Source organism: Rattus norvegicus, chromosome 15 (assembly GCF_036323735.1).
Source record: "Rattus norvegicus strain BN/NHsdMcwi chromosome 15, GRCr8, whole genome shotgun sequence".
NCBI lineage: Eukaryota > Metazoa > Chordata > Mammalia > Rodentia > Muridae > Rattus > Rattus norvegicus.
The window spans coordinates 21,987,184-22,059,272 of record NC_086033.1 but is presented as its reverse complement, the minus strand read 5'-3'; the positions used below and the strand labels follow the sequence as shown (position 1 = coordinate 22,059,272).

The window sequence follows — 72,089 nt, the reverse complement described above, 5'->3', positions numbered from 1 at the left end:
CTGGGTGTCTACCGGTTCTTGGCCTCTACTCCAAAGAACTGAAAATAAGATACGTTTGTGAAAGAAGCAGGATAGAGGTGATTGGGGTGAAGTGATCGTGCATAGGAGAGAGGGGGACACTGTGGGGATGACAGAGGGCCACGGGAGTGTCAGTGTGTACAGACACTGACTATTGTTCAGGGCTTCTCCGATGGGGGTTCAAGAGGAGGACTTCGGTTACTAACCGGGGTAGTTTGGGCTAGCCCTTATTTTGATTGGTAGGTTAAGTTATGTGATTATCTTGTTTACTGTGTAAGTCCCTTTTCATAGTGATTTTAATCATACGCATGCTCAATTACACATAAGCATCGGGTGAGTTAGCTCTCCCTAGAGCATTACCGGACGACAACATTTTTTGCACTACTCTGCACGCACTCAATACCAGTTCAGGCCAGATCAGCCTTTTGATTCTTTATACCCAGATACATTGGGAATACAGCTGCACCAAAGCTGCCTAAATATGACTGTCACCAGGGGTGGGGAAACTTGTATCACTGTTCAAAGATGAGAGGGAGAGTTATCTATTGTAGGTGTGTGTGTGTGTGGGGGGGCTCTGAGGAGGTTCTGAGGTTGTTAGGTGCAGTGTCTGAAGACAGGTGTGTGTACCCAGTATGTGTAGGTAAAGGAACTAGACTGCCAACCACCATTATTAAAGGATGGGTGTGTATTTATAACCCCAAACCAAATGGAGTCCCAAGCTAAGCTTGCAAGCCTCATTAATGATGTGGGGTATTTTCTTGTTACTTTCTCTCTCTCTCTCTCTCTCTCTCTCTCTCTCTCTCTCTTTTTTTTTTTTTTTTTGGTCCAAATTGGCTTCAAACCTGAAATCTTTCTGCCTTGGCCTCCCACTGTATAGTGCCTGACCCTGCTGCGACTCTTTTATGGAATTTTGATAAATGTATATTAATGTATCTTATTGTTTCTTGTGTAGGTCACTGGGTTCCATGGTTCTTGAAATGGCTTTGATACAACACTTCTCAAAGCATTGCTTTTTTTTTTTTAATGCAGAAATACAATTGCTGATTTATTTTTTTTTTTCTGCTCACATTGGCTTTTATTTATGTAACTCTCTTCACACCATTCTTGTGTTCATGGCATCAACCAGGCGCATGTGCAGTGCAGCCTGGCTATTGTCAGTGCAGCATTTACTCATGCCTGGCTATTGCCGACTGAGGGTATCTGGGCCGGTGAGGAATGCCTAACGGGTCCATCAAGTCTTTGAGTGTTCAGTCATTAGCTTGAAATGGAGTTTATTTCTCGAGTTCAGACTTTACTTTTAGTTGTAGTCCTTTACTCCTCTTCATGATGTAACAGGCAATCCAGTCTATACTGTGGCCTTCTATGCAGCTCCTTCTGATTTACTTAACCTGAATATAGCAAAACATACATTCAGAATGACAGTGGGAGCCGCTATATACGCCCGGCCTTTAATCCCAGCACTTGGAACGCAGAGGCAGGCAGAACTCTAGGTTTGAGACCAGCCTGTCTACACATCAAATTCCAGGACGGCCAGGACTATACAGAGAACTCTTTGCCCCCTCCCCTGCCCCCAAAAGAAATTGCTACATGTGTGTAACAAGACTAAAGCACTGGGTATTGATTATTGTCATTTGAACCAACCCCACACATCTGAGCTCTCTGCTACTATGTGAGGTTTCAGCTCCATCTTCATGGAGAATGAAGCTAGCCAGCTAGGGCTACATTACAGCAATTGGACACAGAGTTTCCTACTAGGGATTTGAATCTAATAGGACAAAAGAGTAAGAAGTAATATAGAATTCATTTCACTGCTATCTGTAATGCCTTGAGTCCAGTATTGGCTCATGGAAGCATTGTCTTGTCTTGTTTTGTTTTTGTTTTGTTTTTGTTTTCTTTGTGTAATGGTCCTGGCTGTCCTGGAACTCACTCTTTCTCTCCCCCCCACTCTCTGTAGACCAGGCTGACCTTGAACTCACAGAGATCCACCTGCCTCTGCTTACTGAGTGCTGTGACTAAAGGCGCGTGCCACCACACCCTGATATGCTGCCTTTTTATAAGTCAGAGTCTTCATTTTTCCTCTGGGATCCAGGAAATCTTTCCAATGACATTTATCTTTTCCTTTGTGACTCTGAATTTGCACTGTTTGGCCCAGACCACTTTTATCACATAGTTTACCAAGCTTCTTGGACAATGAGAAAATCAAGTGACAAGTGTTTTGTGGGGAAGTGCTTTTAGGGGCTGCAGATGTTGTAGTCAGAATTCATGGTCCTGGGCGTTTTGATCGAGTCTTGCTGGAATTTGATGTATTTCTTTGAATTGTGTTGCGGTTTGTTCTGCTCCATAGCTGAGTTCAGTTAAATCCCAGTATTTAGAACTGCTCACATTGTGAAGAAATACAACATACAGGTCAAATCAGTTCTGACTATTCTTTAATTGTAAGATAAAGAGCTAGACTGTTTTCACCCTCTGAATCCTAAACCTGTTTTACCATGTAATTGCAATATGTACTTTGATAATATCTTTTTGAAGATCTTTTTTAAAATCAACTTTTTTTACCTATAAAAATATAACACACCTTCATGTATCCTTTATCACACAACTTTCAACATTTTTGCCAACCTTATTTTATCGATAATCACCTCCCTCCATCTAAAATGTTTTACAAAAGACCAAAAACCTTGCCAACGTACTCACGAACATTCTTTGTTGATTGAAAACAAGGTCTGGCCACGTCTCGATGTCAGAACTTCACCTAGTTCTCACTATCATGAAAACTGTCGTCGAAGTGACTCTAAAATTAAAACGGACCTCGGAAGCTGATTAAAATTTTGATTTGTTTATTCTATGTGTATGAGGGTTTTGCCTACACATATATATGTGCACCCTGTGTGCGCCCTTGTGTACCAGAAGAAGACATTTGGTCTCTTGGAACTGGAGTTAATGAATGGTTTTGAGCTACCGTTTTGGGTTTTGGGCTCTGCAAACCAAAGCTGGTCCTCTACAAAACAACAAGTGCTCCTAACCACTGAGCCACCTCTCAGCGGTGGAAAGACCATTTAAGAGAATATTTATGTGGTGATTTGAGTAGCCATTTCTAATTGATCAGGCATTTTATTATGCTCCTTATAATCATCCCATCTATCTTTGTTTGAACAAGCGCAAGCCAGATTTTTGCAAAAGTGCTTTTAGTAGACATTCTTGCAAGGTGAATGGTTTATAGAGTAATTGCTTAGTCTTTTTTTTCTTTAGAAGAAATGCCAAAGTTCAAGGCTATTGACTCTCAATAACAAACTAATTTTAAGTACCAATTAATAGCAATTTCCATTTTTTTAAAAACAAAACTTTGATAAGCCTCAAGACTTGCCTATGTGGAGTAAGCAATTATTATTATTATTTTTTTAACTGCATTGCTTCTTGTCAGAACCCCGACAACATACTATGAAGATAATGAAATTGATCCTCTTTCAAAGACTCAGAAAGGGACCTGAGTGCGTCACACAGTCATATGTTTTTTAAAAACTTTACGAAGTAAGGTATTTCGACTTCATTCAGATAAGCCAGGCACAGTTTTCATCCTGATTTATATTCTGTCACCATTCCTCTGTATGTTGGTATTGCTGGAGAGACAGAAGGCATTTCGGGTTAGAACTCTAGGAAACTGAGGTTGGAACACATTTAATTTTGATGATAGAAATATGAAGGCACTTCCGTATAGGTGGTAGGGCCTTTGTCATAGGTCAGTTGTTGGTACAGGTCAGTTGTCCTTGGTTCCAGAGATTTACTCACTGTCCTGACATGGATTTATTTGATGTGTAGATGCTGCTGGTAGACATCACTTACTGATTAAAACTGCCTGAGTTCCTGATCACAGGGTGTGCATGGAAGAGGAGAAATTGGGAGTGGAAAGAATGGAGCCAGAGAGTTTGGAAAGATAGGTTTTCCAAGAATCATAGTTTCTACATGAAAAGATATTTGGTACATTTTTCCTTTACCTGGCAACAGTCTTAATCATACACAGGACACTACCAACAATGAGCTGTGACCCAGAGAAGAACTGTTCAAATCAAAGTAAAGGTTAAGAATCACCCATGCTAAACAGCTCGTTTCTATAGAATAGATGACTTCAAAAGACCTGTGCCAGAGTAAAAACTGACTCAGCCATTCCCGACATTTCATTTTTATAGAAAACACCAGTACACATTATGTGTCAAGTTGATAGGGAAAGTATATTTTAAAATGCAGAAAAACACAGAGAGGTGCATGACTCAATGTCTTAATGCTATATGCAAATTTGATAAGGTTTATGGTAACTGTCACATTTAAGATATTTGGAATGTCATTCTCTTTGCTCATTTTTAGATCAATATATTTTATTGTACCTACTTTTGTATTGCTAATTTGTTCTCTTTAAAGTTTTAGTGTTTACGTGAATGCCTACCTGTCCCTTCTAGATGAACCATTCAGACATTTAGAATAAAGGTTTTCTCTTTGACCAGATCAACCAGAAAAATGCTTCTCCTATGTTATATACATTTGACACATCTATGTTATTAGGACAGCAACCACATTTTCTTTTACTAATGAAATATTTTAAGCAATTACAGTAGGAAATTAAACTCATGGAGGAGTCAGGGTTTCATTTGGTGCAACTAAAGTTTTGTTTTTCATTTTAGAAAGGTTTGAAAGGCAATGCACTTAGCTGGGCACAGTGGTGCACACCTTTAATCCTAGCACTTGGGAAACACAGTCAGGTGGATCTCTGTGAGCTGGAGGACAATTTCAGGACAACCAGGGCTACATACAGAGACCCTGTCTCAGAGAGAGAGTGAGTGAGAGAGAGAGAGAGAGAGAGAGAGATAGGAAGAGAGAGAGAGAGAGACAGAGAGACAGAGAGACACGGAGACACAGAGACACACAGAAAGAGACAGAGAGAGAACAAAAAACTCATTAACTAAAATTAATTGTTTGAGGAAGAGTGATTTGAGGTTGCCACAATCTTTATCTTAATACAAAGGATTCTAACTTTGGACTTGAGGTATATAAATTTCTAATTCCAGGTCTTGTGGGTCACTTCTGTAAGTAGGGTCTTGAAAACCATTTCTTGATACAGTTTAGAGAATGACCTCTTATTCTGGTTTTAGAAAGCTTACTTCATTACTTGAAGACAACTGGTCTACCTTGCTACTGGAATTGAGTCTATTTCTCTGCTTTCTGCATATTACAGATGGACAAATATTTGCCATTATGAAATTGCAACATCTATAGCAACCCTTTAGCTTATGGACTGCAGACTTCTAGAAAGACAGTTTATTTTTAAAAAGTTATATGACGCTGTTGTGATGAATATTTATCAAGTGGTCCTGAAATAGTATTAATGTTTCAAAAATACTTTAGGTGATACGAGGCAATAATATTAAAGATAGGCTTGAGATTCATAATGATTGTTTCCTGATATGGCATATGAGCTATGCATACAGTGCTCTTGGACCCAGATTCCCTAACATCTTTTTGGAAATCAGCATCTTTAATTTGGCCTATTTCCTATATAGTAAGTCTTACTTTGACAGTATTTAGATTAGCTAGAATATCCCATTTCTAACCCCAAAGACAAACAATAACAGTAAAACTCATGCTAGGAGTAGTAATATGTTTTCTCCATTTAACATTTAATTGGCAAGTTGAGGTTTTCTTTTCTGAAAGTTGTGCGTTGGAGTTGCAAGCACAGCTATGCAGAGCCCTGTGTCCAGCATGCACAGGCCCTGGGTTTGGCCCCACACACTGCAAACCAAGTCTGTTCTTTCCATTACAGATTTTGATTCTGCCTGGTTTCTGTTTTCTCTGTTTGTATCAGCAGTCTAAAGCGACTGACTGATGTAATAATACTATTAGAGATAAATGTTGGTGCCTACTCCATGGTAAAGTAAATAAAACTCCATGTAACTCCATTAAGGCCACCCCAAATTACATGTTGATAGTGTCTGCTGCCTCAGCCAGACTGCAAGCCTGGACTGTGCTATGGGGTTGCTACGTTCATTCCACTTTATATTTTCCTGGTTCATCTGGTCCAGAGCATTGCATGTGGTGAGGGCTCCAAAATGTTTATGGGTTGGAAATAAACAAACACATTTAAAATAGGATTTGGAAAGCACTTCCTTCACAGATGCAGCAATGCTGGCTCTCAGTTGGCTCCCGCCAGGCCTCCCAGAGCTTCCTGCTGCACACGGCCTTACATTCAATGGAATTTCAGAGAGACAGACCAAGAGCAGGGGGCCTGGGTTTGGTCAGGCCTCAGGAAGGACAGGCATGGGTGGTTCCTCTAAACAAGAGCAGGATGGGGGCAGAGTGCTAGGAGAGCTGTGGCTTTCTGGTCAGGACCTATCGCTTCAGGGTGGGATGCTCATCCACTCTGGGCCTTATTGTTATAACTATAGATATAGGTACATGCTATGCTATGCTGTGTGCCTGGGGCCAGGCCAATGTTTCTCAAGTGTCACTGGGTTTCTGACTATGTTGGGTACCATAAGAGCATGCAAGCCTGGGTTCAACAGGTCTCCAGTGGGCCTCAAGACACTTTCCTTCAGTCAGTTTACTGATAATGAGAAGTCAGAACTTGCTTAGGTCATCTCTGTGCATCTAAATACTGTACGTTAAAGAGATCCTACACTCGCTGTTGGCTGAAAGGAACTTAATGGCTCCATGTTTGGTAGCCATATCATACAGATTCCAGTGCAGAACCCAGCCCTCAGAGAAGAAATAAGAAACGTTTTACTTCTTCTTTTTTCTTTTTACTTTGAGAAGAATTCCTAAATTTTACTTTTATAAAAATAAAAAACAAAGCAAAACTGAAGCACCCATTGGTGGATTAAGAACATAGGGTTAGAGGACACACGGTGAGAGAGGGTGTCCCTGTGAGTGCCTCAGGACTCTCTGCAACCTTAATGGTCCTGGGGTCAGGTGTCAGAGAATTTCAGAAGTTGGGCTGTTATTTAAGTTACCTGTTATTCTAAGTTACCAAGTGTTGTGATTTCTGTAGGAATGGCCACTGTAAGCTCATACATTTGAATGCTTAGCCACCAGGGAGTGGAACTGTTTGAAAAGGTTAGGATTAGGAGGTGTGGCCTTGTTGAAGAAGTTGTGTCCCTGGGGGTGTGTGCTTTGAGGTTTCAAAAGCCTGTGCCAGGCCCAGTTTTACTCTCTGCCTGAAGGTCAGGATGTAGCCTTCAATTGCTGGTCCAACTCTTGCCTGCATGCTGCCATGCTTCCTGCCATGATGATAATGGACTAAACCTCTGAAACTGTAAGCCAGCCCCAACTAAATGCCTTCTTTTATAAGAGTTGTCTTGGTCATGGTGTCTCTTCACAGCAATAGAACACTGACCAAGATACCAAGAGAGCACAGCTAATTTTAGGTGTAAGTAGCATCAGGAAAAATGTAAAATTATAGCCAGGCATAGTGGCACATACCTTTAATCCCAGCACTCAGGAGGCAGAGGCAGGCAGACATCTGTGAGTTCAAGACCAGGTTGGACTACATAGTGAGTTCTAGGATACCCAGAGTTGAGACCCCGTCTCAAAAAGTCAAAATGTAAAAATTAAAATTACTGTAGAAATCTGAGAGTAGGTTATATTTCCTGGACAATTGACATACATGGAATCCCTTTCTGACCTCAAGAGTTTGGTTTTCTTGACTGAGCTCTTCAGTTTTCAGAGTCAAAGGATACATTCATTTTCTAGAACACTGACAGGTCTTCAGGAATCCAGGCAAAGAACATGCCTGGGTGAAGTTCACAAATCCGTGTAGGTTGTGGCCTCTTGCTCACCCAGTGGATTAGAATTGACCCTGTCCCTTTCTAACATAGTGTTAGACTGAACCTGTGTTAAGATGAACATGAAATTGGGAGAAGGTAGGGTTGAATCTTGTCTTAAGGAGATCCTACCAAAGAAGGAAGAATTTTGCTGTCAGCTGGTTTTCTTTCTACTACAAACCACCCGCAAACCTGCTTGGTGGGATTCACACCACTCAAGTGTTTTCTCTCCCTTGACAGGACTCAGGCTCCCATCTTCCTCTGCCCTTACAAGATGAATGGGAGCCTGGGAACCCAGTAAAAGCCATGCAGTTGCAAGTCCAGTTGCGACATCTGGGGACAGGGGAGGCGTGTTGGCCTAAAGCTTGGAAAACTGTTGTGACATCCTTGCTCTCACAATAGGTGGCCTTTTAGCTCCCCTGGGGACTGAAGTACCACCCAAGCTGACAACTGTGAAAGCAGAAGAGACCATGAATCAAGGAAATGTCCAGACCAGGGGCTCAAAGCTTTAAAAAAAAATGTGGGCTAAGAAATCAGTACCAGAAGATCACAGGCCTGTGATGCCTCCAGGACTTTGTCCTCATGAATTTCTCCAGCTTTGATCTCAGTTGCGAGAGCTCTGGAACCTTAGGGTCTCACTCACACCGAGCTTTAACCCTACCCCATAACAATGCATTTTCTCAGGTCTTGTGTGAGACCTAGTGGTTAATGTCCAGAGGTGGAATCTGAAAAATCCATTTCTTTTTCTGTTTCTTCTACCCCCATCTTCCTTCCTTCCTTCCTTCTTCCCTTCCTTCCTTCCTTCCTTCCTTCCTTTCATTTCTTTTCCTCTTTCCCCTCTTTTTCTTTCTTCTCTTGCTTTCTTTTGTATTCTTTAAAAAAGTTCTTCTTAGCTGAATGTGATATCAGTCACCTGAGATGCTGAACTAGAACGGCTGCCATGAATTTGAAGCCAGCCTGGTCTACATAACAAGCCCGAGGCCAGCCTTAGGATACAGATGCCTTGTGCTGGCCGTGTCAGAAGACTATGGGTGTGTGTTTGTAAATGCTGTGAGTTTTCAATTGTGTTCTTCGCTTCTCAGGGCCTGGTGGGCCAGGCTTTGATTCTTGTCACAGAATTCCTGGCAACTCCGCTTCCAGAGAACTCAAGGTTGCCCAGGGGAGGAAGTCCAGACCGGGATCATGGGATAGCCCGGCAGAGGAAGAGGGGCCAGAATAGAGGGGCTGCAACAGAGATGCGAGCACCACTGATCTCTGTGCAGGTGCTGCAGAGAGTCAGAGGAGGCAGGAAGCTCTTCTCAGCACCAGTGAGAGAAGCTGGTAAATGGAGGGGGGACTGGGACACTTCCGGGGAAGGAAACTGGTTCTGATCTGGCTATTGGCGGGCTAGTTCCATTCATGTTCTTTCCCTCCATCCACAAAAGAAAAACAATAGCCTGAATCATTCGTCTCTGCATAGGTGAAGGTATTGACATGGGTACCTTGGTGGAGAGAAAACACTCAGAACCCATATCTTCTGCTTTTTCTTTGAAATCTCGTTGTAAACTTTGGACTGAGCACACAAGGCCAGCGCTTTATGCTAAAATTATTTTTGGTGTCACAGACATCGACCTTCATATAAAATAGCCTTGCTTAGTTTCCTCTAGGTTTTCCACACATGCACCCTTCCCTTTGTTCGGCCCAGTTCATTTGATGTTCAGTTTCTAGGTAAGTCAGTTTTATAGCTGTGCTGTGTGCAGCCGGCATGGCTGTCCCAGAGCTGGGCCTTTGATGTAGAAATCTGTGAGGGTCTCATTGGTATGTATGTGTGTGTGTGTGCGTGTGTACTGATTTCATCCTTTCTCAGTTGAGATTCTTTAGTTTTATTTGTTTAACTTATTTACTCTGTGATGTAGTGCAGATGTTAAATAGCTCCCAAAAGCCATGGGTTGAAGGCTTGGTCCTTGGGATGGTGCCTTTGGGTGGTGGGGGTAGGTTGAAGAAGTTGAGAGTAGTCAAAGGTCTTCCAGTGACTTGTAGGCATGCCCCGGACAGAGACAGTGAGGCCCAAGTCTCCCTTGGTTTCTTTCATCTTCTGGCTATGAGGCAAACATCTCGGTTCCTCCACGTACTCCTGATTTGATGTGATGTTCTGTTTGCAAACCAATCTTCTAAATTCCTGAGCTAAAATAATTCCTTTTCTTTTTTTATAAATGAGTTTCTCACGGGTATTTGTTATGGTAACAAAAAGCTAGCTAATTAACAGTGACCCCTGTACCATGATATTCTTAAGGGCGCAGTAGTGGCATATATACCTTTGTAGTAACCAACAACTCTCTAATTGGATGTAAGGCCAGCTCAACAAGGGGGAATCATGCCCTGCACTGGAAACATAGCCAGCTACCCTGGGCCAGTGAAGTCATGGATCTTGGAGGAGATCCTACAATTGCCACAAGCCTAATTCCTAACTACATTCTAAATATGTGTCTTTATGTCCACAGGCCTGTGTAGCTCTCCACCCTCATTAAAAGAAGCATCTCTTTCAACAGAGACCAAAACAGAATACTAGAGAATGGATCAAAATGCAGAGTACAAGTGACCATATGGGGTCCAGCTCCAAGTGGAGCCCAGCTCCAGCTGATACATAGTACTCAAGTCTCAGGGCTCATTGAGGAAAGATAAGAGGCAGCAAACAGGAAGTTTGCTATGGGATTCGTCTCCTGGAAACACCAGAGAGGCTACACCCATCACCATGGCTTCCTAAGCAAGACCTGAACAAGGACGCTACCATGGGAGGGGGAAGGCCAACAGGGACTTGATAAAGACAACTAAGGAATTCTGAGAGTGGGAGAAATAGTCTTCTCCAGGGGACAAATTCCAGAACTGGTTATGCAATACCAGTGGTCAGCCCTGAAATCTTATACCTACTATTAACAGTTATGGGCTAAACGGGTTGTAGTTAAATATGTAGAAACACACACACATGCACATGCATACACACACACACACACATGCACATGCATGCATGCACACACACACATGCACATGCATGCATGCACACACACACACACAGGTTAAAGAAGAAATCGAGGACATGATTTTGAGAGAGAGCAAAGCTGGATGTCCACATGAAGGGTTTGAGGAAGGAAAGGAAAACGATGTAACTGTATTTTAATCTCAAAAAAAAAATACTTGTTTTCTGAGTGAAGAAAAGCTCACTAATGTGGTCAAGACAGATCTTTTTTTCATTTATTGACATTTCTACCAGAAGTGAAAAGCATTGGGGAGGAGATGGGGGGAGGGGGCTCAAATATTTGCTCCCAGGTTTGCTACCTCTTTTTAAATATTGTTTACCAGCTTAGAGAAGAAGGCAGAACGACACTAATTCATAATGGCTATTTCTAAACCTTTACAACTGGCATTGCCGTCTTCTTCTTTTTTTTAATGGGGTTAAATTCTCCCCTGCTGAAAGGTTTTGATATGACTCAAATTCCCCAGGACCTCATTTGGGTCCCCAGGGCATCCGAGTTCTTAATGTACCTTTGAACCTGAACACCCGCTTATTGTCTCCAGACCCTGAGCCATCGTGAGCAGGCTGCGCGACCCCACTCGACTGCCAACAGTGGCGGATGGATGCTGTATTGGTGGCCTATTGTTCTAGCCTGGCAGACCCTGGAAGACATTTGGAACATGTTTTTTAAGTTTGAGGTTTTTAAAGGGAGTATTTACAAGGTCAGCTGTTTAATGTTTCTTTCACTAATTAAACTAATCCCTTGCAGTCTGCCTCTCCTTTGTGTTTTATATTTATTGTGATCTATACAACGTAGAGAAAATATATAAAGCCTTGACCACGGTAAGAAAGACATAATAACTCACTAAATAACTGCATGATTACCTACATTTTTGCCAGGCTCAGTTTAGCCTCATGGTCCCCTTGGCTCGTCTTCATTTTGATTTGAAGGCTCCCGGGTTTGTGCCTTTGGGGCACCAGCAATTAATAAGTCTTTGTTCCCAGTGGGCCTTCCATACCCCAGGCCCACCCCCCTGAGTGATGTACTGGTCTAGGGGTTTTATTTTCCTATCCCCTTTGGGGCCTTGTGGTCTCTGTTGAATTTCAGGCCTTGGATTACTGGCTACAGTGGGTGGCCCAGCCTGCTTCCTTTGCCCAAGGGCTATAGAGCCGTGAGCAAAGACACGTCTGGAGGCAGCTCAGAGTGCCCACCAGCTGGGCTCTGGAGTGCAGTTCCACCCCAGGTTAGACCATTCCTGGAAAGATAATATCCAGAATCTGTGGGACTAATGAGGCCCTCTGGTTTTCCCTGTAGATGTTTGCATGCAACTGTTCAAGTGGAATCTTTCAACCATTCGAACTCCTCGGATGGGGAAGCCGTGTGCAGATGATTTAACTTAATGACTCAGTCCAGCTGAATGGTAATGTGCCCCGAGAAGGTTTGAAAGGGGAAGAGCAGAGAGAGGAAAGCTGGTTTCCCATCTGACTCAAACCGTTTTCCATTCGTGGTGGGGAGAGAGGCAGCTCCGAGACTCCTGGCAGAATGAGAGCAGGAGGCACCCTGCTACTCCACTTTACGATGTTTGGCAAGGGAAGCAGGTTAAGTCAGTTGAATCTGTTTACTTGGCTCTTCCAGGTTTGCTGTGTAGATGGGGCCCGAGCTGGGGGATGATGGGAATGGGATAAAGCTGGGCTAAGGTGGCTCGCTTTATAAGCAGAACCAGCGACACCTGGAGTGTAAGTTGTTCGTTAGTGACCTGAGGGTAACTTGAACATTCTGCAGATGAAGACACAAAGAAGCCTCTGCCTCACAGGCTGTTATGGAGTGGCTCTGCCTGGCATCACCTTGGCTCAGTCCCTATTTATTATCTACCAGCAATGTGACTTTGAGCAAGTCATGCACTCTGTCTGTCTGTGTCTATGTCTGTCTGTCTGTCTGTCTGTCTCACACACACACACACACACACACACACACACACACACACACACACACACACATACACCCTCTGAATTCCCTACCTCAGAAAACCTAGATATGGCTGCTCTTTACACTCCCATGACAGCACAGGAATGCACTGAGGAAAAATGTGTTCTTCAGCATCCAGAAAGCATTGTTGCAGCTAGAACGCGCCAGTAGCAAGAGGAGAGAATATGCCATCAGGAAACCCTGCCCTTCTCAGACCTATTCCAAGGTGGCAAGATTAGGGCATCATTGGCAAAGATGACCTAGGAGTGAGTCACGTGCAGTAGAGTCGTAGGCACCTCCCATGACGTTTGTACCACAGTAGGACCAACCCCATGGTGTCTTAGCAGTGGAAACAAGCACAGGGAACTACAGGGAGAAGGTGTGGAGGGGACAATAGCATTCTTGATACCAACTCATCATGTTCTGGCTAGGTCCTTACCTCCCTCCATTGTTAGTCTTCAGGTATAGTCCTCAACTTCTCTCCAGGAAGGCATCTCAGCACAACTATATTTCAGTGCTCCACCCCCAGCTCGGGCCCCATCTACACAGCATGCCTGGCAGAGCCATCTATGGACTCCCTCCCAATTCTTGTCTGAGTTTTATAGAGGCAGAGTGCTGCAGGAGGAAATGAAGGTTCAGTCCATTTATAAACTGTCCACTGTAGCCTCCAGTGTTCCTTAGGATCATCTAGGAAAAGAAAATGAGGAGGAGAGAACCATGCCATGTGGCTGCTTATTGTAGCTGATTGAGTCAGATGAACAACTGCTATTTAGAATGCAAAGTTCCCAAGAGGTCTGTGAACTTTTCTTTTGATATTCCAGGAACACATGTTGAAATGCAACCTGTCCTAGTTAGCATTTCATTGCTGTGAAGAGACACCAGGACCGTGGCAACTCTTATAAAGGAAAGCATTTAATTGGGGCTTACAGTTTCAGAGGTTCAGTCCATTATTGTCATGGCAGCCTGCACGAAGCCATGGTGCCAAGAAAGAACTGAGAGTTCTACACAAGGACCGTGTCCCACACTAGGTGTAGCTTGAGCATATATGATCTCAAAGCCCACCTTCACAGTGACACACTTCCTCCAACCAGGCCACACCTCCTATTAGTGCCACTCCCTATGGAAAAACATTCAAACACATGAATCTATGTAGCCATTGCTAGTCAAACCACCACAACCTTTGTACCTTCTTTGAGGATAGAAGCTCCCGTTTTGATTTCTAAGAACACCGTAGATCATGCTATTCATAATTATTCAGACTTGTTTAATGTATTCTACTTCTTCAGAATTCTTCATTAGGAAGAGAGGGATTGTTTTTGTTGTCTCAGTACTGTGTATATCATCAGATAAACTAGGCAGTGATCAGCAAGGCCAAGGACAGTAAAAGCGTGGTTCTCAATCTTCCCACAGATCTGCCCATTTGTAAAAGGGTTAGTTCTGATTTTGATGCTCTGAGAATTGCCATGGGTGAGTCCCAAAAGCAGCGCCCCACTGCTCCTGCTGGCAAGTGGCCTCTCTACTGCTCAGCTGTTGGTCTGAAGCTCCCACACTCACCTGTTTCTGGTGTTACTCACTGCTGTACTGTACGTCTTGATGAAGGAAAAGACGCAAGCAGAAGGAAATCAGAGCTATTCAGCTATGCAAGACCTTTTATTCTTGGTGATTTTGTCTTGTCCCCCCCACCCCCTAGTTGTGATTACAACCAAATAAACAAACATAGGGACCCCGTGTTACTAATGGAGGATACTCATGTAACATGGTGATCCTGGTTTTTATATAATCCCATAGTTTCATTGAGCTTAAGATGCTTTTCCCTTTTGATTTCATTCCTTAATTGCTGGTAGCATAGAAATGAGGATGCCCATGATATGGGCTTTGCTAACTAACAGCTACTGTTGGCACACATATCTGGATCTTTATGAGAGAGTTTGTTGGGAAAGACGTGTGTCAGGACGAATAGGGCTACTCTATGTGGGTGAAATGGATGTCTCTGGAACTAGTGCTCCATTATCAGTGTATGAGAGAGATCTGGAGGGAGACGTTGGTCAAGTCACCAAGAACAAACATGGATGCACAGAACATTTCAGGAAGTGACAACTAATCCCACTTGGTTATCAAAGACTTTTTGCCAATGGTCTGTTTTCTTTTCTGTCACCGTAATAACGCACTCGGACCATAAGCAACTTGGGGGAGGGAAGGGGTTGTTTGGCTTACATTTCCAGGTCACAGTCTGCTGTTGAGAGATGTTAGCAAGAACTTTAAGCAGAATCCATGCTAGCTATTCCACACATTAGCACATGCTCTGATAGCTTCCTCCAACAGCCCTGGACCATCTACTTGTACAATGACTTGGACCAATGACAAGGACCAAGCTCTCCTGTATCAATTAATAATCAAGATAATCCCCCGTAGATATACCCTCAGGCCAATCCCATCTAGGAAATTCCTCAGTTGAGGTTCTGCATCAGGTAACTTCATGCTGTGTCAGTTGACAGTTAAACGTTAACTAAGATAACCAAGTGCTTTGTACTCATTCTTGATGAAGTACTTAAGAGGACTCTTCGACTTCTAGCTTTTCTGTTATGGATGATATCTGTGATAATTCACTAGCTTTAACTGTGAACTTGACACAACTTAGAATCACATGGGAAGTGGGGTATAAATGAAAAAGTGTCTCCATTGGGCTGGTCTGTGGGCATGTGTCTGGGGGATTGTTTGAATTAAGATAATTGATTTTAGAAGATCCAGCCCATTGTGGGTGGTACCAATCCCTAGGCAGGGGTGCTGGTTGTATAAGGCTGGAGAAATTGAGCAGACTAGACGCAAGCCAGCAAGGATGTATGCATTCATTCCTCTCTGCCCCTAGGGATGTGGAATGACTAGCTGTTAGAAGCTCCTGGCTTGACTTTCTCACGATTATGGGCTATAACCTAGAGGTGTTAGCTGAAATGAACCCCTTTCTCCTCTAAGGTGCTTTTGGTCAGGATATCTGAAATTAAATGAGAGCACACTCCTTGTCTTAAGGATAACACCCGTGATGAGTAATCTTGATTGTCATGTGACAAGATTTAGAATCACCCAGGAGATAGACATTTGGGTATGTCTATGAGGGTTTGTCTAGAGGGCCTTAACTGAGGAGGGAAGTCCTACTCTGAATGTGAATAGGACTTGTCCATGGGCTAGGATCCTAGGCTGAATAAAAAGGACAAAGCAAGCTTAGCACCAGCTTTCATCCTTCTGACTCCAGACTGTATGTGCAATGTGATGAGCTGCCTAGGGATTGGTACCACCCACACTGGGCTGTGTCTTTTAAGTTCAACCCAGCTACCATACCTTCCCTAACATGATGGACTATGCCCTGAAACTGTGAGCTGAAATAAACCCTTTTCCTTAACTTGCTTATGACAGGTATCTCATCCCAATAGTAAAAAAATCAACTAATGCAATACTCTTCCTAGGTGGTTTAGAATGGGACATGGGGAGGCCCTTACCCTAAGGAGCAAGGGACTGGTCCTCCTCATTCAATTATTTTCCAGCCATGACCTTGCCACTTAACCTTTCAGAGCCTTAGGGTTGTTTTTTTTTTTTGTTGTTTCTTTCTTTTTTTTTTTTTTTGCCTTGATCCCTTCACAGAGTGGCTTCGACCATAAACTAAGCAAAGCAACTTGAAAAGTTAGTTAAGCGTGATGTGACAGGAAGGTCTGCTTAGGCTTTTTAACTTTCTTTATAATTTTATAAGAGGTAAATTATTGTTGGCATGAAAATGGAATCTATAAGGTATACTTTTTTATATTGTTCAAATAATGTTGCTAATGGAATCATATATTTTAGAGTACTTTCATCAATATGACAAAGACATCTCATATTGGTTTGACTTAACTCTTTGCTATTATCAAGTAGGTAGGTACATCTTATAACTGCTCTGCACCAAATCGGTGGCTTTAAAATTGGTGGCCAAAGTGAATGGAAACTCAAAACCCTGGCTGCTTCGCACCATTTAACCTTACATCATTGTCTCCCTCGCGAAGAACCAAAATTATGATCACATTGCTACGAGTGATTTCAACTACTCAGAATTATATCACAAAATCTACTCACTCAGATCACTTCCTAGGAACATAGGAGAGTCAATTTTGTCTTAGTTCATGGCATTCGAAACTTCTTTGTACAAGTGCCTTGTAGGTCATAACATTGTAATTTTCAGAGCCTTTTACAGACGTGGCTTTACTCCATGTTTGCATGGGCAAAGCCTCCTGTATTCTTTCTTCCCTCCTAGCGTAGGCGATAAGATGCTGGTGATTCAAAAAGCCCCAATAGAAGCCGACACCGAGGCCAATGTTATCTGAAACTTCACCGTCTCGCCAGCTTCCCATTCAGCCCATACCTGCTCTCCTGCAGCTACTGTTGTGCTCGAATGCTTGATTTTGTGTTTATTTGATAGGGGTCTTTTTTATTTCCCATTGATGCTCCGTAGAGAGGAGGGACCAGTCTATGTTTGGCTACCTTTTGTGTGTATCATGTGTATATACTCGTGTGTGTATGTGTGTGAGGGCGTGTGTGTGTGTGTCTATGTTGAATATCTTGTTTTTGTTTTTTAGGTGTTTTGTTTTGTCCTGTCTTGTCTTTGTATTTTGTTTCCAAGACAAACAAAATTTGTCTAGGTAGCCCTGGCTGTCCTAGAACTCTGTAGTCCAGGCTGGACTTGAACTCACAGAGATTCACCTCTGAATGCTGGGATTTAAGGTGTTGAATGTCTTCCTCAGTTGCTCACCACCTTACTTTTTTGGGGGGGGCAGGGGGGGCAGAGTCTCTCACTAAACCTGGATCTCACTGATTCAGCTAGACTAGTTGGCATGTCCTTTGCTCACACGTCCCTGGTCCTGGGATTAGAGGTGCACCCTGCAGCCCTCCCCAGCTTTTTCCCATGGGTACGAGGGCTCAAACTCAGGTTCTCATGTTTACACGAGAAGCACACTACCCACTGAGCCATTTCTTCGGCCCTAATCTCCCTTCTCTACCCCTACCTGTTCACAGCGAGAGCAATACGAGCAGCCTTAGTAAGGCTTGGCTAGATGAACAAAGCCGCTTGTGGCACTACAGAGTCCACCGTTTTGAGGCGTCTGCTAGAGGTTTCTTTGTGGCCTCAGCATTACCAACAACAGTATTCCCCCTAAGTAGCTGTTTTTGTCTTACCCGGTGGATACTGCTGTCCATCTGACTATTATTTTCTTGACCTGCTTGGCTGCTAGGAAGCCTTGGACCAAATTTTAACAGATGCGGAGAGCTTCCTAGTATATGCTTTGAGTGTGGGCTACTTTGCCGTTTGTGATTTCTGTCTTTTCTTATTCTTCTCTAGCATCCTTGTAAATATCCGTGCTTCAAGGTGTACACAGGCTTTGCGACTGCCTTAGTACCTCTGGCTGCAGGGCAGGTTAGGAAAAGAAAACAGTTCTCAGAGTAACTGCCATCAGCGTAGATCTTACTTACTTTCCTATTGCTCTGAAGTGACTCCATGATCCAGGCAACTTGTAAATGAAAGCCTTTAACCAGGGTGTGCTTACAGTGTCAGAGGGTGAGTCTATGACTATCAAGGTTGAGAACATGGCGGCAAGCAGGCAGTTATGACACTGGATCAGTAGCTAAGAGCTTATATCTTAAGAGTTGGAAGCCGGGGTCAGGTTGGGGGTTGGGACTGACAAGGGCTTTTGAACTCTGGAAGCCTACCACCAGTGACACACCTCCTCAGGCAATGTTACACAACCAAATCCTCCCAAAAGCAGGCCCATCAACTAAGGACCAAGCACTCAAACATGAGTTTATGGGGCCATTATCATTTAAGCAACCACAATATATTTCTGGTGTGTGTGTGTGTGTATGTGTGTGTGTGTGTGTGTGTGTGTGTATGTTGTTGTTGTTGTTTAATTTCAGGGTGAAGTCGTGTTAAGTATTGATGTCTGGTGGTTAAGATGGTCTTAACAAAAAAGAACCGATGGGGACTTGTGGATTCTGAAGACTGTAAGGTCCTACAATGACATGAAGTGTAGACCTACATTCACATCCTGTTGAGACTGTGAGGAGAGAGAGAGAGAGAGAGTAGCCCAGTAGAACCTTTATAGAAAGGTAGCTTCACTTCTCTAAGAGTCTGCTTGGGTAGGTCTTTACTTCTGGGATTGACTAAAGGTAGGGCTACCACTGACTTGCCACACACAGTGTGGCTTTCCTTCCCTTACTTAGAGTTGCCAAGGAAGGGAGAACTCATTTCCCATGCGGACATCTCGATCCAGGCTAGGCCTCATCAGACATTATTTTGGCTTGAGAACTACCGCCTGACTCACGCACACAGTCCCTGAATTAAAGCTTAGGAATTTAGTCCCAGCCGCAGCTTTCTCTGAGCCGAAGTGACTGAATTTGTTGCACCAGCAGCTGCAGCAGCGACCTTGTGCCTTCTCTCTGTGTGTGTCTGAGACTTTCATGACCTCCCCCCCTCCGTTGGGGGAGGGGGTCTTTGTTTATGCATGAAGCACCACTTTCAGTTCGAGTCATGATTATGTGACTTTTGGTATTTGCCCTGTCCTCACTCTGGGCCAACACAAATATGTTATCACACTGGACCTTCCTTAGCATAAGAATGACTTTGGAAGGCCCCAAGATTTTCTAATAAACAATAATGAGGGAAATGAGAGCACCTGCAAAAGGAAGGAAAGCCTCCAACTGCAGATTGCGAGATAAGACGTAACAAAGCCAACCTCGGTCTTGTGAAGCGCTGGTCTCGTCCAAGAATGTGGAATGCTAGAAGCACTTGTGTGGAATTCCCTGTAGCCAGCTTGTTCCAACACAAGCAGTAGGAACCAGCCAACCCGGGAGTGTTGTCTGCCTCACTGTCACTGAATGAACCCTCAGACATCCAGTAAGGGAGCCTCTGCCAGACACCCCACCCATGAAGGAGAGAGGGGACAAGTTCCTGGCACCTTAAACTTGGTATTAAACTCGAGTGGGTAATAGTGGGAAGGGCCACTCCCAACCATCCTCTCTCATGCTCCAACCATGATCCCTCTCAACCCAAAGCAACCCACACGTGAACAGCCACAGCCTGGCTGTCAGAGGCCTACTTCTGAAGCTTGTCGCTGGGTCTGGGGAGAAAGAGGGTCCCTCTCTTTCCAACTGTACAGACTTTACTTGCACTTTAGTATTCAATGTCCTCCCTTTTATCTTCCGAAAATAATCCAGCCAGACTAGGGGCTCTCCAAATTGCCTTGATTGCCTAAATTTTATTTCTCTATTCCTAAGGAAATTTAAGCTTTTCCTAAAAGCCTCGTCTGACACTCTGTCTCTCCTTCCAATCCCTGAGAAAACAACTTGTTCAGCAGCTTGGATGAGGTTTAAGGTAGAACACTGGCCTGAGTGTGTAAGGTGGGGACTTGAATCTACTCTGGGGCATGAGGTGGGCTGGGAGCATGCTCCGGGCTTACATTTCCGGGTCACAGGTCACAGTGTGCCGGGTCAGATCCAACTGGGTTCATATGGACTTCCGTCTTCAGACATCTTAGGTAAGGTTCTTGCTTTCCTCATCCGAGGGAGAAGAGACAATTGCTCTCCTCTCCCCAGTTCTTCCGGTTTAGCTGTTCTTGTCTTCTTCCGCCATTGCCATCTCTCTTTGCTTCTGTGCCTGCCTCTGTTCCGCCATTTCCTGTTCCTTCACTGGGTAGGTAATGTTCACTTCACAGGGATCAAGGGTCTTACTACCTGAGTTTCTGTTTCCCCTGCCTTCTGTCTCCTTTGTGACCCCCGAGGCAAGGTCGGAGGACCTGTGTCACTTGGCATGAAGACATTCCGCCAGTCTTTACAGGTTACATTAGAAGACCCCAGCTGCACCGGGCTGCTCGGAATGAGGAACACTTGGATTTCATTCTCCAAAATGAATGTAACAATATTCAGTCTTTTAAAACGTCAACCTGGGCTTAAGCAGCGGTGGCTTTCGATTCACTTAGAATGGGCTCGCCTTAGGGACTCTTCTCTCTGGTATCATTGAGGAAAGACTGGGGATTAGAAAGGGGGAAGTGGAAACAAAGAGGAGAGAGAGAGAGAGAGAGAGAGAGAGAGAGAGAGAGAGAGAGAGAGAGAGAGAGAGAGAGAGAGAGAGAGAGAGAGAGAGAGAGAGGAGAGAGAGAGAGAGTAAACGTGTGGTTGGCAGAATTTGGAGATAGCCGATAAGTTATATTTTAGGAGAGGGTTTTCTCAGGTTTTTGAAGGTCAAGCTCTGCCCTCAATCATGAAGAAGCCAACAGAGGTAAATAAGGCCAGAGTTTCTTACCAATGCAGTTGCCGATTTTCGGGGGGTGGGGGGGCAGAATGACTCAGGAGGAGTGTGGCGTTCTGAAAGGGGAGGGGGAACTGAGTTTTGGGGATAAGTTAGGGACTAGGACGAGGGACACAGGGTGGAGGAGACAAGACCACTGAAATGAGCAGGAAAGGGAAAATTGCTGCATTGTAGGGGAACAGAGATCTGACATGAGCATTAAGCCGCGTGGTGATGTCATTCTTAACAAACGTCTTCTTGCACCTGTAAGTGCTTAACCTCTGCCGAGGTGGACGGCAGTAATTCAGATGGGCATAGCCGCTGAGTGCAAATGGCTCTCTAGATTTCCCCATACGCCTTTTCTGTCTGAAACCATTGATAGCTGTGAAGAAAGGGGACGGAGGAACCCTCTCGCTCAAGGGTGTAGAAGACGCTTTGCTCGTCTCTAAGCCCTTTGATGAAAAGTTCTTTCAGGAAAACTTAACCTTACAAGGATTCCAAAAAGCCTGTCTTGCTTTTAAAACTTGCTACTCATGGAGATGACAACGTGAGGCTGCGCGGCACAAGTTCAAACCTGATTGGCTCCTGCCTTCCAGTGCTTTTTTTTTTACTCAGCGTAAAACAGGATGTATGTTCAAGTGATTTTTTTTTTTTAAAAAAGGTTTATTTGTTTCTACTTAATGTACGTGTTTGCCTGTGTATGTGTCTGTGCACCACATTCGTGCTTGCTGCCCACAGAGGTCAGCAGAGGGCATTAGAAGCCCTGGAATTGGAATTATAGGTGGCTGTGAGCCACTGTGTGAGTGATGGGAACTGAACCCCGGTCCTTTGCAACAGCAGCAAATGCTCTCAACCACAGAGCCATCTCTCCATCCAGGTTTGTTTACTTTTAATCTTCTGAAAATACGTTTCTTAATGACAGTTAATATTTATTAATCCTATACGGCTGAGAAGAATCAAAGGACAGTTAGTATAGGTAGATCCTTTTTATTTTTTTCATTTGTTTTTATTTTATTTTGCTTTGCTGCAATTTAAAAGGCACAGGCTCAGCTTTCTGGGTCACATCAATGAGACCACGTGCAAGGGATTGTGTTTCTATGGAAAGGGGGGGAAGAGGAAATGTAAGACCCTGAGAATAGGTTAGACGTGGTCTTCTGACCATGACATGGTTGTTACGATCATACCCTCACGGCCACTGTGGTTGCCTGTGCGAGATCAAGACAGTCAACATTCAACCATGGCTGTGGGAAGGGTTCACTGGACTCCATCCCTATGTGAGAAGCTATTGGCAGTCGATGGCTGCTGGGGGAGGAAGGGTCATTTTTCTTTGATGTGTGGCTGCTGACAGGTTGCTCTAGGAATGGTCTTGCATTCATGTGCATATAGGAAACACTAATTAAACTCTGAGGACTGGGGAGGAAGAGGAGGAAGGAGAAGAAGACATGATGCTGGGTGGGGAGCACTGAAGGGGAGTACTGAGGGGTTATGATCAGATTTGGGATTCATAGATAAAAATTGAATAAATGAAATGGAGATAGAAAAGGAAAGTTTGTTCTCTTCCTGGGTGACTATCTTTTTTTTTTTTTTTTTTTTTCCGGAGCTGGGGACCAAACCCAGGGCCTTGTGCTTGCTAGGCAAGTGCTCTACCACTGAGCCAAATCCCCAACCCCGTGACTCTATCTTGATAGAGGGCGGATCTTCCTCTATCAAGAGGAACATCCTTTCTCTTGGGTTTCACTTTCTGTTCTTTTTTTGCTTAGTATAGTGCTTCAGCTTGAACTCTGTTTACATTTGGTCCATTCTTGCCTTTAAAATCACCTGCTGAAATCTTGATATTCCACTCCTGCCCTTGATTTTTTTTTTCTCTTGAGACACGGTTGTTCTAGATAGCCTGGGCTAGACCGAACCTCACTAAGGCCAGGCTGGCCTTAAACTTCTAAGTCTGTGGCTCCCCACCACCCAATAGAACATCACAATTCTAGTTGTGTGCCCACATACCCAGCTGGTTTGTTTCCCTTTGAGTGGAAACTGTTGGGCTCTTTCCCAATACTTAGAATAAAGACCGCTGTTCCTTTCCTGTCTCTCTGCAGCCCAGCGATGGCAGTCCCACACACTACAGAATAAGGTTGTCTGTGAGTCTTTATCCCATTCCTGGGGTGCAGCAGCGTAGTGCTTCTGTACAGTGTTCCACCTCCCCTTCATCTTTTTGTTCACCAGCTAGAATCTTACTCTCCCTTTGAGACAAGGTAGTCTCCAAACCATTCCTATTTCGTGTTGGCTTTTGTCTCTGTCCTAGTGCAGATTGAATTGAAAGGCTATCTATTCTAGGACAGCTTCCTCTAGGCCCCAAATGCTTTTTCTCACCCAGAAATTAAAAGAGTTACTGTCTGCAGGAGCCGGGGAGTTCTGTGAGCTTTGTGGAGCACTATGGGAATGACCTATTTGGATTCGAAGCTTTATCATTCCAACTCCATTATAGCATAGCCTGTTTACATTCGCGCACACTTCCAGCTTCCCTTATAAATTGTAGTTTCTCTTTGGGCAAGGATGTAGTCTTCCTTAGTTCAGAATCCCCAGGGTCCGGTCTAGAACTTGGAACAAACTAAATGCTTTACACGAGGGGAATGAGCCTGAGACAATGTCTGGAGCCGGGCCAGGACGTGACCTCTGATGAGCTCTGACACACGGTGGCAGGGCTTCTCAGCTCGATTGCCTGTCCTTGTTGAGCGGGAACTTAGCCATGTTGGGACACACGTTTACCACCATGTGGGGTAGAATCGGGGTGCCAAGGGTGTGGGGGTAATGCTAAAGGCATTTAATGGGTAGGGTCAGGAGCAGTGACGCTAAGGCTCAGGACAACCACACCCATGTGGAATTGTCTCGTCCCCAGTGATTTATAACCTCGGCAAGAAATGCTCTTCTCAGTGCTCGTGATTTGGGTGCCTGTCCTCTCCTTGGCTACCTTTTCCTCTGCATTCAGACTCTGGGGTCCTGAAGAGTTTGAAGAGGAACAGAAAAGGGCAGTTTCCTTTTGTTCTCCATATTACCTGCTTGGAGCAGCCTTGGGTTGCTCTTTACCTGGCCTTCCTAGGGGCAGGCACCAGTGGAGTTTATATAACCACAAGTGAGGGTTCCAGGTAGTGTGAAGATCCAATAGAACAGCGGGACCTGCAAGAGAGGACATGAGAGTCTCGACCCTTGACTCTGTCCCAAAGATATCAAAACACCCTTTGGTTGGAACATAGAAGAAAGGGGTTGCCAGTCTGCCCTGTTTATGTGGAACAAGCCAATCGTTTCCCCTACATGCGTGGCTGATTTTGTTTTATCTTCTGCAGCAATTATTCCTCTTTTTTCCCCACAGACCAACTAAACGTACTCTTTTTCTTTTTTATGATCTTTGTTTTGGCATTTTTTGTTGTTGTTGTTTCTTATGTTGCTGCATAATATCAAAATATTTTCTTCAAAGACAATTTCCTTTAAAAATAAAATGTTATCAGGAGAGAGACTATGTTCACAGCTGGTAGAGGCATGATTATATAATCACCGTATGGGGAATTAAAAAGCAATTTCAAAATGTAGCCCTAGCATCCAAAGAGAAAAATCAAAGGAAACATTCCAGTTTTTTTTTTTTTTTAAGAGAAAAACTTTTAATCAAATGAAGTGTTTGAACTCTATTTGGGCTTTGTAAGTTTTGTTTTGTTTTTTGTTTTTTTGGCAACTTTCTGTATGTGCATGTTTTACTTGGTAAGGCTTTGAAAGAGATTATCTTAGCGTGCCTAGGGGCTTCCTGAGAATGTGGGTCGCCTTCTAATTCCATATAAAATAGCCTTGCAAGGAGTCACCATAACCTTTTGGGTGTAAACTTACCATGCAACTCTTTACTTTTATGACAGTCTCTGTTGTCACTCTCTTTCTCATTTAAATATCATAAATCTAAGTGGAAGCACACCATGTTAGATCCAGAGTGGACTCGGAGCCTGCATGAGGACTGAAGTTGTGCCTACTTAACAAAACAAACAAACAAACAAATAAACAAACAAAAGAACCCAGGGGAACTTCCTTCAGCTCTTCCTAGACCCTCCCTGTCTGTCCACCCACCAAATACCAGGCCTTCTTCCTCTCTCTTTAGAAAACAAACAGGCCAATAAAAAAAAAAAATCATCAAACCAGAATTAAAAACAAATAGAAAAAAGCCCAAAGAAAAAGCATGAAACGCACATAAACACACACACACACACACACACACACACACCCCATAAAGATCCCACAAAACTGGAAATTATAATATGTAATCAAAAGGTTAAAAAAAATGCCCAAAGTATCCAGAGACAAAACATCTCCAAAAATGTCACTGAGTTCATTTTGTGCTGGGTGTTTTGCTGGGTATAGGGCCTGCCATTAAGTGTGGTTTGTGTACCTGTGAGTCTCCATTGGAGAAAACTATGATTTTTTTTCTTTGTGAGTGGCCGCCCATCAAAGATACTTATAGGTTAAGAACGGGAGCTCATGTCCACTTTCCCTCTCACTGCTGAGATCCATCTGGCTTGGGCTCATGCAGGCTCTTATGCAGACCGTGCTACTACGGTGACCATGGGTTCAGTCCTGTTGTGTCTGGAAGGCACTGTTTCTTTGGTGTTGTTATCCATCTTCAGTGGCTCTTAATGATCTTTTCACCCCTTCTTCTTCATAGTTCACTAAGCCCTGAGAGGAGAGGTTTAATGAAGACCTCCCATTTAGGACCGAGTATTCCATTTAGGACTCTTTGCAAATTGTCTGTCTGGAGGTTTCAGTGTTTGCTCCCATTTATAGCAGAAAGGGGTGTCTATGATGAAGGCTGGCTGAGATCTAATCTATGGTTGTAGTAGAGTGTCAGAGGAGTCATTTTTATAGCTACATTCCTCTAGAAGAGCCATAGATCTTCCTCAAGATCCAGCTATACCACTCTTCAGCAGAAACCCAAAGGATGCTTCATCCGATACAGAGACATTTGCTCAACCACTGCTCATGGCTTCTCCATTCATAATAGCCAGACATGTGAAGCAACCTAGATGTGCATCAACAGATAAATAGATAATGAAAATGTGGTAGATTTATACAATGGAATATTACTCAGACGTTGAAAACAAAAACCAAACCACAAAATTCGCAGGTAAATGAATGGAACTAGGAAAAAAAATCATCCTGAGTAAGTTAACCTAAACCCCAAAAGACAAATATGGGATGTATGCTTTTATATGTGGATGTAAACTTTTTTTTAAATCTTTACTTATTTATTATGTATACATCATACAGCTTTCTGCCTGCAGGCCAGAAGAGGGCACTATGTCTGATTATAGATGGTTGTGAGCCACCATGTGGTTGCTGGGACTTGAACTCAGGACCTCTGGAAGAGCAGTCAGTGCTCTTAACCGCTGAGCCCTCTCTCCAGCCCTGGATGTAAACTTTTAAGCCTTTGATTTTGTTTTCTCCTAGGTCTATAATCAATCTGGTCTCAGGTTCTTGGGCACTTGAGCAGTGTCAGGCATGGACTCTATCATGCCCTTAAATCAAAGCACATAGTGCTTGGTTACTCCTACAACATCTGGACCACTACTGCACCAGTGTGTTGTGCAGTTAGGTCACCACTGTAGAGAGAAGAGGTCCTGGCTGGGTTACTACCTACCTTTCTTCTTTGGTAGCATGCGAAGTACCTGCCAGTACCCTCCAGTCAATTTTTAAGTTAGGCACAAGTTCAATGCCTCCCTGTTCAGTAAGATATGTAAATGTCGTCTTCACAAATAGAGCCTTATCTTCAGTGTGTAGGGAGCAACCAATAGCCTTGGCAGTCATCTGAGGTGTTTAGGGGTTTCCAGGGGGCCCGTTTGGCTAACAACTCAGACTTAACCCCGGTATTGGAGGTTTCACTTGGTGGCAAGAGATGCCTTTGTTGGGGCTTTGTCTCTGCATCACCATTATTTGGTGATTACATTTAGAGTTCATTCTATCTATTTATCTATCTATCTGTCTGTCTGTCTATCTATCTATCTTTATATCTATCTACAAAATACATATTCTTAAATATACAACACATATTTAAGAAGCTTCTATTATAGTAGGTTTCATAGGACCCCCTCAAATGGCCCTTAGTTTTAGCCATCCATATCCATATCCTCCCCATATCCATCCCTCATTTGCCTCTGCCCTTCTCCTCTCTGTTTAATCCTCCCATTCCAGTCTCTTCCCCTTCCCCCAGCTCTTATCAGCTGAGTGACCTCCCTAGCCCTTGTATCGGTTGAGCATGAGCTCAGGCAGTCTGGTTCATAAAGCTGTTTTAAATCTTGAAAGCATAAAAAAAAAATCAGACTTTATAAAATTACTTTTTACAGTTTGCCTAACTCTGATTCAGAATATTTTAATATATTATATATATATTGATTATGTGGCAGTAAAATAATCAAACCTGCAATCCTAATATTATATCTTGAGCTTGTCTAACAAACTGACCACCATCATTGGAGTTGAGAGGCCCATTTCGGTCAATTTGCATGATGCAGAATTTGAAATAATTTGAGATGGTTTTCTAAAGCACATTTATCTGTGTTTTATTTTCTGTAAAGTTTGAGTCTTGTTTAAATACTCATATGCAATTTTTGTAGTTCTCATATCAAGTTACACTGAATATTTTATAAGGACTGTGCTCCTATTAGTCCAACAGAGACAAATAATCATAGACAGGCAGTGTACTTAGAGCTGGATTCTTTTTAATCTTTCATGGAAATTCTCTACTATAGTTGATTATGAGATTCAGGCTGTATGTACAGCAATGAACATCCTTAACCTTGTATCTGTCCACCCACTGCCTTACAGCAACCTTGTATCTGTACACACACACAGACACACACACACACACTCACACACAGAGCCTCACAGCAAGCAACTTTGTATCTATCTACACACAGCCTTACAGCAACCTTGTATCTACACACACACACACACACACACACACACACACACACACACACACACAGACACACACAGCCTCACAGCAAGCAACTTTGTATCTATCCACACACTGCCTTTTTGGAAGATGAAACCAAGACATTATTCAACAATCAAAACATTCTCACTCTAAAAGAGAAAGAGAAAAAAGAGAGGAGGAGCACAAAGATAAGGACCAGTGAGTAACTGTCTTTGTGTCCCATCTTATGAACGTCTGCTCAGCACTGATCAGGATGAAATGTCATATCTGAGACCGATGCTTATCTCTTAATCATCTTTGTTTCTTTGGTTCTTTGGGTCCCCCTCTCTTCTTTTATTGTAAGTGGCCTGGGGCTTTGATCTAGTGATCAGCTCTGCCTTACAGCATAGGTCTTTGCTTTGGTAGAAGGACATGGGTGTCCCCCGAAAACCTAAGTAGACAAGTGCTCGCTTCTTCTGTGGTGAAGACGGAGGCTAATGGGAGTAGCTCCAGAATGTATTGTCTCCCGTTAACACGATGGGGGACGGAGAAGTCACACGGCGTTAAGACAGTGCACCCACGAGAACAAGTTTGATGTACAGTATCGATCTGTTTCTCATGTCCCTTGCAGGACTGCCTTGAGCTTACAATTTTAAATTCCTCTTTCTGTATTGTTGCCGACAGCAAATGTTTAGAATGATCTTTCAGATTCCAAATCATTTTCTGGTTAAAAAGCATACTAAAAATAATTTTGTTTTATCTATTTGTTTGTTCGTTTGTTTGTTTGTAACTATATAGAAAATGTAAAAGTGACTCACAGACTGAACCAAAACCTACACAGTTGTCTATTAGCCTAAATAATGCTTAGAAAGGCAAACAAACAAACAAACAAATAAACCACAAAGAACAACCAGAAGTTCTAAATGTTTTCTTTGCAAATAACATTTCATATTTTCTGATCATTTAAACCATTTTCTTTAAGAAGAAAAAAGAAGAGTATAATGTATACAGTGAACTGTCTCCACACTATGAAAGAACACATAAAACAGCCACTGACTGGAGTACTGGTTCTCAACCTGTGGGTCGTGACCTCCAAAGACCTTTGGAAAACACACATAATTATATTACAACTTATAATAGTAGCAGATCACAGTTACGAAGTAGCAATGAAAAAAACTTCATGGTTGGGATGGGGGGGCGGATTCGCCACAACAGGAGGTGCTGTATTAAAGGGTCACAGCATTAGGAAGGTTGGGAGCCAGGATTTGGAGGAACGCGCTCAGGTAGCAGATACTAATACTATTCAGTGCCATGTATTGCAACCTTAAAGTTAAGGGGGTCATAAATAAAGTGCCTTGGCCCTCCGATGACTCTGAAGTTTCATGAGAGGCGCCCTAGAGGCCTTCCTTTTCAATGAAGATCCACACGTACATTCTTCATCAGCCCGTAAGCAGTGGTTTTTTGTGTCTGTGTATCTTTAACTAAAAGGATGCTCGGGTATTCGGGTGACCACACTAGTGATCGGTTTGTCATTTGAAGTGACACCAGTACCTTTCTGCTTTCCAAACTAAAAGCTGCATAGATGACTCAATCCATATACTTCATAAATAAGTTACTAGAATGGGGGAGGGGCACAAAAACTCTGTTTATTCCTAGCCACCATTTCCTCCTTTATTGAGAGATTTTACTAAATTTTAGAAAGTGTTGTTGAAAGACCCAGCTTAGAAAATCAAACCAGCGACACATCCAACTTCAGCCTGTGGACCAGACATCTCCACAGGCTTCTTTCCATTCCGAGCACCAAAGGTTTGTGCTTATATTGTTCTTTATATTTTTCACGAGCAGTAGATTTCTTTTTTTAAAAAACTGGGACTCCCGAGTGGCTTCCAAGCCAGTCCCGAACTTTATACGAAGGGTTCATAACCCGAATTCAAGCTGGAGGTAGTGTTTGCAATTCTAAAAATGTCAACATTTGTCATTGTGAATTATGTTTCCTTTAGGGAATTCCTTTACCGAAGAGAGGCAGTCATTTCTGACACTCATCAGACGCCTCTGTGCTGACCCTCTTCCAAATGGGGCCAGCTTTCTAGGTTATTAGTATTTAAAAAGAAATAACCACTCAGTGTACCATTTCAGTAAATAACGACCTACGAGACCTCTTAGATTCTCAGATGCTTGCCACCGGTAGCAGTGGATTAGCTTGGGAAACATTACAGGGCTTTGCTCCAGTCAGCTGAGCAATGACTTGGTTTTCTTCATTCACAGTTTTTTCTCCCCCCACTTAATCCCATGGCTTTGATTTTTTTTTTCTTGTTAGTTCCTATATATAAAGATTAGAAACCGCTTCTGGCTATGGCAGAATTAACATGCTTTTAGATGAAATCCAATCCATTGTAAAAGGCTTTGTTTCGAGCCACACTCCTTGTTGAATTTGGATGGCTGGGAGAGGGACGGTAGTGAACTGGGAACAGAAATTGTGTTGCTCAGCTTTTTAAAAAAAAAAGCCATGGCCATGATTTTGGGAGCGACCAGGCAAATTCAACCCCGGTGGGTTTATTTAAACCTTTTAAGGAAAAAGAGGAAGTAGCCGAAGATAATTACAAGTGCAGCTCTGTCTTTGCTTCTGGAATACCTTTGACCGCTGCCCTCACATAGGTCCTGCCATTCCGAAGGTGGGGGACCTGAGAAGAATTTTTGGCATCTAACAAAAATGATGGTTTTGTAATGATTCTTAATACTTGCCTTTAGGCAACTCGTTCAGTAGTGGAAAGGGGGGAAATTATTTGGCTCTCACGAGGAACCGGAACACTGATTTCTTCCTTTTTTTCTTTTAAAATGTAACTGGTTAAATTTCTGGAGAATTTCTGAAAACGTATTACCTTCTCCCGAATGGTAAATTACCTGATGATGTACGGACCAGGAGAGACTCTGAGACGGAAAGGCAGACACGGGAGTGGGGATGTGTTTGTAGGTCGGCCACAGCGGGAAGCACGGAGCATGTTTGGAGTTGGGGCGGGAAGCGCACGCTCCTTGTGGTGCATGCGCACACACACTGTGGACAAGAACCCCAGAGTCTGCTGAAGGGTCGCGTGGAGCCACAGGCAACAGACTCTTGAAGTGTTTGAGTCATGCATGTTACACCTTTATGTCTCTTTCAACTCTTAGGAAAGGCCAAACGGCCACAAATACTCCCTCGGTGTTCTCTGGAGTCGCCTATGCCTTGCATACCTCCTCCTAGATGTATTTAGCAGGTTTCTGTTTTGGTTTGTGTAAATGAGTTTCATCTCAAAGTAGCCATGACTCTTCCGTTTCTAAGCCCACTCTTAATGGATAACCCTTACTTCCTCACTTCCTCATTTCCCAATCTGAACCCTTCAAGCATTTGCTGTTCTCCTGTGTTTAACATTAGCCGTAGATGGTTCTCAGGAGTCATTCAAAGATGGGAAATGAGTTTTGTTTTTTGTTTTTTTTTTTTTTTTTGTTTTAATTGACTTGGCTGGGAGGTGTTCATATAGAAGGGATGCCGGGAAAAGAAAATGAGCAGACATTCTAGGGAAGTGAGGTAACTGTACTGGGAGGGAGGTGGTTCCGGAAGTTTCCGCTAAGATTGAACTCCAATGTTAACCAAACATGAATCTTCCAGTTTTGGGCTCATTGTTATGTGACAGAAAGAACTTTGTGAACATTTAGCCTTTACCCCCCTATAGACTCCTCCAATCTCCAGCGAGTGTACAGACTGACTACTTGTTTTTGGAAAACTCTAAAAAAACTACAAAGAAAGAGAAGCCCCCCCCCCCCCTTCTCCCAGAAAAGACGATGGCTTCATTGAGCTAAAACCCAGATGACTCAATGAAACCTAGGTTAAAGAGAAAGCCGGAAGCGCTGGGCTAACGAGGCTGAGTTTCATGTGAAATGAACTCTTTATACTTGGCTAGGAAGAAAACCATCAGCGTGGAAGGTGGCAGCACCAGGACAAGTGCAGATTAGGGGGAGCCGTGGGAAGAGAGACTGGTCAGTGCGCAGTCGGCCACGGCTCGCACACAGCGTGTGCTAGCTGAGCGGAATGAAGTATCCTTCGAGCCGCAGTTGCCAAGTCTTGGGCCAGTTCCTTTTAATGTCATTTGTATTAGGCTTGAAGATTTGCTTTGAAATCACAGGAAGACAGACTCTATATAAACGGACTGGCTATTGTTTTCGCTAATATCGTTATGCCCCTCTCAATCCCCAGACAACAATTGAACCCAAAGCAAGCGTCTGTCAATGGAGCCTGAGGTCAAGTAAGGTCACTTCTGACTACAGCCAAACTTTATGTAAACTCCTGGAATGAAAGCAAAGACCGCTAATATTTTTTTTTGAAGGCGCACACCTCATAAAAACATAATTGAGAGGCACACAGAGAGAATATTATTGTTTTTCTTCAAAGAGGTACAGACTCGTGTCCTATTTTTTTTTTTCTTGGACAGGGAGTGGCTTAGGCAGGGTTTCTCTCTCTGTCCCCTGATTAATGCTGAATCTCCGCGGTAGCAACAGATTCTAGGTGGGTTTTTATACTAAATTTTGATGCTGTTAGCGGGGAAGGAGGGCTCATAGGTGTTCAGTTCCATGTGATGGACGCTTTTAGGTCTTGCTCTTAAGACTTCTCAGTTCAAATATGATTTTGAAACTAGATCTTGCTTTTCTGGTGTGTTTGGATATTCCATGTTTGTTTGGAGGGGGGATGTTTGCCCGGATACCGGGAAAGGGAATAACACTCGAAATGTATATAAGAAATACTCAAGTTAATAAAAAAAAAGAAAAAAAAAAGAAAAAAAAAGAAAGAAAAAAAAAAAGACTTCTCAGTGAGAAAAGGAAGTACTCCCCGTGTCACCAGATGCACGTCTTCCTCATTGTAATGTGCCGCTAGAGGCCTTTACGTTTCTAGTTAAGTATTTACCCAGCATCATCATAGTTCAAGTTGAGGCCACGCAGACATGAAGCTCGACTTCTGGTGCTCCCGAGTCTTGTGCTAAAACAGTTATCAGTTAACAAATGGGACCTCTCACACTTTGATAGACCATATTGAGACACAAAAGAGTGCTTGATAATAAAGAGGAAGAGAGGGGAAAAGAAAACAAGCCGAGAAAGAAAAAAAATAAGTCAGGAAAACAAGTCGTACAGTATAAACTTATAAACAGCAAATCCCAAATTCAGGGACCTTGACAATGGAGGCCGGCCCAGGTCCACAAATTCCACAAGGTCCACAGTGCCACTTTTAAATGTGCTTCTTTGCAGAATATATGTTTAGTAGAGGACATAGAAAGGAGCTGTGATGAGAGCCAACTTTACCCAGGCTTAATGGTGTGATGTTCAGTTCTACCTGTTCAGCCATAGTCAAACTACAGAGAGGATTGTCCTGCATCAGCTACTGCATACAGCTCAGTATCCTTCTCCTGATGAGGCCACTCCACTGTGATGGCCCTTTATGTCAATAACCTAGGGCAGCAGAAGACTTACCCTTGCCCAGAAGAAAGGACCGCATAAGCCGAGAGAGGTTCTTCTCCTGCCTGTGCAGTGTACTTCTGAATGCTGGTCTCTTCTCGAGAAGGGGTAGTTCTGACATAGAAAGCTACGCAGGTGAATGCGAGCGCTTATTGATACAAATACTGTTTAAGGAGTCTCATCTAATACCTGTTAAGACCGGCAGGTAATATTAAGCAAGTGGAGTGGTCAGAATGGGCTTATAGCAAGTGGCTTCCCTCGGGGTTATCACAGAGAGAGGAAGACTCAAGTATACACACACACACACACACACGCACACACACACACACGTCCACATCAATATTTTTCAAGCTTTTGGTCTTACAAGAGAAGCCAGAAATTTGAGATCTTTGTGTAAAATCTTTTTACTAAATGACTTAATTTTTCTTTTTAGAACACTGTGAGGACCACACAAACATATCTGTGGTGTAGACCATAGCCATTTATGGTTTGTAGCTTTAGTGTGATCAAATACACAAGGCCTATGTTGCTATGAGGGAAAATAACTATGAATATATTATTTTCAGTTCATATCCATGAACTCCTTTTGGCTTAGATCACTTCGATGGAGAATGGTAGTTGCTGTGTGTGCTTTAATATGTCATTAGAGATTTTTTTTTTTTTGTCTGTTGCAAGTTTCTTGGGTTCCTGTGGTTCCTGTGTTTGTTTCAAGTCCCAGAATATCATTGGGGTTACTGCTTGTGGTTAACTCATCTGAATTATAGGACAAGTGTTTCTGCCTGGCAATCAATGTGAGTACCAACCAGAGCACCTACAAAAGGCAACAGTATTTACCAGGCACTGGGGGCTGGCATGCTCCCATTGGATGTAAATACGTTTGATGAAGGTTTTGGGATTGCTAGAGAACTGGGGGCCAATACCACTCTGGGAAGAAGGGGAGGAGGAGGAAGAAGAACAAATAATAATAATAAATAATAATAATGAATAATAATTTTAAAACCAAAACCAGACTTTGCACCTCCTCCAGTGCAGAGCTAATTGGCAGGGTGTGACCTGCAGAGACCCTCTGTGACCTTCGGTATTTCAGAAGTTCCATGAGGAAGCAATGGCTCTGTCTGCCACTGCTGGCTGAGGTGATCAGCAGGAAACTTGACTTGCCAGGAAAATAAGGGAGGGAAGGAGAAAGGCTTCCCCCACACCCCCAACTTATCCAGATGCTTCAGAACCCAGAGCTGATTGGCCAAAGAGACTGATTTGAGTGAGTCTGACTTTTCCTAGTCTGTATAGGAAATAGTGTAACCAAGAGTCTCCCTCCCCCCAGTGGGGGTTAACACAATAAAAGCTTAGTTTTTGCTTAGGCAAAGTCAGCTAGGTACCCAGGAGGTGTTTTCTACTGAAGTTTCCTCATCTCTGGGGGATTCCGCTGTTCCCTAGGGTCTCCTTGAGGTCATCAGCTGGTGAAGCAAGAACTGATTAGCGTTTCTCAGAGCTGGCGCAGGAGCAGAAGTCATCGCTTCTGCCACAGTTGTCTAGAACTTAGTCCAGGGGAAGCCGTATGTCTTCCCATTCACTCTGGAGGAGGAGACGGTTGGCATGAACACCACCCCCTCTGAGCAGAGAATGGAGAGCTATGCCAATATGGCCCTCTCTCCTTTCTTCTACCCTTCTTTCTTCTTTCTTCCAGTGAACCTTTTGTCTCCATTGCTTGGCGTGTGTGTGTGTGTGTGTGTGTGTGTGTGTGTGTGTGTGTGTGTGTATGTCTTCAAATATTAGGGAAGGAAGAAGTTGAGGTCTCATTCAGTTTGGAGCTCACAAACTAATTAGTAATTAGTAATTAGTAATTTAATTTGTAATTTCTGTTAATTTCTCATTCCTGTGGTAAGCTGCTTCCAAAGACCTGTCTTCCTTTACTTTGTTAGTCAGAACTCAGGAATACGCACAGTCATGTAAGAGGTGTGACCAGCGTATCAATTCACCATGCACGTACATCCCCATTGCATCTACTACTGACTGGAATAAACACTTCAATTCATTGATTTGTTGGGCTTTTCCAAGTGGCTTAAGTCAGAAGAGCAAGCTAAGTCATTATTCACCCTGGTGAGTTGTTGGGGTTAATGGAGCCAATGCTCTAATTCCCACAGTTCTTAAGGGAGAAACTAACACCCAGAACAAGTAAGGGACTTGCCCACTGTCACTCCTCCAAGTCATCTTTATCACTGGAAATTCCCAAGTCCCTAAGACTCTAAACCGTCCGACTCTGCAGCCTCACCATCAAGAACCAAATGGTTTCTGGAATCAGATAAAAATTTTCATTGAACTCTTACATTATTCTTGAAAAATTATATCCATGCTTCGTGTATTTTAGATCTGTATTTTAAGAGATTTGTTTATTTTGATTTATGCGTCTGAGAGTTTTGTTTGCCTGGGTACTACATTTGTGCCTGGCACCCATGGAAGCCAGGAGAGGGTTCTGGATCCTCTGGACTGAACTTAACAGGCAGTTGTGAGTTGCCACGTAGGTTCTGGGAACCAGGCCCAGGTCCTCTACAAGAGTGGCAAGACCTCTGATACATCTCTCTAGGTATATATTTTAAGCCACTGCCATTAAAATAAAAGCCCTTAGCTTCAAACCAGACTGGTTGGGGCATATATTTAAAAGACTCTCTAAATCGAAAACAAAGTTTTCATGCTATCAGTTGATATGAGAGCTACAAGTAGTTAGATGGCGACAGACCATGTGCTCCTATGAGACGTGCTTAAATAACATATCTGATTATGAATTCAATGCACAGAATAACAGTGAGAGGCAGTGTTTCTAATGCCAGTGGCTGATGTAGGGAGGCAGTGATATACTCCCCAAGTCAGGTAAAAGACGTCTAAGGCATCATACGCACAGTTATTATGTAATAAAGATGGACTGTCAAGTGGGCTTAAAGTTTTGGTAGAGTTTATCGACCAGATGCAATGAATCTGAGATCAGCACATTTTGCTTTGAAGTTTACTCCTGATCCAGATCCTCAGTAAGAAGGTAGTTTCCAAATCACTGGTCTGTGAATACTGCTTGTGATTAATTACCCTTTTATAATCTTAGGAATTCTGTTCTCTGCTCTATTTTGAATAACTCGGACTCCATGGGGAGTTGTATTTTGGCTGGTATATTTGGGACTGCTAATAAACACCCACTTCCTGTTTTTCTTACTACTGTGTCTAGCAAATTGTAAAATTGCTTGTATTGCCTTTCCGTTTCTTGTGTGTTTAACAAGCCTTGATTTATGTTGTGGAATTATCTGCATCAAAGAATCCTTGCCAACAAAGTTCTCATAGCTTCACAATGTGAGATACTGTATCTGTTTCTTGCAGTACAAGCTTGAAGGATGATAGGAAAAATACTTCTATTTCATCAGTACAGAGGAATTGGAATTTCAGTATTTTGAGCTTTCAATAACTTCTGAGTTTATTTTTCACATGTTTTAGAAGTCATTAATTTTTTTTTTTCTTTTAGCAAGACAGACGGAAAAGAACAGTCTGTTGTAAGTACAAGTCTCAGGCTCAAGTCTAAGCATTGTATTTAACTAGAACAAGGACAATTATTATTGGTATTCCTCTCAGGTTTTTTTTTTTTTTTTTAGTTTGCAGAATTCTCTAAATTTTTGTTATTTTAGTTTTGGTTTTGTTGATAACTTGTGGCTAGCTGGCCTGGTGGGTGTCCAGCTCCTGTGGTATATAGACTGCAGGTTTATGTCCAAGCTGAGGAAATTGTTAGTGTAGGTCAGAGATTCCCCCAGGGAAAGAGGCACCCTGGAGACAGGGTGCGGGTGGGGGTGGGTGGAAGTGTGGAGTGCGGTGGGTAGGGGGAGTGGGGTTGGGGGGAGAGGGGAGGGAGGGAGGGAGGGTGTGAGGAAGAGGGGTTTGTGCTTCAACACCAGCCCTGAGAGGAGCTAACTCTCCTTGGCCATCCAAGGCAGCTACTAAGTGAATGTTCAACAGATACTCTTTCTCTTTGGCATATACAGCGGGATTAATGATTAACGAGTTTCTGAGCCCTGGAATCTTTACCCTTTCTGTACTTACCCACCAGACAGCTGTACTTCATGTCCCCAGGGACCTGACTAGGAATAGAAGGGTTGAAGGTGGTCTGGGATAGCAGGCACATGGGCACAGTCTATGATTTTGGCCCTAGATTGACTGGAGTTAGAGTCACCAGAGGAACAGAACCGGGTGGACCCTGTTCCTTAACTGATGATGGTACTGTGTCTCTGTAAGCACATTCCGAATTGAAAATATTCTAAGTAAAAAAAAAAATGCCTTTAACATACCTGCCTAATCTTGGAGAACACGGTACATACCCTCAGGCAGGGGTTCTCAACCTTCCTAGTGCTGTGACCTTTGAATACAGGTCCTCATGTTCTGACCCTCAACCACAACATTATTCTCACTGCAACTTCAGAGCCATAATTTTGCTACTATTATGAATCATAATGTGAACCTATGATATGCAGGATATCAGATATGCAACCCTAGTGAAAGTGCCAGTCTACCCTTAAAGGGGCCATGACCCCCAGATATACTGAGAATAACATACCACAGTATTTCGGGCAAAATGATCGCACATAAGGTATACGTTATGTATGTATTTTATATACCTAATAAGGTATTGAATATCATTTATTGAATAAGCCCACAATATTGTTTCCCTCCTATAATTAGGCTGTTGAAGGGCAGCTGAAGCTCTGTGATACTTACTGCCCAGAATTAGGATAGAACATCATACCCCGTATCACTAACTTGGAAAACAGATCAAAATTTAACACTCAATGTGTAGTTTCTCAACATGTGTGATTGACAAGTGTGGTAATTGTACATGGAGTAAGTCAGGGGAGCATGCGCATGCTCCTTGGGATGGCCTCTTTCTTCATCAGTCCTCTGGGGGCGGGGCTTGTGTGGAGCTTGATGTAATAAATAATGAATAGTGAATGGGTGTTACTACCCATGCATCCGAAGCTCTCGGTATACAGGGTGGAGACAAGGGTGGGACATGGTATGTAACTAAGATTCAGCATCTGCATTTACTGTGTTGACCATGTTAGAGCTGAGTCTTACTACTCTCCTTCCCTTAGGATTTTCTTTTTTATTGAAAGCATTTTTAATACAATATATTCTGATTTGGGTTTCCTATCCCTCATCTCCCAGATCCCCCCCAACTTTCCCACCTATCCAATTCTATGCCTTCTTTTTCTCTTCAGAAAACAATCATATATATATGTATATATTGAATATATATATATGTATATATTGAATATATATATACATACATATATATATTCAAGCCAGAATAAAACAAATCAAACAACAAACAGAAAAAGGATGTGAGAAACACATACACACATTGAAACACACACATAACCTGCACAAAAATCCCATAAAAACCATAAAGTCAGAAACTGTAACAGGATCACTCGGTTTTTTTTTCTTTCAGTCTGTTTATATGGCTGATTCCGTTTCTCTGTTTGCCTATGTTGACCCATCCCTGCATCTTGGTTACAAAGCCTACTCTATTATTGTGGAAGATCCTTTTGATGTGATCCTGGATTTGGTTTGTGAGTATTTTACTGAGAAATTTTACAGGGAATTGATCTGTAATTTTCTTTTTCTGTTGGATATTTGTATGGTTTTGATATCAGAGTAAATATGACCCCATAAAGAGAATTAGGCAACATTTCTTTTCTTTCTTTCTTTCTTTCTTTCTTTTTTTTTTTTTGAACAATTTGACAAGTATTGGCATCAATTCTTCTTTGAAGGTCTGGTAGAATTCTGCTTAAATCCATCTGGTCCAGGCCTATTTTGTTTAGGAGCCTTTTAATTACTGCCCATGTTTCACTGGGGGTGATATGTCTGTTTAAATCGTTTATCTCATCATGATTTAACTGTTGTAGGTCACATATATTAAGAAATTTATTAATTTCTTTTAGGCAGCTTTGTGGAGTACAGGTTTTTTTTTTTTTTTTTTTTTTTTTTTTTTTTTTTAAGATTTATTTATTTATTATATATAAGTACACAGTAGGTGTCCTCATGTCCTCAGAGACACCAGAAGAGGGCATCAGATCTCATTACAGATGGTTGTGAGCCACCATGTGGTTGCTGGGAATTGAACTCAGGACCTCTGGAAGAGCAGTTGGTGCTCTTAACCACTGAGCCATCTCTCCAGCCCCGGAGTACAGGTTTTTAAAGTGTGTCTTTATGATTCTCTGGATCTCTTCAGTGTGTCTTGTGATGTTCCCCCTTGACTCTAAGTTTATTAATTTGGAGTACTTCTGCAGATCAGTAGGTGACAGGGAAGAACAGAGGTGGGCAGGAAGAAATGCTGAGGAGGGTTTGGGAAAGAGGAAGGGCATCTTGTTTATACCTAAAGGTCCACTGGGAGCTTTAGGTGTGGTGGGGAGGAGGGTTCCTGCAAATTTGTTACTGAAAGGCAAATAGTTATCTGGAGGGACCAGGATGAAAACATTAAGGTCATCCTGTATCTGAACTAAGATTTGGTGTCTCCAGTGACTGAAGTTGAGATGGGAGGAGAGCTACTTGTAAGCACATTGTTACTGGGCTGAGGGTGGAAATGGAGAGATAGTGATGGGAGACAGGAAGGCTAGCCTGACTCACCTAGCTGAGCCCTTGCCAGTGGCCTCTGGGTTGTCCATATTGAAAGGGTTTCTAGTTATCAGGGGCTGACAGTAAAGAATGGGAATACGCTAGAAGCAGGTGGGGGTGAAGAGGTTCCACAGAAAGGAGAAATGGTGAGTCCACCTCAAGGTTTAGTGGAATCCCCCAGGAGTGGAGGTAGGTGCGGGGGAATGGGCCTTCAAGCTACAGCACTAGGATGAGGCTGAAGAGATTTCAGTGGGGGACAAGAATGAGGGTGAAAGTCACCTACTGAGTCCCAGCCCAGGGTGATCACTGGGGATCCCAGAGAGAGCATTCTAGGTACCTGCAGCTGACAGGAGGGTGTGGAAGAAAGGGGGGAAAGGCAGATCTACTCCAGGGTTGGTGACATGGACTTGGACTGGGTAGAAAGAGGGAAGAGAGGCCCCTGCAGTCAACTGTACTTCTCTTAATGTCCTTATGCTTGCTTCCTCACAGCTGACAGCTGGCGTGAGAGTTTCTCTAGGATTTATATCTAATGGTGGATTCCTGCCAGTGACATATCTGGCCATCTTCACCCTCCTCAGATTTGGACATGGTGCTCTACGAATCTGCATTCTTTACTCCACAAGAGGAAGGGCCTTTCTCCTGTGCACTCGCTAGTCTTTGTGGTCATCAGTTTCCTTCCTTCCAGAGAATTGTTTTTTGTTTTTTTTTTTTTTAATTGGTTTTTGCTTCCATTAGAGGGAAAGGTTACAGTTTCTAAAGGGCCTTTTTACAAAAATACAGGGACATATGTGTACACAGGTACAGATAAAAGTGTAAAATGTGCACAGTTAGAGAAAGGGACTTTTTAAGGCCAAACACTCACTATCCAATAAAGACAAATTAATATTAACCAAAAAGGGGGCAGGGGCATGGAGCCAATGAGAGACTATAGTAGGTAAAGGGGTTGTTGCATAACCCTGACAATCTAAATCTGATCCCCGAGTGCAATCCTGTAACCCCATTGTGAAAAAAACAGAACTAATTTAATCAACCTGAGTTGATTCAGAGTAGAAATACAAACACCAATGCCAACATAAGAACCTGATTGAAGAGAACTCTTAAAAATTGTGACAGAGATCCTGAAGTGTAGCTCTTCACGGTTGATGGCTACTAGTGGGGTGGGGAAGGACACAGTCCTCTAAGGGGCTGTCCACTGGGAGTTTGACCATGCTCCAGTGAGTATACGGGCAACACAAATTAAACTTGTTTTCTTCTTACTCCTCCTCCTCCTCCTCCTCCTCCTCCTCCTCCTCCTCGTCTACCTCCTCCTCCTCATCTACCTCCTCCTCCTTCTGACAGGAAGGTCACAAGGGTGGAGGTGAACCTGGGAAGTGAATGTGATTGGGGTGCATTCTGGGAAACTCTCAAGTAACTAATTATGCCGTAAAAAAAAAAAAAAGGCTTTTCATCTTTAGCTTTCAGTGGTTAAGAGCCTTGAAGTGTCTGCTCTTCCAGAGATCCTGAGTTCAATTCCCAGAACCTACATGGTGGCTCACAGCCATCTGTAAGGGGGTCTGATGCCCTAGTTTGCTTTTTATATTCTAAAATCACTTAATTAGATAGGCATATAGAAGCTTAGCATTACACTTTTCTGATGAATTGAATTAATCTGATAACCCTTTGCAGGGGCCTAGAACCATGCTAACACTTTTTAAAGGAGATCTCACACTTTCGTCCTTATTTTCCACGTGCACAAGCTAGACTCAGGCCCTTAGGTTGGTACTGGTGGTCATTGAAATTTAAAAAAAAAATATTGCCAGTATAATCCAAGTAAAAGTGGAGATCTTTATTATTTTAATTTACATGTTCCTTTTTAGTATAGAAGACTCATGAAATATAAGCGCATGTGCGTGCGCGCATACACACACACACACATACAAACACACACACACACATACAAACACACACACAACTATAAAGGATCAATACCCAGGATTCCAAGAATAGAGACATATGTACAAAAAATAGGTACCAAACAATGACAAGACCCAGACCAAAGGTACACCTATATCCAGTGCAAGATCAATATCTGTAATTGCTAAAACAGGACAGCACTATCGGAAAATGGACAAGTGTTAGAAACAGGCGATTCACAAAGTCACATACACCTGGAGATCAGTGCACGTTCCCTAGTTATTAAACGAGTAGGAGGGCTGCAGAAGGTCTTTGCAGTTGTCATGTCTTACCTGCCTTCCCTAGGCCACTCTCCTTGAGAAGAATATTTGAATTTGGGAGGTTTGCCCGGGAGAATTTCACAGGGAATGAGAAAAGCAAGACCAGGCAGAATGAAGATAACCCTGGGGTGCTGGAGGTGGGGGTCTCATCAACCAAGACAAGACACTCTTGCAACTACAACTTACTGATCTAAGTTTCCCTAAGGAAAGGAAGTAGCCTTGGCAGGGCAGACCTGTTTGGCTGGGAGGACTGGGCCAAGGAAACAGCTGTGAGCCATCAGTAGCCTAACTCCTGGCAACTGTGGACACAGCAGGTGCTGGGTGGGACACTTGAAGCATCTACTATGTGCAACTCTGAGATCCAGTGAGTTGACCAAAACACTGTGATTAGGAACACTGGCGTTGACACCCAGGAGCCTCAGATTTAACAATTCCACCGTGTATCTGACAGCTGGGTTAACTGTCATGAGTTCTTCCAACAAGCATTTGCTGAGTTGCCCCAGGGATACCTATGTGGAGACGCTCGTGGGGATGGAGTGAAGGAATACACACAGAGTTACCGTTCGGTGACTACCATTTCTTATTAGTAATTATTGCCAGGAGCATCCAGGACTTTACTTTTTTTTTTTCTCTCAGTGTAATCCTACAAGAAACTCCCTTGAGATGTAACTCTGTGGACGCCTCAGATCAGCAGAACACTCATGAGTTTAGAGGACTTCAGAGAAGCCTCATTTTCTCATCTCAGCTAGAACATGCCATAGCTGTTGAGTGAACTGTTCCCCGGACTCATCGTCAGCCTTTTCCAGCCTAGAAGCCTCATTTTCTCATCTCAGCTAGAACATGCCATAGCTGTTGAGTGAACTGTTCTCCGGACTCATCGTCAGCCTTTTCCAGCCTTCCCTACCTCACAGCCAACGGTTATCTTTTCCTCCTATCTCCTTGTGACTTAATTTCTGCAGGTTTCAAGGCTCAGGCAAGACAAAGAACACTAGTGCTCGACCAGGTGACAGTGGTTAGCAGCCTTTGATACTAGAAAATCTCCCCTCTCCCCCTGAATTTACCAGAATAAAAAAATTTTAGCGCTAGATAGGACCAAATGGATTGTATACCTCAAAGATTACGCAGGGTAATGGTTTTCTGTATCTGCTTGTCTTTGCTTTTTCTAGGAGTGAGAATCTGCTTCCTCTCAGCCTCTGCTAACCTTTCCACAAATAAAATTTTTAGTAGCGACTCACTATTCAAAGAAAAAAAAAAGCCAAAATCCCTACAAACTAACAGCAGGCTAGCTCTGGTTGAAGTAGCAATGAGAACACTAGAATGGGCTTTCTGTAGCTGCTTCTCGTAGTCCACTTTTAAACATCACCATCCTGATGGTTCTCATGGGCTGTAGTTGTAAAACTGATCAATATGGCCTTGTGGGGCACCAGTGGGAGGGGAGGCTCTTGGTCCTGTCAAGGCTCCATACCCCAGTGTAGGGGAATGTCAGGGTGGGGAAATGGGAGGGAGTGGGTGGGTGAGGGAACACTCTCATAGAAGGGGAGGAGGGATGGGTGGAATAGCGGTTTCCGGAGGGGAAACCTGGAAGGGGAATAATGCACTGTGAAGATGAAGGAAACGCTTGGCTTCTATCCCCTCCCTCGATGGCTGTTCTTCTGGGGCATTCCCTTTTCTCCCTCTGTGTCCCCCAGGACTCTGTTTTTTGGACCTCACTTCTTTCTACAGTCACATCTTTATACTCTCACTGTTTCAAATCTATTCTTGTGTTCTTCCCCACTCCCTAATGCTGTGGATCAAACCCAGGAGCTGGCTCCTGCTATGCAATCCTCTCCCTGTGACTCCCAACCCTACACTGACCCACTTGCTCCTGTTTACAGGTTCTTTCCTCCAGGATCCCCTCCTTCCCAAGCTTCAGGCATTATTCCAAATGCGGAACACCCAACCGAGTAGCCTCAGGATTAGCTCACCTCAAGTGGGACGCTGACCTTCTCCTGCAACGTCTGCTCGGATTGTTAGCGTTGCATCCTTCTAGATTCAGATTCAAGCATCTTACCAGCCTTTTAAAGTTCTGCTCCTACACAAACGTATACATGCGTGTGCACATGCCCATGTGCGCTTAATTCATCAAGAAAGCTCTGGGCTCTTGCATCAAACTGTTATCTTGAACGAGACCCCTTCTGTTAACTGCCTCACAGCGTCATCATTTATATCATCGTTTATATCATTGCAGTGGTGTTCCCTCCCAGTCAAGGTTGTAATATAAACTCAAAGGGAGGAGGTCAGGGGTTGGGGATTTAGCACTGTGGTAGAGCGCTTGCCTAGCAAGCGCAAGGCCCTGGGTTCGGTCCCCAGCTCCGAAAAAAAAAAAAAAAAAAGGGAGGAGGTCTTAGACACTCCTTAGGCATACGGTCTAGGGTTATTCTAGATATCCAGGACTTGTCTTCCTCTCCTATGCTTGGTACTTTGATGTCTAATCCTGGTCTGCTAGGATATTTCCTAAGGACTTTGGCTTATCAAATTGGTGACAGAGAAGGGCCATAGGAAGGATAAGGACATTGTGACAAGGTCTAAAGCTAGATTTGAACAGGGCATAGCTTCTTCCCTTCTATTCCTTGACTAATATTGCTTTCCCCAGAAGAGGGTGCCTGATCCACTGGAGCTGGAGTTAGAGGTAGTTGTGAGCCTCCTGGTGTGGGTGCTGGGAACCCAACTAGGGTTCCCCAGAAGAGTAGGAAGCATTCTTAACTGCCGAAGCATAGTTTCAGCATCCTCTAGCATGAATTTCCTGAGCTTACAGTTAGGGTCTGTTTCAGAGTTAGAACTTAAAAGATGTTAGTGGATACCTGAGAGAAGCACCATCAGTGGGCAAATAGTGTTCTACAAAATAGTTTATCAAGCATAGGAAAGCCCGTAACTGGAGTCAGAGTCCCTGACTTTGTGGTGGTCTGTGTGACTGCAGCTTCCGATAGAGAGCAAACTCCTGATTATTCAGGCAAGCTCTGCTAAACCGTCCACTTCATCTGCTTTAGACCTGGGTGCCATTTTTGAAATGTGGGCTAAAAAATGACATGCAAGATTACATCTAGTAGAAGCAATTCTTAATCTTAAGCACAATGGTGCAAAACGAGAGAGAATCCACACAGCCAGAAAACAGCAAATACATAGGCGAATGCCAGCAGCAAACCACTGAACTGAGAACGGGACCCCCCATTGAAGGAATCAGAGAAAGGACTGAAAGAGCTTGAAGGGGCTTGAGACCCCATATGAACAACAATGCCAACCAACCAGAGCTTCCAGGGACTAAGCCACTACCCAAAGACTATACATGGACTGACCCTGGACTCTGACCTCATAGGTAGCAATGAATAGCCTAGTAAGAGCACCAGTGGAAGGGGAAGTCCTTGGTCTTGCCAAGACTGAACCCCCAGTGAACGTGATTGTTGGGGGGAGGGCGGTAATGGAAGGGGAGGGGGAGGGGTTAGGGGGATGTTGGCCTGGAAACTGGGAAGGGGAATAACAATCGAAATGTAAATAAGAAATACCCAAGTTAAAAAAGATGGAGAAAAAAAAAAAGAGGGATATGAGAAGATGGGGTGGTATGGGTGAATATGCTCAAAATGTTTTGTATGAAATTAGTAAAAGATTAGTAAATGCCTTTCAAGGCAAAAAAAAAAAAAGAAAAAAAAAGAGTGGTCTGAGAAGGCTTTTGGTCAATCCTACTAAGCTAGAGGTATCCGTAGCCTTTTGGGAGAGGGAATCAGAGTGAAGGAGGTTGCCCACCCCAGAAAAAGATGGGGAAGGGTTTAAGTAGGCTGCGGTTGGTGCCCGCCTGGATACTTGGGACTTTAGGACTTTGTAGTTCAACCTGCATCTCCTTCATTTCTTTAAAATAGAAAACGTCCATCTTGCTTTTGGCAACTATTTGGGTAGTGAGTCAAATCTGCAGTATTAATATGGGAATTCCTGCTGGGGATGTGTGGTTCCTTTATTTCTTCTATCAGGATTATTCTTACCAGCATTCCTTCTAAACAAGAATCTAAAGGTTTGCTTTCTATGTGGCTTCAGTTGCTTTGACTCCATTTCATGCTTTCGAAATGCGATCCAACTATATATATTATATATATTATATTATATATATTATATATACATAAATACATATTTCTAAATATAGCCTGCTCAGTTTGTATAATGTTATTTGTAAGTTTCAAGGGCTCACCAATGGCATTGAATAAATAGTTGGTGTGCTTTTCCCTGAGGAAAAATTTCTTTCACTCTTAGCATTCCTTAGTTCCTATAATTCTTTGTGTGGGGTTGAGGCCTCATGGACTTTCCCCCATCCTCTTTGCCGTGTCTACTATTGACTCACTCCACTCATGCTTAGGCAGTCACGTCCATAAGACTTTATGGCTCTAAGTTCAGACCTTAGGAGACACACTGTCGCAGCAAATTCCCTGGTCCTCTGGTTCCAGCAATCTTTCCAGACCCCTCTTCTGCAATGTTCCCCAAGTCTTAGGTGTGGCATGTATCCCACTGGGACTGGGCTCCATAACTCAGTTGTGGTGTTCTGTAATCGTCTCTGTTTGTTATAAAGAGACATCTCCTCGATAAGGAGTGAGGAATATATTTGTCTGGGGGTATAAGAACAAATGTTCAGAATATAGTTAGAGGTTGTGCTGGTTTAGTTAAGTAGAGGTTGTAGGTTTTCCTTTGAGATCCATGATTGCATTAGTCCCAAATAGTTGACTGGGTTTCTAGCATAAAGCAAAACTTCTCTTTTATTAAGCGGGTCTTAAGTCCAATTAAAGAGCTCTTGGTGACAGTCAAGGTATACAAGCCACTGTTGTACCCTGAGGGCCATACTGGTTGCTATGGTGATGTATATGCATCTTACCCCAACCTAGCTGGGTAGTGTAAGCAAAGGAGCAGAGAAACCACTGAACCAGACCACTCCATGGGTGGAAAGACTTGGGATCAAACCACTGGGCTGTCTCTGCTGTCTCTTAGAGGGGCAAAGAACAGCTGCTGATGGGAAAAGTCTTGTCAGTTTTTTTTGTTTTTTGTTTTGTTTTGTTTTTTAAGACAGGGTTTCTCTGTGTAGTCCTGGCTGTTCTGGAATAGTTCTGTAAACCAGGCTGGCCTGGAACTCACAGAAATCCACCTGCCTCAACCTCCCAAGTGCTGGAATTAAAGGCAACACCCACCTCCGTCCCCCTCACCTTTTTAACTGATTAAAGTCATACGTGATTTTAAACTACATGTACAAACCAGGTAAAAACAGTGAGCTTTACGTAATGTCTTGGCCTGCCAAGCGATGTCCCATCATTGTTGAGTCCTGATGCTGTCTTAGGTGAAGGAACAGCTTAGGAGACTCATTCATGACTGAATAGAGGTCCTCTATCTTGGTTGTGGTTCATCCTTGGACCCGTGGGAGAGAGCACTTAAATTCTGACTGCATCCCAATTAAAGTAGCTAGGGTCAGAGAATTGTTTCCTTAAGTTGTTCTAAAACTTTGTTTATAAGGTCTTCATCATCCTTAATTTAAGGCTGGTCTAGGGGATCCGCTTGGCACCTGAAAGTGGTGTCGAGGGCTTTTATGTCATCCATGCCTGTCCTCCAGATGGACTTTAAGCCCCCAGGGAAGTCACCACAGACATGCTTGCATCTCCAAGCCTGAGTAAGGGGCTGTGGGGAAACTGAGGAAGGATTATGACAAGTTGGCTTTTTTTTCTTGGTCCACCCCTATGGTGCTACATCTGTTGTAAAAGGCTGGCTTCTTTCTGTAAGTGAACCCAGTAGTTTAAATCTGGGAAGATAAAAAATTCAAAGGACAGCGATGTCTGAGAGCTGCATTTCAGGAACAAGGCTGAGGAGAAACATCTCAGAAGAGGCAGCGATGTTTCCAGCTTGAAGAGCCTTTCTGTGGCAATACCATGTGGTAGGTGAAGGGGGCTGGATGTCCGTTTGGTGAGCCTATGGTAACGATGGCAAGTTTTAGGTAAGAACTAGTTTTGGTTGTTGTAAGAATCTTAGTCTAGTTGTGGGGTCAGCTGTGTGTATCGAAACACTGTCCAAGAATGGAGTCATAGGAGGGGGATTCTGAGTACTTGTGAGGAAACCCTAAGACAAAAGACAAGAATGTTTTTTCTTTCCTTTTGTTTTTGGAGATAGGGTTTTTGGTGTAGCCATGGCTTTCCTGGAACTCTATCTGTAGGCCAGGCTAGTCTAAAACTCACAGAGATCTGCCTGCCTCTGCTCCCCAAGTGTTGGGATTAAAGGACCACCACAAGAGTCTTGTTACCTCAGTTTCTTTAGAACATGGAATTGTTCTTGAAATGTGTTTTTGTGTTCCTCACAGGTGGACAGGAGTGAGTTTACTTCAGATATTTTTATCTATGTGCCTCTGTAGGAAAACATGTTTTTGCCACACGTGGCTTGTCCTTGTGTTTGAACACCTTACCTATGTGAACCCTCTTCATCTTCAGAGTGTGAATCTCCTGGTCCATCGAGTAAAGTTCGCTATTGGCAATAAACACACGTACATCAATGCTGCTGTAGCAAAGGACACAACCAGAATTGTTACTTTAGCCTAATTTTTAGGAGACCAGAGGGAAGAAGCTACAGGGACAATTTACATATAATCATGGCAATGTGTTTATCTCAGAACCTTTAAAGTTAGTGAAAAACCTGAAAAATACCAGTTTGGTCCTGATGTGGCATACAGAAAGCAGTGAATCTGAAACCTTTCTGTGCCCGGGGTTCTAAAGCAGCTTTGTTTTATTCATTGCTTTTCTATTTAAATTTATTTTCTGTGCTCTTTTTTAGTAATCCAAAACGATTTGGTGTTTTTGTTTGTCTGTTCATTTCCTCTTGTTTTATATTTATTATATATATTTATTATATAAAAATATATTCTGATTATGGTTTCCCCTCCTTGTACCCTCTATATTCCCTCTCCTTCCCTCCTTCTCCCCTCCCCTCCCATATGGACCCATGCCCTTTCTGTCTCCCATTAGAAAACAGAAAGGCTTTCAAGGAATAAAAGTACAATATAATAAGATAAAGTAAAATGTTTTAGAGTGACAAAACAAGCAGAAGAAAAAGAGCCCAAGAGAAGGCACAAGAATCAGAGAATCACTCATTTGCGCACTTAGGGATCCCATAAAAGCAGTAAACTGAAAACCATAATATATATACGAAGGACCTGTAGGGTAAAAGACAGAAGAAAAATATGAATAAAATAAGATAGAATATTTGATAAATAATATGTCATTTTTTTATGGAAGGAAAAGCCTTCCCATGACATTATGAGGTAACAAGCCTTCCAAGACGCCATTGAAAGTTTTCTGTTGTCCATCTACTGCTGCTCATGCAGCCTGCCCTTAAGAACAGTGTGCTTCCCCAGTGACCTCCTTGAGAAAACCAAATTTCCATTTGCAAGTGGCTTTCAGTTTGACATAGCCCCTTGGATAGGGATGGGAGCAGGCGTCCACTTCTCCTTTCAGCTCCAGGATCACATCCGCTGCCGACCCCTGTCGACCCTTGCGTGCTGCCTCAATCTCCTCGAGTTCTTGTGTGCACAGACCATGGTGATTTAAAAGGCCTTGTTTTCTTAGGGACCTCCATTCCCTCTGACTCTTAGACTCTTTCCTTCTCTCCTTTCAGGAAGATAACATACTTCCCTAAGCCCAGAGGGAAGGGATTTGATGAAGACATCCTATTTAGGGCTTAGTGTCCAATGGTTTGTTCTGTCTGTCTGTCTCTCTGTCTCTGTCTCTGTCTCTGTCTCTGTATCTGTCTCTCTCTAATGCCTGTCTGAGGGTCTTTGTATTTGTTCCCATCTGCTGCAGGGGAAACCGTCTGATGATGGGTGGGCAAGAAACTGAGCTATGAGAATCGCAGAATGCCATTAAGAATCATTTTATTGGGGTTGGGGATTTAGCTCAGTGGTAGAGCGCTTGCCTAGCAAGCACAAGGCCCTGGGTTTGGTCCCCAGCTCCGAAAAAAAAAAAGAATCAATCATTTTATTGCTTTTATATATATATATATATATATATATTATTTATTTATTTTTTTTGGAATGGTAGTTTTTGGTTTTGTGCTAGGGCTGTGGGCTATCTAGTCTCAGGTTCTTGGTCCCCTAAGCAGTGTTGGGTATGGGTTACATCTTGTGACGTGGGCCAACTGTCACATTGGATACTGGCTGGTTACCCTCACAAACCTTGTGCTGCTACTGCACTATCATGTCTTGCAAGCAGGACACCATTGGAGATCAAAAGTCTTATGGTGCGGTTGGTGTTTGAGTTTCTTCCTTTGTAGTGTGCAGAGTGCCTTCTTGTACCAACGATGCTGGCAGGTAGCAGCGAAGGCTCTACATAGGCACCAGCACATCTTCTCCATGTCCAATGAGTTGTGTAGGTGTTGTCTTCGGCCATGACCCCTTGTTGTCAGATTGTGCAATCTATAATCTTGGCAACAGCCTGTGTCGTTGGGGGTTCAGTGGGACTCTTTTTGGCCAACAATTCAATTAGATGTAGCCCAGTCCTGGGACTAGAGGCTTAGTTTTGTGAACAGAGATGCCCATTAGTGTTCTGACTCCCCCATTATTTGGTAATTTCATTTAGATTGCCTTTATTTATGAAGATTCTACTGGATTAGGTTTACCTATTACCCTCAAATGGCCATTAATTTTAGTCTGTCTCTCCCTGTATTCCCTCCCTCACCCCCTCATCCCTACCCCTCTCCACTTGATTCTCCTGTTCCAGCCACTGCTCCCACATCCACTCACAACTATTGATTCTAGCTCCCTTTCCTATGTGAATGTATCTGTTCCTACCTAGTCCCTTATGCTATACCTAACCTCTGTGTGCTTCTACAGATTATAGGCTGGTTATCATTGAATTAACATCTAAAATCCACGTATAAGTGAATGCATCTCATATTTGTCTTCCTGGGTCTGCGTTAACACCTTCGTCATTTTGTTGTTGTTGTTGTTTTAGTTCCAACAATTTACCTACAAATTTTCTGGCTTGCTTTTTTAATGGCTCAGCGATATGCCATTGTATGAATGCAGCACACTTCCTGTATCTATTCTTCTGTTGATGGACATCTAGCTTTTTGCCAGACTCTGACTATTATGAATAAAGCAGCAATAAGTGTGGTTGAGCGTGTGTCTCTGTGGTAGGATGAAGCCACATTCGGGTACACGCCCAAGAGTGGGATAGCTAGGTTTTATGTTTGGTTCCCATCTTTCTGAGGAACTACCACAATGATTTGCACAGTGGCTGTTTGAGCTTGCACTCCCACAGCAATGGATGAGTGTTCCCCTTAACCCACATCTCCACTCGCATGAGCTGTTACGTGTTTTACTGATCCTGGTCACTATGAAAGATATAAGATGAAATCTCAAAGTAACTTTGATTTACATCACCTTGATGGCTAAGGACATTGAACAGTTCTGTGTGTGTCTCTCAGCCCTGTGGATTTTCTTCTTTGGAAAATTCCATTTAGACCTGTACACCGTTTTTTAATTGGGTTATCTTCTTAATATCTACTTTTTTTTTGAGTTCTTTATATATTTTGGACATTAGCCCTCTATCAGGACTGTAATTAGTAGAAACATTTTTCTATTCTGTAGGCTACTGCTTTGTCCAAATGACAAGCTGTGTGGCAGATTCTCAGTCTTATGAGGTCCCATTTATTAATTGCCAATCTTAGTGCCCGAGTTATCAGTGTTCTGTTCAGAAAGTCTTCTGCTGTGCCAAAGAGTTCAAGGCTATTACTTACTTTCTCTTCTGTTAGTTCAGTATAGACGGTTTTATGTTTAGGTATTTGATGTATTTGGAGTTAACTTTTGTACACAGTGGTAAGTGTGGATCTATTTGGATTCTTCTACATGCAACCATCCAGTTTGATTAGGACCGTTAGTTGAAGATGCTGTCTTTTTTCCAGTGTGTTTTTCTGGATTTTTAAAATAAAAAAAAATCAGGTGTGAATAGGTATATGGATTTGTATCTGGGTCTTTAATTTAATTCCACTGACGAATGTGTCTGTTTCTGTGCCAATGCCATGCTGTTCTCATTACTATAACTTTGTAGTGCAATTTGAGAACAGGCCAATGGTAATACTCCCAGCAGTTCTTTTATTATTCAGAATTGTCCTAACAATCCTCTTAAAAAAGTTTCCATATAAAGCTGAAGAATATCTTTTTAAGATAACTGTAAAGAATTACGTTGGGATTTTGGTGGAAATTGCTTTGTGTGCAAGTATGTGGTTCATTTTGGGAAAAGTACCATCAGATGTTAAGAAGATATATTATTTTGTGTTCGAGTGAAATTTTCTGCAAAAATCTGCTAGGTCCATTTAATTTATGACATTCCTTAGTTCCAGCATCACTCTGTTTAGGTTTTGTCTGGGTGACCTATTTATTAGTGAGGGGTATTGAAGTCTGCAACAGCGGTGGTTTGAATAAGAACGCAACCGCCACAGCGCCCCACCCTCCCCCATCCTCAAGAGGCTCACAGATTTGAATGTCTGGACACTAGGAAGTAGAGCTACTTGACTGGGATTAGGAGGTGTTTGTCACCTTGTTGAAGGAAATGTGTCAGTTGAGGTGGGCTTTGGGATTTCAAATGCTCAAGCCAGGCCTAGTGGTGTTCTCTCTTCCTGTTGTCTGGGATCCGAATATAGAACGCTCGGCTCCTTCTCCAGCACCATGTCTGCCTGCGTGCTGCCATGCTCCCCCTCATGCTGATAATGAACTAAACCTCTGAGTCTATAAGCCAGCACCAATTAAATGTTTTTCTTACTAAGAGTTGTTGTGGTTATGGTGTCTCTTCGTAGCAATAGAACACTGACTAAGTAGCCCACTATCAACGTTTGAGGATCAACGTGTGATTTAAGTTGTAGCAGTGTTTGTTTTATGAACTTCAGTGCTCTCATGTTTGGTGCATAGATGTTAAAAATCACAATGTCCTCTTGGTGATTTTTTCCTTTAATGAGTATATAATATCTTTTCCTATCTCTTTTGATTAGTTTTGGTTTGAAGTCTCTTTTGCCACATTAACATTTCTATACCACCTTGCTTCTTGAGACCATTTGCTTGGAATATAAGTTGGTTATCTATCCTTGATGTTAAAAGGTGTTTTCCTTCCAGGCAGAAGGATGTGTCCTGTCTTTGAAATCTGTTAGTCCATGTCTTTTTACTGGGAAATCGAGATCATTGATGTTGATATCAGTGAACAGTATTTGTTGAACTATGTTATTTTGTTGTGGTGGGTGGGCGCTTGCCCTCTAGATTCCCAAGCCTGGGATTCTGGGTTTATTTATTCCTTGCATTTTCTTGGAGGTTTCCTTCTAATGCCTTTCGTAATGCCAGTCTGTAGGACTGGACTTGTAGATAGATGTTGATTAAATTTGGTTTTATCATTCACTGTCTAACTTTTTCCATGCATTGTGATTAAAAACTTGTTTCCAGGCAGTGGCCGGTCACACCTTTAATCCTTGCACTCACCAGGAAAAAGCAAGTGGATCTCTGCTTTTGAGGCCAGGCTGGTGTACAGAGTGAATCCTAGGACACACAGGGTTACATGGAAGAACTCTGACTCATCCCCAACGAAAACATAAGCACAAATAAAGAGCAACAACAACAATGACAACAACAACAACAACCCACGAAGGGTCCTCTCCAACCCCACATGCAAAAAACAAATACAAAAACAAAAAAACCCTTAAGGAAGTGTTGTTGAGTACAGTAGTCTAGAGCGGCATCTACTGTCCCTTAGAGTCTGTAGAACATCTGTCCAGTGCCTTCTGGATTTTAGTCTCCATTGAGACCTCAGGAGATATTCTAAGAGGTCTACCTTTAAATGTTACTTGGTATTTTCCCCTTGCAGCTTTTAGTGTTTTGATTATTGTGTGCTGAGAGGATTTTTTTGTTTTGTTTTGTTTTGTTTAGTCTACCTTGATAGGAATCTCCTTTAGGTTAGGGAAGTTTTCTTCTATGATTTTGTTAAAAATATTTTCTGTGCCTTTGACTTGGCTTTCTTCTCCTTCTTCCATTCCTATTACTTATAGATTTGTGTCTTTTCATAGTATTTCAGATTTCCTGAATCTTTTTCGCCAGATTAAAAAAAAAAAACATTTAACACATTCTTTGACCTATCTCTATCCATGTCTTCTATCAAGTTTCCGATACCTGAGACTCTCTCTTCCATCTCTTGTATTGTGCTGGTGAGGCTTGCCTCTCAGGTTTCTCTCAAGTTCCCCAAATCTTCACTTCCAGAGTTCCCTCAGTTTCCACATTTAGGTCTTGAACAGCCTTATTCATTTCCTCCCATTGTTTGTTTATGTTTTCATATTTCTTTAAGGGATTATTAATTTCCTCTACTATATCCATCAGGGCTATTTTAAGATCTTCGTCTTGCCCTTCATCTGTGTTGCAGTACTCAGGGCCTGCTGTGGTAGGGCTGCTGGACTGTGGTAGGGACCCATTGTCCTGGCTGTTATTGATTATCATTTTAATCTTGTGTCTAGGCATCTGGGTTTGGGGAGACTGTAATTCTCTGCGCTGATCGCTGGTCTTATCTTTGTTGGGTGGGTGTTTTATTCCTTGGCTCCTGTTGGCTACTCTGGTTCTTTTTTTTTTTTTTTTTCTTTTCTTTTCTTTTTTTTTTTTTTATTAACTTGAGTATTTCTTATATACATTTCGAGTGTTATTCCCTTTCCCGGTTTCCGGGCAAACATCCCCCTCCCCCCTCCCCTTCCTTATGGGTGTTCCCCTCCCAACCCTCCCCCCATTGCTGCCCTCCCCCCATAGACTAGTTCACTGGGGGTTCAGTCTTAGCAGGACCCAGGGCTTCCCCTTCCACTGGTGCTCTTACTAGGATATTCATTGCTACCTATGGAGTCAGAGTCCAGGGTCAGTCCATGTATAGTCTTTAGGTAGTGGCTTAGTCCCTGGAAGCTCTGGTTGCTTGGCATTGTTGTACTTTTGGGGTCTCGAGCCCCTTCAAGCTCTTCCAGTTCTTTCTCTGATTCCTTCAATAGGGGACCTATTCTCAGTTCAGTGGTTTGCTGCTGGCATTCGCCTCTGTATTTGCTGTATTCTGGCTGTGTCTCTCAGGAGCGATCTACATCCGGCTCCTGTCGGTCTGCACTTCTTTGCTTCATCCATCTTGTCTAATTGGGTGGCTGTATATGTATGGGCCACATGTGGGGCAGGCTCTAAATGGGTGTTCCTTCAGTCTCTGTTTTAATCTTTGCCTCTCCCTTCCCTGCCAAGGGTATTCTTTTTCCTCATTTAAAGAAGGAGTGAAGCATTCACATTTTGATCATCCGTCTTGAGTTTCGTTTGTTCTAGGGATCTAGGGTAATTCAAGCATTTGGGCTAATAGCCACTTATCAATGAGTGCATACCATGTATGTCTTTCTGTGATTGGGTTAGCTCACTCAGGATGATATTTTCCAGTTCCAACCATTTGCCTACGAATTTCATAAACTCGTTGTTTTTGATAGCTGAGTAATATTCCATTGTGTAGATGTACCACATTTTCTGTATCCATTCCTCTGTTGAAGGGCATCTGGGTTCTTTCCATTTTCTGGCTATTATAAATAAGGCTGCGATGAACATAGTGGAGCACGTGTCTCTTTTATATGTTGAGGCATCTTTTGGGTATATGCCCAAGAGAGGTATAGCTGGATCCTCAGGCAGTTCAATGTCCAATTTTCTGAGGAACCTCCAGACTGATTTCCAGAATGGTTTTACCAGTCTGCAATCCCACCAACAATGGAGGAGTGTTCCTCTTTCTCCACATCCTCGCCAGCATCTGCTGTCACCTGAGTTTTTGATCTTAGCCAATCGCACTGGTGTGAGGTGAAATCTCAGGGTTGTTTTGATTTGCATTTCCCTTATGACTAAAGATGTTGAACATTTCTTTAGGTGTTTCTCAGCCATTCGGCATTCCTCAGCTGTGAATTCTTTGTTTAGCTCTGAACCCCATTTTTTAATAGGGTTATTTGTTTCCCTGCGGTCTAACTTCTTGAGTTCTTTGTATATTTTGGATATAAGGCCTCTATCTGTTGTAGGATTGGTAAAGATCTTTTCCCAATCTGTTGGTTGCCGTTTTGTCCTAACCACAGTGTCCTTTGCCTTACAGAAGCTTTGCAGTTTTATGAGATCCCATTTGTCGATTCTTGATCTTAGAGCATAAGCCATTGGTGTTTTGTTCAGGAAAATTTTTCCAGTGCCCATGTGTTCCAGATGTTTCCCTAGTTTTTCTTCTATTAGTTTGAGTGTGTCTGGTTTGATGTGGAGGTCCTTGATCCACTTGGACTTAAGCTTTGTACAGGGTGATAAGCATGGATCGATCTGCATTCTTCTACATGTTGCCCTCCAGTTGAACCAGCACCATTTGCTGAAAATGCTATCTTTTTTCCATTGGATGGTTTTGGCTCCTTTGTCAAAAATCAAGTGACCATAGGTGTGTGGGTTCATTTCTGGGTCTTCAATTCTATTCCATTGGTCTATCTGTCTGTCCCTGTACCAATACCATGCAGTTTTTATCACTATTGCTCTGTAATACTGCTTGAGTTCAGGGATAGTGATTCCCCCTGAAGTCCTTTTATTGTTGAGGATAGCTTTAGCTATCCTGGGTTTTTTGTTATTCCAGATGAATTTGCAAATTGTTCTGTCTAACTCTTTGAAGAATTGGATTGGTATTTTGATGGGGATTGCATTGAATCTGTAGATTGCTTTTGGTAAAATGGCCATTTTTACTATATTAATCCTGCCAATCCATGAGCATGGGAGATCTTTCCATCTTCTGAGGTCTTCTTCAATTTCTTTCCTCAGTGTCTTGAAGTTCTTATTGTACAGATCTTTTACTTGCTTGGTTAAAGTCACACCGAGGTACTTTATATTATTTGGGTCTATTATGAAGGGTGTCGTTTCCCTAATTTCTTTCTCGGCTTGTTTCTCTTTTGTATAGAGGAAGGCAACTGATTTATTTGAGTTAATTTTATACCCAGCCACTTTGCTGAAGTTGTTTATCAGCTTTAGTAGTTCTCTGGTGGAACTTTTGGGATCACTTAAATATACTATCATGTCATCTGCAAATAGTGATATTTTGACCTCTTCTTTTCCGATCTGTATCCCTTTGATCTCCTTTTGTTGTCTGATTGCTCTGGCTAGAACTTCAAGAACTATATTGAATAAGTAGGGAGAGAGTGGGCAGCCTTGTCTAGTCCCTGATTTTAGTGGGATTGCTTCAAGTTTCTCTCCATTTAGTTCAATGTTAGCAACTGGTTTGCTGTATATGGCTTTTACTATGTTTAGGTATGGGCCTTGAATTCCTATTCTTTCCAGGACTTTTATCATGAAGGGGTGTTGAATTTTGTCAAATGCTTTCTCAGCATCTAATGAAATGATCATGTGGTTCTGTTCTTTCAGTTTGTTTATATAATGGATCACGTTGATGGTTTTCCATATATTAAACCATCCCTGCATGCCTGGGATGAAGCCTACTTGATCATGGTGGATGATTGTTTTGATGTGCTCTTGAATTCGGTTTGCCAGAATTTTATTGAGTATTTTTGCGTCGATATTCATAAGGGAAATTGGTCTGAAGTTCTCTTTCTTTGTTGTGTCTTTGTGTGGTTTAGGTATAAGAGTAATTGTGGCTTCGTAGAAGGAATTCGGTAGGGCTCCATCTGTTTCAATTTTGTGGAATAGTTTGGATAATATTGGTATGAGGTCTTCTATGAAGGTTTGATAGAATTCTGCACTAAACCCGTCTGGACCTGGGCTCTTTTTGGTTGGGAGACCTTTAATGACTGCTTCTATTTCCTTAGGAGTTATGGGGTTGTTTAACTGGTTTATCTGTTCCTGATTTAACTTCGATACCTGGTATCTGTCTAGGAAATTGTCCATTTCCTGAAGATTTTCAAATTTTGTTGAATATAGGTTTTTATAGTAAGATCTGATGATTTTTTGAATTTCCTCTGAATCTGTAGTTATGTCTCCCTTTTCATTTCTGATTTTGTTAATTTGGACGCACTCTCTGTGTCCTCTCGTTAGTCTGGCTAAGGGTTCATCTATCTTGTTGATTTTCTCAAAGAACCAACTTTTGGTTCTGTTGATTCTTTCTATGGTCCTTTTTGTTTCTACTTGGTTGATTTCAGCTCTGAGTTTGATTATTTCCTGCCTTCTACTCCTCCTGGGTGTATTTGCTTCTTTTTGTTCTAGAGCTTTTAGGTGTGCTGTCAAGCTGCTGACATATGCTCTTTCCTGTTTCTTTCTGCAGGCACTCAGCGCTATGAGTTTTCCTCTTAGCACAGCTTTCATTGTGTCCCATAAGTTTGGGTATGTTGTATCTTCATTTTCATTAAATTCTAAAAAGTTTTTAATTTCTTTCTTTATTTCTTCCTTGACCAGGTTATCATTGAGTAGAGCATTGTTCAATTTCCACGTATATGTGGGCATTCTTCCCTTATTGTTATTGAAGACCAGTTTTAGGCCGTGGTGGTCCGATAGCACGCATGGGATTATTTCTATCTTTCTGTACCTGTTGAGGCCCGTTTTTTGACCAATTATATGGTCAATTTTGGAGAAAGTGCCATGAGGAGCTGAGAAGAAGGTATATCCTTTTGCTTTAGGATAGAATGTTCTATAAATATCTGTTAAGTCCATTTGGCTCATGACTTCTCTTAGTCTGTTGACATCACTGTTTAATTTCTGTTTCCATGATCTGTCCATTGATGAGAGTGGGGTGTTGAAATCTCCCACTATTATTGTGTGAGGTGCAATGTGTGTTTTGAGCTTTAATAAGGTTTCTTTTACGTATGTAGGTGCCCTTGTATTTGGGGTATAGATATTTAGGATTGAGAGTTCATCTTGGTGGATTTTTCCTTTGATGAATATGAAGTGTCCTTCCTTATCTTTTTTGATGACTTTTAGTTGGAAATTGATTTTATTTGATATTAGAATGGCTACTCCAGCTTGCTTCTTCTGACCATTTGCTTGGAAAGTTTTTTTCCAGCCTTTCACTCTGAGGTAGTGTCTGTCTTTGTCTCTGAGGTGTGTTTCCTGTAGGCAGCAGAATGCAGGGTCCTCGTTGCGTATCCAGTTTGTTAATCTATGTCTTTTTATTGGGGAGTTGAGGCCATTGATATTGAGAGATATTAAGGAATAGTGATTATTGTTTCCCTTTATATTCATATTTGGATGTGAGGTTATGTTTGTGTGCTTTCATTCTCTTTGTTTTGTTGCCAAGACGATTAGTTTCTTGCTTCTTCTAGGGTATAGCTTGCCTCCTTATGTTGGGCTTTACCATTTATTATCCTTTGTAGTGCTGGATTTGTAGAAAGATATTGTGTAAATTTGGTTTTGTCATGGAATATCTTGGTTTCTCCATCAATGTTAATTGAGAGTTTTGCTGGATACAGTAACCTGGGCTGGCATTTGTGTTCTCTTAGGGTCTGTATGACATCAGTCCAGGATCTTCTGGCCTTCATAGTTTCTGGCGAGAAGTCTGGTGTGATTCTGATAGGTCTCCCTTTATATGTTACTTGACCTTTTTCCCTTACTGCTTTTAATATTCTTTCTTTATTTTGTGCGTTTGGTGTTTTGACAATTATGTGACGTGAGGTGTTTCTTTTCTGGTCCAATCTATTTGGAGTTCTGTAGGCTTCTTGTATGTCTATGGGTATCTCTTTTTTTAGGTTAGGGAAGTTTTCTTCTATGATTTTGTTGAAGATATTTACTGGTCCTTTGAGCTGGGAGTCTTCACTCTCTTCTATACCTATTATCCTTAGGTTTGATCTTCTCATTGAGTCCTGGATTTCCTGTATGTTTTGGACCAGTAGCTTTTTCCGCTTTACATTATCTTTGACAGTTGAGTCAATGATTTCTATGGAATCTTCTGCTCCTGAGATTCTCTCTTCCATCTCTTGTATTCTGTTGGTGAAGCTTGTTTCTACAGCTCCTTGTCTCTTCTTTTGGTTTTCTATATCCAGGGTTGTTTCCATGTGTTCTTTCTTGATTGCTTCTATTTCCATTTTTAATTCCTTCAACTGTTTGATTGTATTTTCCTGGAATTCTTTCAGGGATTTTTGCGATTCCTCTCTGTAGGCTTCTACTTGTTTATTAATGTTTTCCTGTGTTTCCCTAAGTGTGTTCATGTCTTTCTTGAAGTCCTCCAGCATCATGATCAAATATGATTTTGAAACTAGATCTTGCTTTTCTGGTGTGTTTGAATATTCCATGTTTGTTTTGGTGGGAGAATTGGGCTCCGATGATGGCATGTAGTCTTGGTTTCTGTTGCTTGGGTTCCTGCGCTTGCCTCTCGCCATCAGATTATCTCTAGTGTTACTTTGTTCTGCTATTTCTGACAGTGGCTAGACTGTCCTATAAGCCTGTGTGTCAGGAGTGCTGTAGACCTGTTTTCCTCTCTTTCAGTCAGTTATGGGGACAGAGTGTTCTGCTTTCGGGCGTGTAGTTTTTCCTCTCTACAGGTCTTCAGCTGTTCCTGTGGGCCTGTGTCTTGAGTTCACCAGGCAGCTTTCTTGCAGCAGAAAATTTGGTCTTACCTGTGGTCCCGAGGCTCAGGTTTGCTCGTGGGGTGCTGCCCAGGGGCTCTCTGCAGCGGCAGCAACCAGGAAGACCTGTGCCGCCCCTTCCGGGAGCTTCAGTGCACCAGGGTTCCAGATGGTCTTTGGCTTTTTCCTCTGGCGTCCGAGATGTGTGTGCAGGGAGCAGTCTCTTCTGGTTTCCCAGGCTTGTCTGCCTCTCTGAAGGTTTAGCTCTCCCTCCCACGGGATTTGGGTGCAGAGAACTGTTTATCCGGTCTGTTTCTTTCCGGTTCCGGTGGTGTCTCAGGCAGGTGTCCTGCTGCTCCTGGGCCCTCCTCCACGGGAGCCCAGAGGCCTTATACAGTTTCCTCTTGGGCCAGGGATGTGGGCAGGGGTGAGCAGTGTTGTTGGTCTCTTCCACTCTGCAGCCTCAGGAGTGCCCACCTGACCAGGCGGTTGGGTCTCTCTCTCACCGGGTCTGGGAGCAGAGAGCTGCTGCGGGCCGGGATCCGCGGGTGTGGGACTTCCAGTAAACACAGAACGTGCCCGGTCCTAGAGAAATTCTGCTTCCGTGTGTCCCAAGCTCACCAGGCAGCTTTCTTGCAGCAGAAAATTTGGTCTTACCTGTGGTCCCGAGGCTCAGGTTCGCTCGTGGGGTGCTGCCCAGGGGCTCTCTGCAGCGGCAGCAACCAGGAAGACCTGTGCCGCCCCTTCCGGGAGCTTCAGTGCACCAGGGTTCCAGATGGTCTTTGGCTTTTTCCTCTGGCGTCCGAGATGTGTGTGCAGGGAGCAGTCTCTTCTGGTTTCCCAGGCTTGTCTGCCTCTCTGAAGGTTTAGCTCTCCATCCCACGGGATTTGGGTGCAGAGAGCCACTCTGGTTCTTAGGAGAGTGTGGAGGTTGTGAGTTGCCTGGTAGGAAGTTCTTCTGGGATCCTGAGACTTTTGGCAACTGGTGGTTCCAGGTGAAATGTGTTCTAGGCATTTGGAGTTGGCACTCAGGCTAGGAAGGCTAAGTGCTGAGGAAATTCATAGGAAAGAGTAAAACAGGGTGTTCCACCAGGATCTATTTAGTCCCATGGGAATGGGGGCAGAGAGTAAGGAGAGGACACACCAGGTAGTGGTGGATTAAACACTTTGGTTGTATTCCGAAAAAACCTATAAAGTGAGCTGTACTAAAACCATTTCTTCTTAGGGCAGTTGGTTAGGGCATAGGAAGAAATATGGGGGTGTCAGCATAGAAAACATGATACTTCTCAGGGCTGGGCATTCAAGTGGGGGTGAAATGAGCACACACATCTGTTCAACCAACATGTTCAAGCAGTTGCTAGCTACCAAGTCCCATGCTACACACGACAGATATGTACGTAAAAATTAGTCCACTTTAGCAACGTTGGGGATAGCTTACAGAGCTGTGTAAAAGGAACCGGGGAGTCAAGTGATAGTACTGACAGGATTGTGAGAGACGGCAGCACAATCCCAGGGATAGAGCCTAATCCTCTGTCGTGTTTGGAACTGTCAAGTGGTGGGTTAGCAGGAGGCTACAGACCGTGGCTAAGAAGACGGTGTGGAGTACTCCCAGTGAAGGGCAGCTCCAGAATCACGTTCATATGGCACATTATTAAACACCTCAGTGTATTAAGAGATTCAGAGATTCAGCCAAGCCACTGGAATAAAAAGCATGTACATTTTATGTGACTGGTATGAAGAAGCATTTCCATTACTTTAAATATGTGATGCAGGGCCATGGAGTTGGGTCAGGTAAAGGTGCTTGCCACTGAGTCTGAGGACCTAAGTTCGATCCCTGGAGCACTCTTCATCGTCACATCTGTAAGCCATATAGTATGCTGTTACTGTCTCAGGTTTAGCATCTGGAAACTGAGGCTTAGAGAGGCGAGACACCCTATCGAACATCATGCAGCTGTTGAGAGAGTTAACAAGGTGGCCTTGAATCTTAATCTCTGACCTTCTTCAGGGTCCTGACCGATGGTACATCTGCTGTGGGATGAGACATGTTGGGCAGCCAAAGCACTTCTGGTATTCTGTAATCCATAAGTCTTGGATTTTCTTCTTCTTCCCCTCTCTTCATTAACCAATATCTAAGCCTTAATACTTTTAATGCCTAGTTGTCTTGAATCTGCCAGTTTTCAAGACATTTTTCCTAAGTAACATCTCTCTGTCTCTTCCAGTTCAGACTTAACAATGCTGCCCAGACTGTTGTGTTGACAATGATGCTAAAGCCGTGTCTCTTTGACATTCACACCCATCATGACCTTGACCTTTTGACCACTCCTTTATCACAGTTTGTGCTTTAGACATTTTCTGCTTATTGAGGTACACTTACTCTGCATATGCCTTTCCCTATGACAGGATGACTTCATGGTTTCCTGCCCAGAAAACTGGCACTAATGTGTCCTTTAAGACACACTGTTTACATCCCTTCTAGACAGAGGCTGGCTCTTCTACCTCTGCATCTTATTGGTCTGTGTGGTGATACTTACTTTTCCCTCCTGTCTGTCTCCTTCCACTCTTCGGTGTTTTCACGGCTCGTTGACACGGTACATGTCTTAGGGTTTTATTGCTATGAAGAGACACCATGACCACAGCAAGTATTATAAACAAAGACATTTAAATGGGGGCTGTCTTAGTTTTAGAGTTTTCATGGTTTTGGAGAAGGAGCTGCTACCTCCTGATTGACGTCAGGCAGCAGGAAGTGAATGCTAGCTACACTGAGTGCTGCTTGACCATCTGAGATCTCGAAGTCCGCCCTCTAGTGACACACCTCCTCTAACAAAGCCACGCCTACTCCACTAAGGCCACACCCCCTAATAGTGCCTCTTCTATGGGCCGAGCATTCAAACCCATGAGTCTCTCAGGTACCATTCCTAGTCAAACCCCCCACAGCACATTAGGAAGAGCAGCCAACATCCTGAAGAGCACTAGGAGCAAGCACATCGTGCTGTCCGCCTCCCATGAGGATGTTTGCTCAAGAGGCACACAGACAAGCTTCCATATGGGGATCTGTGAAGGCTTGACTTAGCTCAGCTTATATGGTAAATACCTGTGACCCCTGTATGGCCCTCACTGCACTGCTCAGTTGGACTGTCTTAACCTAATCCCCTACTCACCCCTTTAACCACACTCTTCTCCAACTAGTGGCAAGTAGTCTGACTAGCTCTGGAGTTCCTTCTCGCTAACTGAGCGTAGGTGGCCGCTTTGACCCCCCTGCATGAAAGCAGATAACAAAGGGTGTGGTTTAAACTCCCTCCCACCACCACGAAGTCTTCGAACTTCAAAATCAATTTTAAAAACCAATTGCAAGTTTTTTTCCCATTAGTTTTTGAGTGGTACGGTTGTATATTTGTTTACTTGTTTTAGCTCTTAAAATAGGGTTCTCGCCATTATAGAAGTACTGTGCTCTTTATTTGGTGTTTGACTTTTCTGGGGCCCTTGTTCCTTTACTATGTCAAAGCCTGTCTCTATTCGGTCTTGACACAGTTCTGCACCACCTATGAAAGAGACCACTTGAAGATAAGATCAAACGTTCTCACCAAGTCTGGCTATACCTCAGAATCTTGTTCAAACAGCACTTCAGGAAGCTCTTGGCAATCATTTGGAGTTAACAGCTAAGAAGAGACTCATATTCTATCTTCACAGAGCTAATTTGACTTCTATTTTTATGTCAGCCATACAGACAAACTTTATTGATTTCATTTTGTTCTCATCACGATGTTAGGCCTTCATGGCTAAACATTTTTAAAATACACAGAAAACACACAAAAAAAATTGTATCAGCATTCGACATAATTGTCTTCCAAATATGGATAAGAAAATCATGTGACTATCAATGCAGTAGCCATTCAGAATAAGTTCTCAGGCTTACTGGGCTGGAAAAACTCATGAAAAAAAAAATCATGTAACCATGGAAGAAACAGGACAAGAAATTTAAGAAAAGGTTATTGAAGGTAATTAGCCTTATTTTTTGCAACAACTGAAGGAAAAGAGGAAAAATAATCACAGATGTGAATGCTGTTTGTCTCAAACAAATGTTCTTGAGAACCACTGGAGGGAAAACAAAACAGCAGACTGCAGGGGAAATCACCAAGATAAGTGTGCTTGCTCTTGCTTCCATTTCAGTTTGGGGTTTGCACCAAATTATTTCCATTGACAAGAAAACCCCATATGTATGTCCTTTGAGGTAGGAATGCAAGAATATAGCAAATTGGGGGTGACAGCCTTTTGACCAAAGCATATATGAGAAAGCTCTGGGGTAGGTGGATGTGTGTGTGTGTGTGTGTGTGTGTGTGTGTGTGAGAGAGAGAGAGAGAGAGAGAGAGAGAGAGAGAGAGAGAGAGAGAGAGAGAATGAGTGAGCAAATCTATGAATCTATAGGGAAGTTGTGAATAGACTGAGCTGGAGTCGGGTCATGACTGTCTGGTTTCTAAGTGATCAGGGCTGTGTGATGCTGAGAGGCTGTGAAATGTCTCTGAGCTTCACTCCTCCTCATGGAGAGTGATTAGTGTTGTAACTACCACGACGGAGCGATAACAGTAAGACCACTCGCAAAGCCTGGTGAGGAATCAGCGCTCAATCTGTGGTGGCTGCTATGTGAAAGGTGGAATAGTGACCGATGACCATGCTTGTGGCAAGCTGGTACATTTCACTACTTAGACTGCAGTTGGAAAGATTACCTTTGGTTCAACTAATCTCTCAGGTCGCCGGCAGGTTTTTCTAGCGAGAGACTGTTCAATCAACTGAAAAGCCAAATTAAATCAGAAAGAAGATTAGTTTGAACAAATAACCCAGGTCCAGTGAGACCTCAAATATAGTAGTAACCACCATGGCTGCAGCCCTAAGGCCACCAATTCTTCCTTTTTGTTCAACTACAAGGGACTAAGACCTTGAGGAAAATCACTTCTTAGGCAATGAGTGGCGTGATTAGTAAGACTCACCTTTCAGCCTTTGCTCTGGGAGCAACAATGAACAGACTCCAAATGCTAAAGTCCTCCTAACCCAACTTGAGAAGGAGTGTCAACCCAAGGAGTACTGGTCTGGGTAAGAAGGACTCTGAGCTTTTCAAACCTTTTTGCAGAACCAGGGGAAACGAGAACGGCCGTTCTCATTTCGTAGGCAGAAAACCCAAGGCACCGGGGGATTAAATAATTTGTATTGGAATGAGATTTTACTAACTCCGTAGAAAATTGACCTGAAACTTAAACATGGATAAACCACATCCTTTATTTAAACAATATTTTACAGTCTATGATGAAAGAATTCTTCAAGATGGAATTTCCTGATTGCCTGTTCATGAATTAGCAGAAGATTATGCAACTTTCCATTCGTTCAGCAAACATTTACTTAGCACATACCGAATGCTTCACACAGTGATAGGCCCTGGAGATGGAAGCTCTCTTAAGGCAGGGCCTGCCCTCAGGGAAATCAGGAGACACACACGTCAGGCCGAAGCTCTAAAGCGCTATCCATTCTGTAGCAGAGACAGCAATCTGTCCGAGTTCCAGAAGGAACCCAGAGAGAAGCTGGGTGTGAAAGGTCACTGGTTTGTCCTGGGTGGGCTTGGCAACACAAAGAACACTACTGACCACGGAGAGCTTCCGTTCTTGCCAATGTCAAAGCCACAAATAGGTAAACACAAGATACCCGTGAGTGCTCCTCGGTAGGAGAGCTGGTGGACAGACATTGTTACCTTTTGTGCTTGGCATCTGAAAGGGGATCGTAATTATTCTACAAATCTTAGAAGGACAAAAAAGGCTTTGGAGTCCCCTATGGTTAATAATTGCCCACTGTCAGCTGTCACTCCAGCATCCAGCCTTCCTGAGTGGAGGGGCCTGTAATAAATCGGGAGGTTTATGGTTGGAAGCGGGGTGGTGTGTCAGGCTTTGCTAAAATTAAACACAGCCTTCCTTCAGTCTACTTACACACTCTCTGCTTAAAACATTCCCTTAGACTCTCAGTGGGTGTTAACGTTCCCAATGCTGCAGCCCTTAAATATAGCTCCTCACCCTCAACCAGAACATTATTGTCGTTGCTACTTCACGACTGTAATTTTGCTACTGTTATGAATTGTGATATAAATATCGATGCGCAGGATATCTGATATGTGACCCCTACCTATGACTCCTGGGTAGTGAGTCTTTTTTGCTCATCCTCCTCCTTGTAAAATGTTCAGCGCCCTTTCATTTCCTCGCCACTATTAGGTTATTTCATATCATCCTGCTGAAACTTCTATTACAATATAAGTATCAACTGCTGCCACCCATCTCCAATTTATTTGGTTAATTTATTTTTTATGCTTTGGGCCTTTGAGACTGAGTCTCATTCTGTAGCTCAGGCTGCCCCGGAACTCACCATATAGGCTGGGTTGGATAGGAACTCACTATGTAGCCAAGGCTGGCCTAGAACTCATTATGTAGCCTAGAATGGCTGTGAATTCCTGTCAGTCATTCTGCTCACCCTTCCTGAGTGTTGAGATGACAGGTGTGAGCATCAGTCCCAGCTTTGTCTCTATCTAGATCTTTCCTCTAACACCGAGATGCAAAGCTCTAAGCTGGATTTCACGTTTGGAGGGGCCACAAGTTCCTTGGACGAAAGCCTCAGGTGATGGAACCCAAGAACAACCTGGAGAGTGTGTTTCTGTTTTCTCTCCTGGGAACTACTGTCCCCGTGAATCAGAAACACTCTCATCTAAGCACACATTGTAAATATATGAAAGGGGCTTGAGGCCCCTGATTAACCAACCAAATAATGTCTGTAGCCAGGTTCAAGTCCATTCTAGTGAAGAACCACGAAGCATACTGCTTATCCCAGACATGGACATGTTGACTTGATTTTTTTTTCTTTTTTTTTTCTTTATTAACTTGAGTATTTCTTATTTACATTTCGATTGTTAGTCCCTTTCCCGGTTTCCAGGCCAACATCCCCCTCCCCCCTCCCCTTCTAGAAGGGTGTTCCCCTCCCCATCCTCCCCCCATTGCCGCCCTCCCCCCAACAGTCTAGTTCACTGGGGGTTCAGTCTTAGCAGGACCCAGGGCTTCCCCTTCCACTGGTGCTCTTACTAGGATATTCATTGCTACCTATGAGGTCAGAGTCCAGGGTCAGTCCATGTATAGTCTTTGGGTAGTGGCTTAGTCCCTGGAAGCTCTGGTTGGTTGGCATTGTTGTTCATATGGGGTCTCGAGCCCCTTCAAGCTCTTTCAGTCCTTTCTCTGATTCCTTCAACGGGGGTCCTATTCTCAGTTCAGTGGTTTGCTGCCGGCATTTGCCTCTGTATTTGCTGTATTCTGGCTGTGTCTCTCAGGAGCGATCTACATCCGGTTCCTGTCGGCCGACTTGATTTTTTTAAAGTCATTCTTTCCCCGTCAGCTAACCCTGGAAATTCATCTATTAAGTAGCTACTGACTTTGCTCCAGTTTTTTACTCCAGGTCCGAATCTCTTAACTGTTCTCCTTGCCTTTATTTTTATTTAACGGCCATTCTTGTTATCTATAGTATAATGAGGGGCATGAATCTGATCATATTACTTCCTTGATTAAAACATTTTTCCCCTCCCTTCTGAGATAGGTTCTAGCTGACTTGGAACTTGCTATGTAGACCAAGCTAGCCTGGAAGCCATAGAGATCCACTTGCCTTTGTCTTCTGAGAGCAAAGAGTCAAGGTGTACGTCACCTCCCTCCGCCCCTGTTTTTTTTGTTTTTTGTTTTTTTTTTTGTTTTTTGGTTTTTTTTTTGTTTTGTTTTTGTTTTTGTTTTTTTTGTTTTTTTTTTTTTGTTTGTTTTTTGTTTTTTGTTTTGCCTCCTCTTAGGATAAGCCCCAGGTGTTTAGTTCTTTCTATACGACGTGGCTAGAAGGTCTCGACTCTTCGGTTTCATAAGCCAGTCTACCCACTTTTCTGAAAAACCATCTTCCCAAGCTTCAGCACCTAGGTGGGTGTGCGATCTCTCACCCAGGGGAAGGCACATTTCTGAGTTAGCAATGGTCATCTCACTGAGGAAGAGGATAGAAGTAATGTTGCCTCTGGATCCAGAGTGGGAAAGTGTGGGTTCCAATCTATTGGCTTTCATCAGTCTTCCTCCAGATCACGAGTTCTAATCTATTATTATGGGCAACAGGGGGAAAGCCTCTAAAGGAAGACTTGTTGAAGTGATAATTTATTTCCTGCCCATCTTTCTTATTCAATTTTTAATTGTATAGTGGCAACACAGCTATTTATTTGGTTCCCTGAGATATCTTTGTTTTATATGACTTTGTAAATATCTGTTTAGTCTATTGAAATATATTAGCATGGAGAAAGGCATTGATGAATAAAAGGGAAAAAGGACTAAAAAGTCATGAAAATATGATTCAATATAACAACGACAGCAACAATAGCTCAACACAATAAAAGAAATGCCAATGAAAGAGATTTTATGGCCTTTGGTTGTATTTCACTGTGGTGACTCCATAAAGGGGTCAAGAAGTGTGTAAGAGAAGTCTGCCTCACCCTCCTTGGTCTAGTCAGGGATTCCACAGCCTTCTCTCTATGGAAATACTTCCCTGGAGGTTTGACCTCTCTTCTCTGATGATGCGAAAGGTCTCCTGGAGGACCCCAACAGTGACTGTGGCATCTCTGATTTCAGACCTAACATCAGAATAGAAGAGTAGAGCAAGATTATTATTTTACAGATTCTTTAAAGTGGAGTTCGGTTGAAATAATGGCTGAGATACGTCCATGACAAAAGCCACTAGGAAATAGAGAAGGGACAAAAGTGTCAAAGTGAGGGAACTCATGTTTTGTTCAGAGGAGGCTGGGCAAGACAGGACACACAAATTTTGTTTCATTTTTTTTTGTGTGTGACTGTTTTTGGTTAATTAGTCTGTTAGTGTTCTATATGTTTGCAGGCGGCTATTTGGTTCAGTGGTTTTGCTGTGGGACAATGTTGACATAAACTAAATAGCACACCCTAACAGCAGATCTCTTTTAATTATGAATAAGAAGCAATCTGGATTTTGATCTTGGAATTCCACTCTATCTCAACTGACACTCCCTGGGGGTAAATAGATATTCATTTAACAGATATTCTTTCTTTTTTTTTTTTTCCACTTGAAAACTCTCTGAGATGAATACTTTTTGGATTGAGTTCTTTATTCTATAGCCCTATTTTGACTATATATTATTTACTGATAAAAAGAAGACAGGAATGGGAAGAAAGCACTTGGGTCTCAGTAGGACCCTGTGTTGTCTGTGTGCCATAGAACACAGGAACATCTAATAGAGTTCTTGGTCGATCACTATATACATATTTAATTAACTAATAAGATTTTTCATAATGTAAACTGAGAGAGCAGGTGATTAATCTAGGGTATGATTGATCAGTCCCAATAGATCTTTTTAAGTACATGATTTATTTTTGATTTTGATTATTATACATTATTATTATATATATTATTATATATTATTTTGATTGTTATACATTTTCATGTATAACAACATGCATTCTATATTTAAATTATATAGAAGTAAGCCTTTGCAAAAAGAAAGTTCTCCATGATCAAATTTGAGGTTCATAGTAGGATAACATAGGATAGGATAAAGTAGGATAGGGAGCAAAGAATGTTTTGACAGTTATTGAAATGGAAACTCCAAGTTTCCATCCAGTTTAGTGTCCTTTTTTAAAAAATAAAAGGTGTAAATATAAAATACTGTTAGTAAAACCTGCTTCCCTCCCTAATTCTTCCTGCCACAGTTCTCCTTACTGAAGATGCCACAGACACCCTGGAGAACAAGCTACAAGAAGGTTGTCTTGGGGTCCATTTAGGTCAGGGATATGTTTACATTATCTTCAGTTCATGTAGAGCTAAATAGCTGGTTGATTTGGTATAAAAGTTACTTCCTCTCCCACCACCCATGCTTAATGTTGCTGGCATCGAAACACAGAATCACTTATAACTATTCAAAGTAGAGCATAAGCAACAACAGTAACATAAAACATATTATCAGCATGAGTTCATTACCTAGCTACTAAAGTCTGTTCATTCAGAGAGCACCGTTTCTGACCATATAAGAAAAATTGAGATGTCCTTGAAGCCCTATAGCTCATATGTGGAGCCTGACAGAAATTCAAATGAATCCTGTAACACCATCCTGAGAATATAATTATCTTGTTAGGAATTTTTTTTTGTGTGTGCTGAAAACATCTGTTTTATTTTGTTAGTTTCATTTGAGAAAGGATCTCACTGCGTTGCCAACCTTGAATTTATGCTCCTCCTGCCTCAACCTATTGAGTTCTGGGTAAAAGAAACATTTTAAAATTTCTAGATGACTAGATGAAAGAATTATCTTTGCATCAGAAGGACCCATGTTATCAGAACATTGGCCCGTGAGGGAATGGTCGGGAAAAAATGAAGTCAAAATGTAGGAGAGAAGCTGTCGAGAAAGATAAATGGGTCTGAGCGCCTACTACACCGCACAAGGTCTGAGTTCCAGTTCCCAGGACTTACCCCAACATATGAATCTAGTCACGTACGCCTGATCCCATGAGAGAGAGAGGATCGCTGGGGCTGGCTCACCGTCAGCTTCGTTCTAGATTCACAGAGAGATCCTGCCTCAAAGGAATCAGGTGAAGAGTAAGGTGCTGGAGTTGGAGACCCAATGTCATTTGTTCTCCTCAAGTATGTAGTGAGTACACCCCCCATGTACATATACCATACAAACACATATAGCATGCACGAGTGTGTGTGTACACACCCATACCTGCACAGTCACAAATACTTTCACAAAGGTAAACTGGAGAAAAATTTCAGGTGGTATGTTGGGAAGTCAATAAAAATCATTATTTTTTATGATTTAAAAAAGGGGCTGGGGATTTAGCTCAGTGATAGAGCACTTGCCTAGCAAGCGCGAGGCCCTGGATTCGGTCCTCAGCTCCGAGAAAAAAAAAGACAAAATAACAAAAAATATTACCACTGCATGCTACAGGAGGAGATAAATAATGATAAAGCTTTAAGCCTTTTTTACTTTAATATCACATACGAGTGGCTACAAAGGTCAAAAGAGGACATCAATTTCCTGGAGCTGGAGTTACAAATGGCTGTGAACTGCCGTGTAGATGCTGGGAATCAAACCTGGGTCCTCTATTAAAGTAGCCAATGCTCTTAATCATTGAGCTATCGCTCTAGTCCCAGTATCCATCA

At 42.7% G+C, this 72,089-nt stretch overlaps 1 long non-coding RNA gene across 2 annotated transcripts; it reads left to right on the top strand.

The window, feature by feature from the left end:
* The first annotated feature begins 20,266 nt into the window (after positions 1 to 20,266).
* LOC108352896 (uncharacterized) lies at positions 20,267 to 43,423 on the top strand. Of its 2 annotated transcripts, none has more exons than XR_001841296.3 (3): positions 20,267 to 20,325; positions 38,966 to 39,086; positions 42,981 to 43,423. It is a non-coding gene; the product is annotated as an uncharacterized LOC108352896 (long non-coding RNA). The 2 variants fall into 2 exon arrangements; XR_005493905.2 differs by having other exon boundaries at positions 40,621 to 43,423.
* Positions 43,424 to 72,089: the final 28,666 nt, after the last annotated feature.